Consider the following 72,089-nt stretch of genomic DNA (forward strand, 5'->3'; position numbering starts at 1 on the left):
TCTGTGTAATGTTCTTAATGTACATCTCAATATTCTTACTTTCATCAGGTATATATGTGCAACAATGTTGTACATGTAAAATGCCACAGACTCCTCCCTCTTTTGCTAGGAGTATGTCTAAAGCAAGGCGATCTTGAATTACCATGGATCTAATTGCAATTACTTCAACATTCACTAATTGGAATCCATCAGCTGTATCTGTTGACAATCTATCAACTATTGTGGACAATTTTCTGATTCTCCCTGCATTTAGGGTTATACCAACAAAAGGTATTACTGCTTGAAAAATATCTCCCAGAACTTCTGTGAAAGTTTCTCTTTTGACTCTATTTACATAATTATGAATTTTAAACAATCCTTCTGAATCTCTGTCGACATGAAACACTTTAGGAAAAACAATTCCCACATAACAAGTTCCATACCAGTGGTCTGGAAGGTTGTAGTAGGCTTTGTCACCACAAACAAAATAAATCCCAGGAAAGATTGGATCCTTTCCACCTTTGAATCCCCAACCTCCCATAATCTGATAAGTATCTTCACAGTTACTTGCACCTACAAAATAATTATCAAAAAGTGTATTATCTCTTCTAATGCAAAGCTTTCCACTAACTGGTTTGTCTATGTGAATTGCAACATTTTCAAGCATTTTACCATTTAACTTCTCATCTTCTTTCTGCCAGAATCTTGACTTAGTCTGCTTGACTAATTCATTCCTTTTGTAAATTGCTCTCCTCTCCTCAACCATATTCAAAAATTTCTTTCCTTCAGCACTCAATTTGCAAGTTAGATTATTCTTGTAAGCATACTCATAAGTGAGTTCATTAGTAACGAGGAAAAATTCTCTCATTTGTTTAGCCTTCTTATGCTTATTTAAAGCATTTTCAATCTTTATATTTGCGAAAATCTCATCAAAATCTGAATAGTAATATTGTAAGCGTCCAGTTTGATAAAATAAGCTAGTTAATACACTACATGTTACACCATAAGTAAGAGGAAGCATATTGTATGTTACTCCCTCAGAAACAGAAGCAGGTAACTTGACGCAGACGTAGCAGTCTTTTGTATCCATTACCTTAACATATTCACTCAAAAGCTTAGTGAATGTATTGCTTGAAAAATCACTAATAGATTTATCTTGATGAATGTTAGGCTGATGATCAATAACTTTTGCAGATGCACTATGTTTAGTTTGGCTAACCAAAGCTTTACTTGTCATGTTAACTTCGTGTAATTCTCTATTCATCTCTAAAGGGATAATCACAGCTAAAACTAACCAGAGCAGAATTAAAATGAGCAGACACACCAGAGTCATCTTACAACATCTTTTAAAAACAGAACACTTTGAAGTGCTCTCCTTAACATAAGGCATTTTTGGTTAGTTTTGCCTCAAAAAATAAAACTAAAAATTTTTTAAAATTTAAAATTATCTCTACACCCCCCTTTTAAAATATATATATATTTTTTTTTAAAAACCCTAAACAAGATTTCTTCGACCTTATGTCATACATAAGTTTTCTTCAACTAAACAGTTTTTCTTCGACCTTGTGTCAACTAACAAATTTTCTTCAGCCTTTTGCCAAATTAATATTTCTGTACTTCAATCATTGTCACTAATTTCCTCGATTTCGTCTTCTTCTTCACTACTACCATAAATATCAATAACAGGTGGAATTACTAAATAAGTCCACTCAGGAGACTTGTATTTCTGGTTTGGTCTTACTATTCTTTTCCCTTTTCTCGACACCACTTCAATTTTCCTTCCAACTCCAACTTCCTTTCCGGGACTCTTTTGACTACTGATTTCTTCAACTTGCTCTTTAGGTTTCTTGATTAACCTAACTCTCAATCTTCCACCAGGCCAGTAGTCTGCTTTTCTCACGTACTTTTTCTTTGGTTCAGAATTATTTGATTCTGACTTCCAAGTTCTTTTCTTTCTGTTTTCACTTTCACCATCCACGTCACTTTCTTCAGTTTCGTAGTCTGAAATTTCAATTGACTCAGGAACTTCTCTATTCGGCAATTTTACTCCTTCAGGAACACTACTTTGTTTTCCATCACTGGTACTTGGTAATTCGTCTTCTTCCTCTTCTTCAATTACCCCCAACTTCCCAGATTTTGGATTTCTGTTCCTTACTCCAGAGCTTGTTTTCTGCCTTTCGATACTCTCCTGGTCTGAAACCTCTTTTTGTTCAGCTTCTCTGTCTTCGACGGTGACAACCGAATCCTCAGTTATCTTTCCTTTTAACAGATTCTCTTCACCTTCAGAATCTATTTCAATAAATTTCCAAGTCTTTTCTTGTCAAATTTCCATTCACTGGCACAGGTTCCAGATGTCGACTTTCCTGTCGATCTTCAGAATCTGGATTTATTTCACCTTCTGCTTCACCTTCTGCTTCAGAATCAGAATCATCTGTAGTATCACTTTCAACATCAGAACTCTCAGGAGTTGGTACTGGAATAGTATGACTAGGATGAATCCAACGTTTCAATCCTCTGCATTTTACAGCATTAGTAGTGATCAAAATTATTTGTCTAGGCTTCTGCCATCTAGGAGCTAGACAATTTCTTCTCCGATGTACTTTTGTTCTGACCCAATCACCAGGCCTCAGATCATGTGTCAAAACCTTTTCATCTGATTGAGCTTCAGTTCCCACCTGATTAGACACAGAAGTCACCATATCAGATAACCTTTTACAGTAGTCCAAAATAGCACTGTCATTTATGCTCAACAGTTTACCTACAGGTACAAAAGCTTGCCTCATAACTCTTCCCATTAAAATTTCATGAGGACTCAAACCTGTCTTTTTATCTGGTGTACTTCTTAATGACATCAAAACAAGTGGAAGAGCATCAGTCCACTTTACACCTGTTTCAAGACACATTTTTCCGATTCTGTTTTTATTTGTTCCATTAATCTGTTCAACTACCCCAGATGCCTCTGGTCTGTATGCACAGTGTATCTTCTGCTCAATGCTCAAAGCTTCACAAATTAACTTCATCAGTTTGTTATCAAAATGGCTTCCTCCATCACTCTCAATAGTGACTGGAAAACCGTACCTTGGGATGATTTCTCTGAGCATCAGTTTTGCTACTGTAATTGAATCACAATGTCGTGTAGGAAAAGCTTCTACCCATCTTGAAAATAAACAAACAATTACAATAACATATTTTAAGCAATTGTGTAAGGGCATTTCAATGAAGTCCATTTGTAACCTGGTAAAGGGACCACCCTCTCGACCAATTATTCCTGTCCCCACCACTGATTTTCTGTTTGGATTCATTTGTTGGCATGATAAACACCTTTGACAAAAAGATTCTGCAATTGTTCTGAATTTAGTATTGAACCATGTTTCTCTGAAAAGTCTAATCATAGAATCTCTTCCAAGATGTGCTGGACCATGATATAATCTGGCCATATCAGCAATCAAGCAATTTGGTAAGACCACTCTGCCATCTTTGTAAACCCACACTCCATCTTCATCACGTGGTCTACAATCTGATCTTAACCACAGATCTTTCTCTTCATCATCTGCTTCGTTTTGTAAATCTCTAATCTCATGCCATGTTTCTACAACTGTTGTTAGCATTAATGAATTTGAATCAGTTTCTTTACTCCTTTCCCGATTGTATGCATAACCTTTTCTCGCACAGTATTTAGCCGTTTCATCTGCAAAGGCATTGCCTTTGGAGATATAATCCACTCCTTTTGTGTGTGCTGCACATTTAACAATTGCGATTTCTTTCGGCAATTGTATTGCTTCAATCTCCTAATGAAAACTGCATTTTTAATTGGTGACCCTGCTGATGTCATATATCCTCTCTGTGACCAGAGTTGTCCATAATCATGCACAACTCCATATCCATACTGACTATCAGTAATGATGGTAACTCTTATATCCTTTGATATTTCACATGCACGAATCAAAGCAATCAATTCAGCCACCTGTGCTGAACGAACTCCTTCAAGACATGATGCTTCTTCAACATCTGCAACTGTACAGACTGAATATGAGGCTTTCAAGACACCTCCTTCGGATCTTAAACATGAGCCATCTACAAAGTAGACAAAATCCGATTCAGATAAAGGTCTATCTTTGATGTCTTTTCTTGGTTTAGTGCAAAATTCCATGACATCTAAACACTCATGTTCTACTTCAATGTCATCAATAATTTCAGAATCAGGCAGTAATGTAGAAGGATTCAGATTTAAACATCTCGAAATCGAAACGTTATCTGCTCCTAGTATGATTTTCTCATACTTTGTTAATCTGCTACTTGTCAGATGCTGAGTTTTACCTCTTGTCAGCAATATTTCAACTGAATGAGGCACAAAAACTTTCACAGGAAATCCCATAATGATTCCCTCACTTTGTTCAAGACTAATACTTGTAGCTGCAACTGCTTTCAAGCAACCTGGCAATGCTTTTGCAATGGGATCAAGAACTGCAGAGAAGTATGCAATAGGTTTCTTTAAATTTCCATGTCTTTGTATCAACACAGACAATGCACATCCTTCTCTCTCACTGCAATACAGTTCAAAATCTTTCTCATAATTTGGCATACCTAAAGCAGGAGCTTGGCATAAGCTCTTTTTCAGGTTCTCAAAAGATTCCATCTCAGCATCATTGAGAATAATTGGATCTTTTACATCTGACTTTGTCAGTCTCTGTAGTGGTTTCGCAATTACTGAGAATCCACTTATCCATTGTCGACAGTAACCAACCATTCCCAAGAACATTCTGACCTGTCTCTGTGTCCTTGGAGGTAGCATCGCTTGAATCATTTTTATTCTCTCAATTGTTACTTGTCTCTTTCCCTTTGCAATTCTGTGACCAAGATATTTTACTTCTTGTTTGCAAAACTGTAATTTTGCTGGGGACACTTTATGTCCCTCGTCTGCAAGGCGATTCAACAGTATTATTGTGTCCGTCACACAATTTTCTCTTGTCTTAGCAGCTATCAACAGATCGTCGATATACTGCACCAACGTAGACCTACCAGGTAAGTCTAGGTTCTCTAAGGATCTTTTTAACAATTCATTGAAGATTGAAGGACTCTCTGTATAGCCCTGAGGGATTCTACACCATCCGAGGGTCCTACCTTGGAATCTGAAAGCAAAGATTTCATAACTGTCTGGATGTAAAGGAACCGTAAAGAATGCATTGCAAAGATCAATGACAGTATACCATTCAGCATCATGTGGAATTTGGTACAGAATTACTGCTGGATTTGGAACCACAGGACAACATGGAACGACAATTTGATTAACTTTTCTCAAATCTTGTACGATTCTAAATGTTCCATTTGACTTTTTAACTCCCATAATTGGTGAATTACAAGGACTACTCTCCATTTCCTTTAATACACCTTGTTTGATGAATTTTTCAATTATTGGTGTAATACCTTCAATTGTTTCTGCTTTCATTTTATACTGTGGAATGTTAGGAAATTCTATTCCCTGTTTCAATGTAATTTTTACTGGATCTACGTTTTTCATCAGACCCATTTCATTTCCAGTAAAATCCCATATTTCAGATTTCACTGTTTCTCTGAGTTCCTCAGGCAAGTCTTTCTTTTCCAATATAGGAAACAATTTTGTTTCTTCTGCTTCCATCATCATCATTGTCATCCTATACAAACCATCTTCCTCCATTGTTTGTAACTCAACCCCATCAGGAGAACAATATATTCTGCAATTCATTTTACGTAGAATGTCCCTGCCTAATAGATTCACTGGACTACTATTACAAACTACAAATCTGTGTTTGTCTCTATAATTTCCAATTTCAACTGGAACTGGATCAGTTAAATCAGTTTTAATTTGCTGATTACTTACTCCAACAACTTGGATTGTATCCCCAGAGAGAGGTAGGTTTTCAATTTCCACTGATCTAACAGTAGAACGGGTAGCACCAGTGTCCACTAGAAAAGTGATGTCTACATCATTAACTTTCCCGTTTACAAGTGGACCAGACTGGTCAACCTCAAGAGTGGCTCCAACAACACACTCTTCCTCCTCTCCCGGGCACCGTCAGCAATAATCATCAGAATCACTGTCCTGACTTTCTGCTAATAAAAATTGTTGTGAAGCATTTTGCATTTGTACTCTCTGCTGCTTTTGCTGTTTTTGTGGTTTTATTACCTGTTCATTTCCCTGAAATCCCACGTTTGGATTATATTTTTGAACTCCCCCACAATTCGGAAAAGGTGGTTGTGGCACTTGATCCTGACGATTATTCATCTGTTGCTGTTGCTGCAACTGTCGCTGAATGTTTAACTCGTTTAACCCCTGTTGCATCTGTAGCTGTTGCTGCAGGTCAACACCATTCTGCATCTGTGGATTCAATAAGGGATTCTTTAAATTTTTAGGAGGTTTAGGACACTCGTCTCTCCAATGTCCAAATTCTCCACAATTAAAACAAGGTAATCTTTGTTTCAACTCCTCAATCTTTGGGCTAAATTTCCTCGGAAAAATATTACCTTTAAGCTTTCCTTGAATCTGGTTAGTATTTCCAGTTTGAACAAAATTTGTGTTCTTATTTCCCATGCTGGCAATCTGTTGCTCAGCCACTTTTACCTGAGCCCACATGGCTTTTTCCTTGAGCTTCTTCTGTCTCACTTCCAATTCATCACTGCAATATTTAGCTTTTCTTAGAATATCATCTACAGAAAGTGATTGCCATCCTACAATGCTATTTCTGATCATGTCTGCAATTTCAGGTTTTAGTCCATAAACAAATCTATAGACAAAATGACTCATATCTTTTTCGTCCAGCTTTTCATAGCCACTGTATTGTTTAAAAATTAACAGTAGCCTCTCGTAAAAAGAATGAACTGATTCTTTTGTTTCCTGATTTGTTCTTTCTATTTTAACCCAATCAACTTCTTTGGGGGAATTTTGTTTTTCATCCAAACAATCACTTTTTCGTAAAAATCCATTACAAGAGGATTTGGAGCACCCGTTTCTTTGATTCGCTCAGGTTCTGTCTTTGGCCAACTTATTGATATTTTACATTCTGTCCAAAGATCTGATGGAACGACAATGTCGAAAAATCCATCTAAATCAATCCACAGAACTTTTGACACTTTGATAAACCTATCTACTTGTCTATACCACTCTACTGGTTTCTCCCTCAATTTCGGAAAATCATTTGTAAACAACAGTATGTCCTGTCTCGACCAAGGGACATGAACATATCCTCCACCTGCAATCTCTCTCATTGGAAATTGTTTTGACAATTTTTCCAATCTTTCATCTTCCTTCTTTTTCGTCCATTTTACTCTCCACTTATTGAGTTCTCCCAGCTTTTTGATGTAAACAATCAAATCTTTTATATGTAGTATTCTTCCCATTGAGTTCAAACTCTCAATGTCACTTTCAGAAAAGTCTAGTCTGTAATGCTTTGCAAAATTCTTTTGTTTACTCACATCGATTTCAAGTTCTGCTGCTAGATCCTCTAATTGATCATATTTATTCTTTGTTTTCCATTGAATACTTTTGCAAATGAACAGTAGTTCATCATCTCGATAGTAATTTAAACTATCAGGACCAATTGTTCCAATTATTAATTCTTCAATATTTGCTTTTAATTTGGCCACATCAAGTTTTGGTGTGGTCACCCTGACTTCAGGACTCCCTACATCTGATATAGCACCCATTGGTGTTTTTGGAGATAAATCCTCATTAAAGGTTAAATCTGGCATTCTTGATTTCGAAGAGTTTATTTCAGATATGTCTGAATAAAATTTTTCAGCAACCTTTTGAATTTCTGCATTTAAAGGAATAGTTAACCCTGTCTTGTTTATTTCTCTTTGGTCAAATACAGGCTGAACAGGACCAATCGTTACCGGAACTGTCACAGCTTCCATACTTTTTGTCATTCTTCTAATTAATTCTTCCTTAGATCTTAAATATTCAGCAGAATCAACAGCTTCAACATTTCTTGTCTCTCTTGTATAATCTTTTGGAGCTTCTCTTGCTCTTGGAGTCATTGCAAAATGTCTACCTTCGTTCCGAACATTATCAAATTCTGGCCTTCTAGGAGTTTCAATAATTTCACAATTATTTGGATATAGTTTAGGAGATTCATTGATTGGAGGTGCACTCGGTGAAGTTTCAGGAGAAACCACCGGAGTAGACCATGATCTAGGAGGTCTCAAAGGTTGATTCTTTCTAGCTGTAGTGTATATTTCTTCCATAACTGCATCTTCGGATTCACTTTCCATAGATTTCCCAGTAGGAGTACCCATAACCATTTCCTGAATTAAATACAATCCTTCACTCATGTTTCCCTGCCTCCACATTCGCAACCTATCTTCATGAGTATCTCTTCTCCAAGCTGGAGGTTTAGAAGGTCTTTTAATTCCACTAGCTTCTCTTTGTAGTTGATACATCTCATCTTCCCACTCAACTAAAGCTTCAAATTGAGTTGGTCTCGGTTTTGGAATAAGAGCATTCATTTTCTCTCGTAAATTTCTCAAGACTTTTACATTAAATGAACCATCATCTGGCCAAGTTAAAACACTGTCGTTCTTTGTATAGCGTTTCCAGCTATCAAACCATAAAACAGTATGATATCCATATTCACCTTCCATGTACGCTGCAGGTGTTTTATACTTATGAAGTAATTTACCACCTCGCGTTTCGATTTTCTTGTCAGGCGAAAATAAATTTTTAAATTTCTGAAATAATGTTGGCTTTTTCTCAACATGTTTAAAATGATAACTCATTTTTAAGAGTTAAATCTAATTCTCAAATTCGTTCGTAAAATATTTCCGGGATATTCCGCAAAACAACCAATCCATGCGCGAAACACGCCAACAAGCCAATGACAGTTGAGCTACGTCACTTTTATGCTAAACCAATAAAATTGGAGTTTTTCTGAAGAACCAATTAGCTTACAGGTCGTCAGAGACTCAAGAGCCAATCAGAGTATAGTCTGTGACGTAGGTCACCCAATCCCAGCGCGGCTCTGTGACGTACACAGCAGCTGCGGTTTCTCGTTTCTCACTCCTGGCGCTTACCCCTCCTTCACAAAATCTTTTCGAAGCGCCATTTTAAGAACACTTTTCAGTGTAAATTAATTCTTAACAATGACAATAAGGACTCATCTGTTTGTTTCACTATTTAGGATAGTTTACATACATTCAAGTATCCACACTTCGGAATAGTCGGCGCTATTCACACTAAGGATAATTTTCAATTGTCAGTAGAGTAACCCTTACCCCACCCTTCTAACACGTAAAATTATGAACTCGCTTTCCTCTGAACGCACCGCGAAGTGACAGTTCTAAGAGTTCCACTTGAACATAAATTACAAATCAAACTCGCACTTTCACACGGAAAATTCCCTAATTTCAAACACACATGAAATCCGTACAGGACTCTCACCTGTTTATAGAAATCATGCACCGTTAGTAAAATAACGACGTTATCCGTACAGGGCTCTCACCTGTTTTTAGATATAAAACATGTACCCGTACAGGACTCTAACCTGTTTATAGATAATCATGCACCAACGCTACTCTACCCTTCACTCAAGCTTGGATATAACTAGTACTCTTATCACAGTGAGTTTTATGGAAGGCGCTTTGTCCCTATTCTCATGCTACTCTAATTTCTTAGAAAACCCTCACTATTCAAGATTCACACCTAGCCCTAACTCTGTGCTGCACGGCGACAACACTATGGTACACGGCGATACCACTTGTGATACTCGGCGATATCACTGCAAACAGAACAGATGATTTGCGTGACTAATTTCTCGCCACACAATCTATACCGGTATAGCTTACAGATAGCACGAAAAACAAACTCAACATGTGTTAAAACATCGATCCTATTTCCATACCATAGCACCTTAGTAACCCTTAGCAACTAACATTTTACCTTGGTTACCCTTAGCAACCATCAATTTCTGCTACCAGAGAATTGATCCAGCGACCTATAGAAAATATATCATAAACAACGCTACCCAACTTCATAACCTATAAACAAAATTCTACACTAACTTATGGACCCATTTATAAATATGACATATTTGGGCCTACTGAATCAGGTGGTCAGATCAAAACTATATACACCCTATTTACAAACTATATACAAATTTTTATACATTTGCGGTAAGAATGTTGTCATTATAACAAATCCTAATTATTTAAACGACCACCATTGGCGACGTGATCTAGCTAATAGTAACCTACACTTCTGAATAATCAAGACCAGCTTGTTTGTCAAAAGTAAGATTTTATTTACTAAATTATGGTATTTCAAAATGTAGTTTTATGAACATAAATTTATTAGCATTAAAGCAAGCATGTTTGTAAAGAATCATGAGAAAAATACAATTAAAGCAAGTGAATCTAAGTTTATGTAAGTATTTAAAAGTTTAGCATTTCTAAAACCTAAGTCCCTAGCTAAGCTAAATAGATAGAAAATAAAGTAAAGTTCTTTGAGGATTCTTACGTGCTCCACGCAAAGTCCGACAGCACTTCACCCTCATCGGAAAGTCAGAAAGCAGCAGCCAGCCCATCCCTAAGGGCATGACTTTTTATACCTTTCTATGCTAGCTAATCTAAGCGAAGGAAAGTTTTCATAATTCCACGAAGTCCCATTGGTTGAGAGTGACAAGTGACATGTCACCCATATTTCAAAACTTCCATTAGGTCACATTTCTTAAGAACCATTGTCTTTTCCGAATGCAACCAGGAGCTTCCTCGGTTTGCAACAATTGTAAATTAATGTTCTCGCAGTGTTCAATTTACTTCCGCGGGTGCCAAGTTAGAGCTGACAAAATTGTCCTTTATCACTTTTCCGACCTTGGCCACGTCCGACAGAATGATGACAGCACATCAGTTTTTGCTTTGTGAATGTAGCTTTGACGAACACTTTCTTTCAGAATGGGCATCTCGTGACTTTTGCAGAAGTAAATTTCAGCTTTAGTAAACTCGAGCAAACTAGGCCCAAAAGCAGGCAACTTAAGCTTTCTAGTAATAAACAAACACAAGAAAAGTATTAATGTAAGAAATAATGTTGATTCTGTATCCACCCTAAGTTTACTAATTAATTAACCCACCCGATTAGTCAAATGTTACCTATCAAATGCAAACAAATAAAGCAGCGTTTATATCTACCAGTCTTCATGAATCCATGAAACTTATGTGCACCTAGAATAGTAGAAATGACATCACATAGACAAGGAAAAGCAAAATAAGCACATGCTTCTTTTAGGTTTGCTGCAGTTAGTAATGACAAAAACGAAAACAATAAATTATTTTATTATTTTTCACGAACAAAAAGATGCAACACTTATGCACGTTTATGAGCACACATGTTAGTCCCCCCATGTGTAAAGTTTAATCTAGGTTATATTATCACAACACATCACAAATCATTAATATTATTATTCACGTTATGGAAATGTGACTTCGCGAGTTTAAACAAAATTATGTTTTCTATCTCGCTCCATCACCAGCAGTACAAGTCACCATGGTCCTTGTGGAGCACACACAAACATCAGCGGCTGGCACCCCTTAGTGGCAGCCGTACAAGTCACCGTGGCCCTTGTAGAGCACACACAACCATCTGCCACTGGCACCCCCTAGTGGCAGCCGTACAAGTCACCGTGGCCCTTGTAGGGCACACACAACCGTCTGCCACTTGCACCCCCTAGTGGCAGGAGTACCAGTCACCGTGACCCTTGTAGAGAACACACAAACGTCTGCCACTGGCACCCCCTAGTGGCAGCAGTGCAAGTCACTGTGGACCTTGTAGAGCACGCACAAACTTTTGCCACTGACACCCCCTAGTGGCAGAAGTACAAGTCTCTGTGGCCCTTGTAGAGCACACACAAACGTCTGCCACTGGCACCCCCTGGTGGCAGCAGTACAAGTCAATTTGGCCCTTGTAGAGCACACACAACCATCTGCCACCGGCACGCCCCTGGTGGTGCCAGTGCAAGTCACTGTGGCTCTTGCAGAGCACACACAACTGTTTGCCACTGGCACCCCCTAGTGGCAGCAGTACAAGTTAACGTGGCCCTTGTAGAGCACACACAAACATCTGCCACTGGCACCCCCTAGTGGCAGCAGTACAAGTCACCTCATCCCTTGTAGAGCACACACAACCATCTGCCACTAGCATCCCCTAGTGGCAGCAGTAAATGTCACTGTGGCGCTTGTAGAGCACACACAACTGTCTGCCACTTGCACCCCCTAGTGGCAGCAGTCCAGTCACCGTGACCCTTGTAGAGAACACACAAACGTCTGCCACTGGCACCCTCTAGTGGCAGCAGTACAAGTCACCATGGACCTTGTAGAGCACACACAACCGTCTGCCACTGGCACCCCGTAGTGGCAGAAGCACAAGTCTCCATGGCCCTTGTAGAGCACACACAAACGTCTGCCACTTGCACCCCCTGGTGGCGCCAGTGCAAGTCACTTTGGCCCTTGTAGAGCACACACAACCATCTGCCACCGGCACGCCCCTGGTGGTGCCAGTGCAAGTCACTTTGGCTCTTGTAGAGCACAAACAACCGTCTGCCACTGGCACCATCTAGTGGCAGAAGTACAAGTCATAGTGGACCTTGTAGAGCACACGCAAACACCTGCCACTGGCACTGGCAGGGGCAGCAGTACAAGTCACCGTGGCCCTTGTAGAGCACACACAACCCTCTGCCACTGGCACCCCCCCGGTGGGCAGCAGTACAAGTCACCGTGGACCTTGTAGAACACACACAAACACCTGCCACTGGCACACCCTAGTGGCAGCAGTACAAGTCACTGTGGCTTTTGTAGAGCACACACAACCATCTGCTACTGGCACCCGATAGTGGCAGCCCTACAAATCACTGTCGCCCTTGTAGAGCACACACAAACATCAGCCACTGCCCCCCCCTCCCTAGTGGCAGCAGTACAAGTCACCATGGTCCTTGTGGAGCACACACAAACATCAGCGGCTGGCACCCCTAGTGGCAGCCGTACAAGTCACCGTGGCCCTTGTAGCGCACACACAACCATCTGCCACTGGCACCCCCTAGTGGCAGCCGTACAAGTCACCGTGGCCCTTGTAGAGCACACACAACTGTCTGCCACTTGCACCCCCTAGTGGCAGCAGTGCCAGTCACTGTGACCCTTGTAGAGAACACACAAACGTCTGCCACTGGCACCCCCTAGTGGCAGCAGTGCAAGTCACTGTGGACCTTGTAGAGCACGCACAAACGTTTGCCACTGGCACCCCCTAGTGGCAGCAGTACAAGTCACTGTGGCCCTTGTAGAGCACACACAAACGTCTGCCACTGGCACCCCCTAGTGGCAGCGGTGCAAGTCACTGTGGACCTTGTAGAGCACGCACAAACGTTTGCCACTGGCACCCCCTAGTGGCAGCAGTACAAGTCACTGTGGCCCTTGTAGAGCACACACAAACATTTGCCACTGGCACCCCCTAGTGGCAGCAGTACAAGTCACTGTGGCCCTTGTAGAGCACACACAGCCGTCTGCCACTGGTACCCCCTTGTGGGAGAAGTACAAGTCTCCATGGCCCTTGTAGAGCACACACAACCATCTGCCACCGGCACCCCCTAGTGGCAGCAGAACAAGTTAACATGGCCCTTGTAGAGCACACACAAACATCTGCCACTGGCACCCCCTAGTGGCAGCAGTACAAGTCACCTCATCCCTTGTAGAGCACACACAACCATCTGCCACTGGCACCCCCTGGTGGCAGCAGTACAAGTCACTTTGGCCCTTGTAGAGCACACACAACCATCTGCCACCGGCACCCCCTAGTGGCAGCAGTACAAGTTAACGTGGCCCTTGTAGAGCACACACAAACATCTGCCACTGGCACCCCCTAGTGGCAGCAGTAAATGTCACCGTGGCGCTTGTAGAGCACACACAACCGTCTGCCACTTGCACCCCCTAGTGGCAGCAGTACCAGTCACCGTGACCCTTGTAAAGAACACACAAACGTCTGCCACTGGCACCCCCTAGTGGCAGCAGTGCAAGTCACTGTGGACCTTGTAGAGCACGCACAAACGTCTGCCACTGGCACCCCCTAGTGGCAGCAGTACAAGTCACTTTGGCCCTTGTAGAGCACACACAACCGTCTGCCACTTGCACCCCCTAGTGGCAGCAGTACCAGTCACCGTGGCCCTTGTAGAGGACACACAACCGTCTGCCAATGGCACCCCTTAGTGGCAGCAGTACAAGTCACCGTGTCTCTTGTAGAGCACACACAACTTTCTGCCACTGGCACACCCTAGTGGCAGCAGTACATGTCACCTTGTCCTTTGTAGAGCAAACACAACCATCTGCCACTGGCACCCCCTAGTGGCCGCAGTACAAGTCACTGTGGCCCTTTAGAGCACACACAACCATCTGCCACTGGCACCCTCTAGTGGCAGCAGTACAAGTCACCATGGCCCTTGTAGAGCACACACAATCATCATCCGCTGGCACCCCCTAGTGGCAGCAGTACAACTCACCTGGCCCTTGTAGAGCAAACACAACCATCTGCCACTGGCACCCACTGGTGGCAGCCGTACAAGTCACCGTGACCCTTGCAGAGCACACTCAAACGTCTGCCGCTGGCACCACCTAGTGGCAGCCGTACAAGTCACTGTGGCCCTTGTAGAGCACACTACACCATCTGCCCGTACAAGTCAGTGTGGCCCTTGTAGAGCACACACAAACATCAGCCGCTGGCACTCCCTAGAGGCAGCCGTACAAGTCACTGTGGCCCTTGTAGAGCACACCCAAACAGCAGCCACTGGCACCCCCTAGTGGCAGCAGTACAAGTCACTGTGGGCCTTTAGAGCACACACAACCATCTGCCACTGGCACCCTCTAGTAGCAGCAGTACAATTCACCGTGGCCCTTGTAGAGCACACACAATCATCATCCGCTGGCACCCCCTAGTGGCAGCAGTACAACTCACCTGGCCCTTGTAGAGCACACACAACCATCTGCCACTGGCACCCACTGGTGGCAGCCGTACAAGTCACCGTGGCCCTTGCAGAGCACACTCAAACGTCTGCCGCTGGCACCCCCTAGTGGCAGCCGTACAAGTCACCGTGGCCCTTGTAGGGCACACACAACCGTCTGCCACTTGCACCCCCTAGTGGCAGGAGTACCAGTCACCGTGACCCTTGTAGAGAACACACAAACGTCTGCCACTGGCACCCCCTAGTGGCAGCAGTACAAGTCACTGTGGCCCTTGTAGAGCACACACAACCGTCTGCCACTGGCACCCCCTTGTGGCAGAAGTACAAGTCTCTGTGGCCCTTGTAGAGCACACACAAACGTCTGCCACTGGCACCCCCTGGTGGCAGCAGTACAAGTCAATTTGGCCCTTGTAGAGCACACACAACCATCTGCCACCGGCACGCCCCTGGTGGTGCCAGTGCAAGTCACTGTGGCTCTTGTAGAGCACACACAACTGTTTGCCACTGGCACCCCTAGTGTCAGCAGTACAAGTTAACGTGGCCCTTGTAGAGCACACACAAACATCTGCCACTGGCATCCCCTAGTGGCAGCAGTACAAGTCACCTCATCCCTTGTAGAGCACACACAACCATCTGCCACTGGCACCCCCTAGTGGCAGCAGTAAATGTCACCGTGGCGCTTGTAGAGCACACACAACCGTCTGCCACTTGCACCCCATAGTGGCAGCAGTACCAGTCACCGTGACCCTTGTAGAGAACACACAAACGTCTGCCACTGGCACCCCCTAGTGGCAGCAGGGCAAGTAACTGTTGACCTTGCAGAGCACGCACAAACGTTTGCCACTGGCACCCCCTAGTGGCAGCAGTACAAGTCACTGTGGCCCTTGTAGAGCACACACAAACGCCTGCCACTAGCACCCCCTAGTGGCAGCAGTGCAAGTCACTGTTGACCTTGTAGAGCACGCACAAACGTTTGCCACTGGCACCCCCTGGTGGCAGCAGTACAAGTCACTTTGGCCCTTGTAGAGCACACACAACCATCTGCCACCGGCACGCCCCTGGTGGTGCCAGTGCAAGTCACTGTGGCTCTTGCAGAGCACACACAACTGTTTGCCACTGGCACCCCCTAGTGGCAGCAGTACAAGTTAACGTGGCCCTTGTAGAGCACACACAAACATCTGCCACTGGCACCCCCTAGTGGCAGCAGTACAAGTCACCTCATCCCTTGTAGAGCACACACAACCATCTGCCACTAGCACCCCCTAGTGGCAGCAGTAAATGTCACTGTGGCGCTTGTAGAGCACACACAACCGTCTGCCACTTGCACCCCCTGGTGGCAGCAGTCCAGTCACCTTGACCCTTGTAGAGAACACACAAACGTCTGCCACTGGCACCCTCTAGTGGCAGCAGTACAAGTCACCATGGACCTTGTAGAGCACACACAACCGTCTGCCACTGGCACCCCGTAGTGGCAGAAGTACAAGTCTCCATGGCCCTTGTAGAGCACACACAAACGTCTGCCACTGGCACCCCCTGGTGGCGCCAGTGCAAGTCACTTTGGCCCTTGTAGAGCACACACAACCATCTGCCACCGGCACGCCCCTGGTGGTGCCAGTGCAAGTCACTTTGGCTCTTGTAGAGCACAAACAACCGTCTGCCACTGGCACCATCTAGTGGCAGAAGTACAAGTCATAGTGGACCTTCTAGAGCACACGCAAACACCTGCCACTGGCACTGGCAGGGGCAGCAGTACAAGTCACCGTGGCCCTTGTAGAGCACACACAACCCTCTGCCACTGGCACCCCCCAGTGGGCAGCAGTACAAGTCACCGTGGACCTTGTAGAACACACACAAACACCTGCCACTGGCACACCCTAGTGGCAGCAGTACAAGTCACTGTGGCTTTTGTAGAGCACACACAACCATCTGCTACTGGCACCCGATAGTGGCAGCCCTACAAATCACTGTCGCCCTTGTAGAGCACACACAAACATCAGCCACTGCCCCCCCCCCCCTAGTGGCAGCAGTACAAGTCACCATGGTCCTTGTGGAGCACACACAAACATCAGCGGCTGGCACCCCCCAGTGGCAGCCGTACAAGTCACCGTGGCCCTTGTAGCGCACGCACAACCATCTGCCACTGGCACCCCCTAGTGGCAGCCGTACAAGTCACCGTGGCCCTTGTAGAGCACACACAACCGTCTGCCACTTGCACCCCCTAGTGGCAGCAGTGCCAGTCACTGTGACCCTTGTAGAGAACACACAAACGTCTGCCACTGGCACCCCCTAGTGGCAGCAGTGCAAGTCACTGTGGACCTTGTAGAGCACGCACAAACGTTTGCCACTGGCACCCCCTAGTGGCAGCAGTACAAGTCACTGTGGCCCTTGTAGAGCACACACAAACGTCTGCCACTGGCACCCCCTAGTGGCAGCAGTGCAAGTCACTGTGGCCCTTGTAGAGCAGACACAACCGTCTGCCACTGGCACCCCCTAGTGGCAGCAGTACAAGTCACCTTGTCCTTTGTAGAGCAAACACAACCATCTTCCACTGGCACTCCCTAGTGGCAGCAGTACAAGTCACCTGGCCCTTGTAGAGCACACACAACGGTCTGCCACTGGCACCCCCTAGTGGCAGCCGTAAAGGTCACCGTGGCCCTTGTAGAGCACACACAATCATCTGCCACTGGCATCCCCTAGTGGCAGCAGTACAAGTCACCTTGTCCTTTGTAGAGCAAACACAACCATCTGCCACTGGCACTCCCTAGTGGCAGCAGTACAAGTCACCTGGCCCTTGTAGAGCACACACAACGGTCTGCCACTGGCACCCCCTAGTGGCAGCCGTAAAGGTCACCGTGGCCCTTGTAGAGCACACAAAACCATCTGCCACTGGCATCCCCTAGTGGCAGCAGTACAAGTCACCTTGTCCTTTGTAGAGCAAATACAAACATCTGCCACTGGCACCCCCTAGTGGCCACAGTACAAATCACTGTGGCCCTTGTAGAGGACACACAACAGTCTGCCAATGGCACCCCTTAGTGGCAGCAGTACAAGTCACCTTGTCTCTTGTAGAGCACACACAACTTTCTGCCACTGGCACACCCTAGTGGCAGCAGTACATGTCACCTTGTCCTTTGTAGAGCAAACACAACCATCTGCCACTGGCACCCCCTAGTGGCCGCAGTACAAGTCACTGTGGCCCTTTAGAGCACACACAACCATCTGCCACTGGCACCCTCTAGTGGCAGCAGTACAAGTCACCATGGCCCTTGTAGAGCACACACAATCATCATCCGCTGGCACCCCCTAGTGGCAGCGGTACAACTCACCTGGCCCTTGTAGAGCAAACACAACCATCTGCCACTGGCACCCACTGGTGGCAGCCGTACAAGTCACCGTGACCCTTGCAGAGCACACTCAAACGTCTGCCGCTGGCACCCCCTAGTGGCAGCCGTACAAGTCACTGTGGCCCTTGTAGAGCACACTACACCATCTGCCCGTACAAGTCACTGTGGCCCTTGTAGAGCACACACAAACATCAGCCACTGGCACTCCCTAGAGGCAGCCGTACAAGTCACTGTGGCCCTTGTAGAGCACACCCAAACAGCAGCCACTGGCACCCCCTAGTGGCAGCAGTACAAGTCACTGTGGCCCTTTAGAGCACACACAACCATCTGCCACTGGCACCCTCTAGTGGCAGCAGTACAATTCACCGTGGCCCTTGTAGAGCACACACAATCATCATCCGCTGGCACCCCCTAGTGGCAGCAGTACAACTCACCTGGCCCTTGTAGAGCACACACAACCATCTGCCACTGGCACCCACTGGTGGCAGCCGTACAAGTCACCGTGGCCCTTGCAGAGCACACTCAAACGTCTGCCGCTGGCACCCCCTAGTGGCAGCAGTACAAGTCACCGTGGCCCTTGTAGAGCACACACAACCGTATTCCACTGGCACCCCCTAGTGGCAGTAGTACAAGTCACCGTGGACCTTGTAGAACACACACAAACACCTGCCACTGGCACACCCCTAGTGGCAGCAGTACAAGTCACTGTGGCTTTTGTAGAGCACACATAACCATCTGCTACTGGCACCCGATAGTGGCAGCGGTACAAATCACTGTCGCCCTTGTAGAGCACACACAAACATCAGCCACTGGCCCCCCTTAGTGGCAGCAGTACAAGTCACCATGGTCCTTGTGGAGCACACACAAACATCAGCGGCTGGCACCCCCTAGTGGCAGCCGTACAAGTCACCGTGGCCCTTGTAGAGCACACACAACCATCTGCCACTGGCACCCCCTAGTGGCAGCCGTACAAGTCACCGTGGCCCTTGTAGGGCACACACAACCGTCTGCCACTTGCACCCCCTAGTGGCAGGAGTACCAGTCACCGTGACCCTTGTAGAGAACACACAAACGTCTGCCACTGGCACCCCCTAGTGGCAGCAGTGCAAGTCACTGTGGACCTTGTAGAGCACGCACAAACGTTTGCCACTGGCACCCCCTAGTGGCAGAAGTACAAGTCTCTGTGGCCCTTGTAGAGCACACACAAACGTCTGCCACTGGCACCCCCTGGTGGCAGCAGTACAAGTCAATTTGGCCCTTGTAGAGCACACACAACCATCTGCCACCGGCACGCCCCTGGCGGTGCCAGTGCAAGTCACTGTGGCTCTTGTAGAGCACACACAACTGTTTGCCACTGGCACCCCTAGTGTCAGCAGTACAAGTTAACGTGGCCCTTGTAGAGCACACACAAACATCTGCCACTGGCACCCCCTAGTGGCAGCAGTACAAGTCACCTCATCCCTTGTAGAGCACACACAACCATCTGCCACTGGCACCCCCTAGTGGCAGCAGTAAATGTCACCGTGGCGCTTGTAGAGCACACACAACCGTCTGCCACTTGCACCCCATAGTGGCAGCAGTACCAATCACCGTGACCCTTGTAGAGAACACACAAACGTCTGCCACTGGCACCCCCTAGTGGCAGCAGTGCAAGTAACTGTTGACCTTGTAGAGCACGCACAAACGTTTGCCACTGGCACCCCCTAGTGGCAGCAGAACAAGTCACTGTGGCCCTTGTAGAGCACACACAAACGCCTGCCACTAGCACTCCCTAGTGGCAGCAGTGCAAGTCACTGTTGACCTTGTAGAGCACGCACAAACGTTTGCCACTGGCACCCCCTGGTGGCAGCAGTACAAGTCACTTTGGCCCTTGTAGAGCACACACAACCATCTGCCACCGGCACGCCCCTGGTGGTGCCAGTGCAAGTCACTGTGGCTCTTGCAGAGCACACACAACTGTTTGCCACTGGCACCCCCTAGTGGCAGCAGTACAAGTTAACATGGCCCTTGTAGAGCACACACAAACATCTGCCACTGGCACTCCCTAGTGGCAGCAGTACAGGTCACCTCATCCCTTGTAGAGCACACACAACCATCTGCCACTAGCACCCCCTAGTGGCAGCAGTAAATGTCACTGTGGCGCTTGTAGAGCACACACAACCGTCTGCCACTTGCACCCCCTGGTGGCAGCAGTCCAGTCACCGTGACCCTTGTAGAGAACACACAAACGTCTGCCACTGGCACCCTCTAGTGGCAGCAGTACAAGTCACCATGGACCTTGTAGAGCACACACAACCGTCTGCCACTGGCACCCCGTAGTGGCAGAAGTACAAGTCTCCATGGCCCTTGTAGAGCACACACAAACGTCTGCCACTTGCACCCCCTGGTGGCGCCAGTGCAAGTCACTTTGGCCCTTGTAGAGCACACACAACCATCTGCCACCGGCACGCCCCTGGTGGTGCCAGTGCAAGTCACTTTGGCTCTTGTAGAGCACAAACAACCGTCTGCCACTGGCACCATCTAGTGGCAGAAGTACAAGTCATAGTGGACCTTGTAGAGCACACGCAAACACCTGCCACTGGCACTGGCAGGGGCAGCAGTACAAGTCACCGTGGCCCTTGTAGAGCACACACAACCCTCTGCCACTGGCACCCCCCAGTGGGCAGCAGTACAAGTCACCGTGGACCTTGTAGAACACACACAAACACCTGCCACTGGCACACCCTAGTGGCAGCAGTACAAGTCACTGTGGCTTTTGTAGAGCACACACAACCATCTGCTACTGGCACCCGATAGTGGCAGCCCTACAAATCACTGTCGCCTATGTAGATCACACACAAACATCAGCCACTGCCCCCCCCCTAGTGGCAGCAGTACAAGTCACCATGGTCCTTGTGGAGCACACACAAACATCAGCGGCTGGCACCCTTAGTGGCAGCCGTACAAGTCACCGTGGCCCTTGTAGCGCACACACAACCATCTGCCACTGGCACCCCCTAGTGGCAGCCGTACAAGTCACCGTGGCCCTTGTAGAGCACACACAACCGTCTGCCACTTGCACCCCCTAGTGGCAGCAGTGCCAGTCACTGTGACCCTTGTAGAGAACACACAAACGTCTGCCACTGGCACCCCCTAGTGGCAGCAGTGCAAGTCACTGTGGACCTTGTAGAGCACGCACAAACGTTTGCCACTGGCACCCCCTAGTGGCAGCAGTACAAGTCACTGTGGCCCTTGTAGAGCACACACAAACGTCTGCCACTGGCACCCCCTAGTGGCAGCGGTGCAAGTCACTGTGGACCTTGTAGAGCACGCACAAACGTTTGCCACTGGCACCCCCTAGTGGCAGCAGTACAAGTCACTGTGGCCCTTGTAGAGCACACACAAACATTTGCCACTGGCACCCCCTAGTGGCAGCAGTACAAGTCACTGTGGCCCTTGTAGAGCACACACAGCCGTCTGCCACTGGCACCCCCTTGTGGGAGAAGTACAAGTCTCCATGGCCCTTGTAGAGCACACACAAACATCTGCCACCGGCACCCCCTAGTGGCAGCAGTACAAGTTAACATGGCCCTTGTAGAGCACACACAAACATCTGCCACTGGCACCCCCTAGTGGCAGCAGTACAAGTCACCTCATCCCTTGTAGAGCACACACAACCATCTGCCACTGGCACCCCCTGGTGGCAGCAGTACAAGTCACTTTGGCCCTTGTAGAGCACACACAACCATCTGCCACCGGCACCCCCTAGTGGCAGCAGTACAAGTTAACGTGGCCCTTGTAGAGCACACACAAACATCTGCCACTGGCACCCCCTAGTGGCAGCAGTAAATGTCACCGTGGCGCTTGTAGAGCACACACAACCGTCTGCCACTTGCACCCCCTAGTGGCAGCAGTACCAGTCACCGTGACCCTTGTAAAGAACACACAAACGTCTGCCACTGGCACCCCCTAGTGGCAGCAGTGCAAGTCACTGTGGACCTTGTAGAGCACGCACAAACGTCTGCCACTGGCACCCCCTAGTGGCAGCAGTACAAGTCACTTTGGCCCTTGTAGAGCACACACAACCGTCTGCCACTTGCACCCCCTAGTGGCAGCAGTACCAGTCACCGTGGCCCTTGTAGAGGACACACAACCGTCTGCCAATGGCACCCCTTAGTGGCAGCAGTACAAGTCACCTTGTCTCTTGTAGAGCACACACAACTTTCTGCCACTGGCACACCCTAGTGGCAGCAGTACATGTCACCTTGTCCTTTGTAGAGCAAACACAACCATCTGCCACTGGCACCCCCTAGTGGCCGCAGTACAAGTCACTGTGGCCCTTTAGAGCACACACAACCATCTGCCACTGGCACCCTCTAGTGGCAGCAGTACAAGTCACCATGGCCCTTGTAGAGCACACACAATCATCATCCGCTGGCACCCCCTAGTGGCAGCAGTACAACTCACCTGGCCCTTGTAGAGCAAACACAACCATCTGCCACTGGCACCCACTGGTGGCAGCCGTACAAGTCACCGTGACCCTTGCAGAGCACACTCAAACGTCTGCCGCTGGCACCCCCTAGTGGCAGCCGTACAAGTCACTGTGGCCCTTGTAGAGCACACTACACCATCTGCCCGTACAAGTCAGTGTGGCCCTTGTAGAGCACACACAAACATCAGCCGCTGGCACTCCCTAGAGGCAGCCGTACAAGTCACTGTGGCCCTTGTAGAGCACACCCAAACAGCAGCCACTGGCACCCCCTAGTGGCAGCAGTACAAGTCACTGTGGGCCTTTAGAGCACACACAACCATCTGCCACTGGCACCCTCTAGTGGCAGCAGTACAATTCACCGTGGCCCTTGTAGAGCACACACAATCATCATCCGCTGGCACTCCCTAGTGGCAGCAGTACAACTCACCTAGCCCTTGTAGAGCACACACAACCATCTGCCACTGGCACCCACTGGTGGCAGCCGTACAAGTCACCGTGGCCCTTGCAGAGCACACTCAAACGTCTGCCGCTGGCACCCCCTAGTGGCAGCAGTACAAGTCACCGTGGCCCTTGTAGAGCACACACAACCGTATTCCACTGGCACCCCCTAGTGGCAGTAGTACAAGTCACCGTGGACCTTGTAGAACACACACAAACACCTGCCACTGGCACACCCCTAGTGGCAGCAGTACAAGTCACTGTGGCTTTTGTAGAGCACACATAACCATCTGCTACTGGCACCCGATAGTGGCAGCGGTACAAATTACTGTCACCCTTGTAGAGCACACACAAACATCAGCCACTGGCCCCCCTTAGTGGCAGCAGTACAAGTCACCATGGTCCTTGTGGAGCACACACAAACATCAGCGGCTGGCACCCCCTAGTGGCAGCCGTACAAGTCACCGTGGCCCTTGTAGAGCACACACAACCATCTGCCACTGGCACCCCCTAGTGGCAGCCGTACAAGTCACCGTGGCCCTTGTAGGGCACACACAACCGTCTGCCACTTGCACCCCCTAGTGGCAGGAGTACCAGTCACCGTGACCCTTGTAGAGAACACACAAACGTCTGCCACTGGCACCCCCTAGTGGCAGCAGTACAAGTCACTGTGGCCCTTGTAGAGCACACACAACCGTCTGCCACTGGCACCCCCTTGTGGCAGAAGTACAAGTCTCTGTGGCCCTTGTAGAGCACACACAAACGTCTGCCACTGGCACCCCCTGGTGGCAGCAGTACAAGTCAATTTGGCCCTTGTAGAGCACACACAACCATCTGCCACCGGCACGCCCCTGGTGGTGCCAGTGCAAGTCACTGTGGCTCTTGTAGAGCACACACAACTGTTTGCCACTGGCACCCCTAGTGTCAGCAGTACAAGTTAACGTGGCCCTTGTAGAGCACACACAAACATCTGCCACTGGCACCCCCTAGTGGCAGCAGTACAAGTCACCTCATCCCTTGTAGAGCACACACAACCATCTGCCACTGGCACCCCCTAGTGGCAGCAGTAAATGTCACCGTGGCGCTTGTAGAGCACACACAACCGTCTGCCACTTGCACCCCATAGTGGCAGCAGTACCAGTCACCGTGACCCTTGTAGAGAACACACAAACGTCTGCCACTGGCACCCCCTAGTGGCAGCAGTGCAAGTAACTGTTGACCTTGTAGAGCACGCACAAACGTTTGCCACTGGCACCCCCTAGTGGCAGCAGTACAAGTCACTGTGGCCCTTGTAGAGCAAACACAACCATCTGCCACTGGCACCCACTGGTGGCAGCCGTACAAGTCACCGTGACCCTTGCAGAGCACACTCAAACGTCTGCCGCTGGCACCCCCTAGTGGCAGCCGTACAAGTCACTGTGGCCCTTGTAGAGCACACACAACCATCTGCCACTGGCACCCTCTAGTGGCAGCAGTACAAGTCACCATGGCCCTTGTAGAGCACACACAATCATCATCCGCTGGCACCCCCTAGTGGCAGCAGTACAACTCACCTGGCCCTTGTAGAGCAAACACAACCATCTGCCACTGGCACCCACTGGTGGCAGCCGTACAAGTCACCGTGACCCTTGCAGAGCACACTCAAACGTCTGCCGCTGGCACCCCCTAGTGGCAGCCGTACAAGTCACTGTGGCCCTTGTAGAGCACACTACACCATCTGCCCGTACAAGTCAGTGTGGCCCTTGTAGAGCACACACAAACATCAGCCGCTGGGACTCCCTAGAGGCAGCCGTACAAGTCACTGTGGCCCTTGTAGAGCACACCCAAACAGCAGCCACTGGCACCCCCTAGTGGCAGCAGTACAAGTCACTGTGGGCCTTTAGAGCACACACAACCATTTGCTACTGGCACCCTCTAGTGGCAGCAGTACAATTCACCGTGGCCCTTGTAGAGCACACACAATCATCATCCGCTGGCACTCCCTAGTGGCAGCAGTACAACTCACCTGGCCCTTGTAGAGCACACACAACCATCTGCCACTGGCACCCACTGGTGGCAGCCGTACAAGTCACCGTGGCCCTTGCAGAGCACACTCAAACGTCTGCCGCTGGCACCCCCTAGTGGCAGCAGTACAAGTCACCGTGGCCCTTGTAGAGCACACACAACCGTATTCCACTGGCACCCCCTAGTGGCAGTAGTACAAGTCACCGTGGACCTTGTAGAACACACACAAACACCTGCCACTGGCACACCCCTAGTGGCAGCAGTACAAGTCACTGTGGCTTTTGTAGAGCACACATAACCATCTGCTACTGGCACCCGATAGTGGCAGCGGTACAAATCACTGTCACCCTTGTAGAGCACACACAAACATCAGCCACTGGCCCCCCTTAGTGGCAGCAGTACAAGTCACCATGGTCCTTGTGGAGCACACACAAACATCAGCGGCTGGCACCCCCTGGTGGCAGCCGTACAAGTCACCGTGGCCCTTGTAGAGCACACACAACCATCTGCCACTGGCACCCCCTAGTGGCAGCCGTACAAGTCACCGTGGCCCTTGTAGGGCACACACAACCGTCTGCCACTTGCACCCCCTAGTGGCAGGAGTACCAGTCACCGTGACCCTTGTAGAGAACACACAAACGTCTGCCACTGGCACCCCCTAGTGGCAGCAGTACAAGTCACTGTGGCCCTTGTAGAGCACACACAACCGTCTGCCACTTGCACCCCCTAGTGGCAGCAGTACCAGTCACCGTGGCCCTTGTAGAGGACACACAACCGTCTGCCAATGGCACCCCTTAGTGGCAGCAGTACAAGTCACCTTGTCTCTTGTAGAGCACACACAACTTTCTGCCACTGGCACACCCTAGTGGCAGCAGTACATGTCACCTTGTCCTTTGTAGAGCAAACACAACCATCTGCCACTGGCACCCCCTAGTGGCCGCAGTACAAGTCACTGTGGCCCTTTAGAGCACACACAACCATCTGCCACTGGCACCCTCTAGTGGCAGCAGTACAAGTCACCATGGCCCTTGTAGAGCACACACAATCATCATCCGCTGGCACCCCCTAGTGGCAGCAGTACAACTCACCTGGCCCTTGTAGAGCAAACACAACCATCTGCCACTGGCACCCACTGGTGGCAGCCGTACAAGTCACCGTGACCCTTGCAGAGCACACTCAAACGTCTGCCGCTGGCACCCCCTAGTGGCAGCCGTACAAGTCACTGTGGCCCTTGTAGAGCACACTACACCATCTGCCCGTACAAGTCAGTGTGGCCCTTGTAGAGCACACACAAACATCAGCCGCTGGCACTCCCTAGAGGCAGCCGTACAAGTCACTGTGGCCCTTGTAGAGCACACCCAAACAGCAGCCACTGGCACCCCCTAGTGGCAGCAGTACAAGTCACTGTGGGCCTTTAGAGCACACACAACCATCTGCCACTGGCACCCTCTAGTGGCAGCAGTACAATTCACCGTGGCCCTTGTAGAGCACACACAATCATCATCCGCTGGCACTCCCTAGTGGCAGCAGTACAACTCACCTGGCCCTTGTAGAGCACACACAACCATCTGCCACTGGCACCCACTGGTGGCAGCCGTACAAGTCACCGTGGCCCTTGCAGAGCACACTCAAACGTCTGCCGCTGGCACCCCCTAGTGGCAGCAGTACAAGTCACCGTGGCCCTTGTAGAGCACACACAACCGTATTCCACTGGCACCCCCTAGTGGCAGTAGTACAAGTCACCGTGGACCTTGTAGAACACACACAAACACCTGCCACTGGCACACCCCTAGTGGCAGCAGTACAAGTCACTGTGGCTTTTGTAGAGCACACATAACCATCTGCTACTGGCACCCGATAGTGGCAGCGGTACAAATCACTGTCACCCTTGTAGAGCACACACAAACATCAGCCACTGGCCCCCCTTAGTGGCAGCAGTACAAGTCACCATGGTCCTTGTGGAGCACACACAAACATCAGCGGCTGGCACCCCCTAGTGGCAGCCGTACAAGTCACCGTGGCCCTTGTAGAGCACACACAACCATCTGCCACTGGCACCCCCTAGTGGCAGCCGTACAAGTCACCGTGGCCCTTGTAGGGCACACACAACCGTCTGCCACTTGCACCCCCTAGTGGCAGGAGTACCAGTGACCGTGACCCTTGTAGAGAACACACAAACGTCTGCCACTGGCACCCCCTAGTGGCAGCAGTACAAGTCACTGTGGCCCTTGTAGAGCACACACAACCGTCTGCCACTGGCACCCCCTTGTGGCAGAAGTACAAGTCTCTGTGGCCCTTGTAGAGCACACACAAACGTCTGCCACTGGCACCCCCTGGTGGCAGCAGTACAAGTCAATTTGGCCCTTGTAGAGCACACACAACCATCTGCCACCGGCACGCCCCTGGTGGTGCCAGTGCAAGTCACTGTGGCTCTTGTAGAGCACACACAACTGTTTGCCACTGGCACCCCTAGTGTCAGCAGTACAAGTTAACGTGGCCCTTGTAGAGCACACACAAACATCTGCCACTGGCACCCCCTAGTGGCAGCAGTACAAGTCACCTCATCCCTTGTAGAGCACACACAACCATCTGCCACTGGCACCCCCTAGTGGCAGCAGTAAATGTCACCGTGGCGCTTGTAGAGCACACACAACCGTCTGCCACTTGCACCCCATAGTGGCAGCAGTACCAGTCACCGTGACCCTTGTAGAGAACACACAAACGTCTGCCACTGGCACCCCCTAGTGGCAGCAGTGCAAGTAACTGTTGACCTTGTAGAGCACGCACAAACGTTTGCCACTGGCACCCCCTAGTGGCAGCAGTACAAGTCACTGTGGCCCTTGTAGAGCAAACACAACCATCTGCCACTGGCACCCACTGGTGGCAGCCGTACAAGTCACCGTGACCCTTGCAGAGCACACTCAAACGTCTGCCGCTGGCACCCCCTAGTGGCAGCCGTACAAGTCACTGTGGCCCTTGTAGAGCACACACAACCATCTGCCACTGGCACCCTCTAGTGGCAGCAGTACAAGTCACCATGGCCCTTGTAGAGCACACACAATCATCATCCGCTGGCACCCCCTAGTGGCAGCAGTACAACTCACCTGGCCCTTGTAGAGCAAACACAACCATCTGCCACTGGCACCCACTGGTGGCAGCCGTACAAGTCACCGTGACCCTTGCAGAGCACACTCAAACGTCTGCCGCTGGCACCCCCTAGTGGCAGCCGTACAAGTCACTGTGGCCCTTGTAGAGCACACTACACCATCTGCCCGTACAAGTCAGTGTGGCCCTTGTAGAGCACACACAAACATCAGCCGCTGGGACTCCCTAGAGGCAGCCGTACAAGTCACTGTGGCCCTTGTAGAGCACACCCAAACAGCAGCCACTGGCACCCCCTAGTGGCAGCAGTACAAGTCACTGTGGGCCTTTAGAGCACACACAACCATTTGCCACTGGCACCCTCTAGTGGCAGCAGTACAATTCACCGTGGCCCTTGTAGAGCACACACAATCATCATCCGCTGGCACTCCCTAGTGGCAGCAGTACAACTCACCTGGCCCTTGTAGAGCACACACAACCATCTGCCACTGGCACCCACTGGTGGCAGCCGTACAAGTCACCGTGGCCCTTGCAGAGCACACTCAAACGTCTGCCGCTGGCACCCCCTAGTGGCAGCAGTACAAGTCACCGTGGCCCTTGTAGAGCACACACAACCGTATTCCACTGGCACCCCCTAGTGGCAGTAGTACAAGTCACCGTGGACCTTGTAGAACACACACAAACACCTGCCACTGGCACACCCCTAGTGGCAGCAGTACAAGTCACTGTGGCTTTTGTAGAGCACACATAACCATCTGCTACTGGCACCCGATAGTGGCAGCGGTACAAATCACTGTCACCCTTGTAGAGCACACACAAACATCAGCCACTGGCCCCCCTTAGTGGCAGCAGTACAAGTCACCATGGTCCTTGTGGAGCACACACAAACATCAGCGGCTGGCACCCCCTGGTGGCAGCCGTACAAGTCACCGTGGCCCTTGTAGAGCACACACAACCATCTGCCACTGGCACCCCCTAGTGGCAGCCGTACAAGTCACCGTGGCCCTTGTAGGGCACACACAACCGTCTGCCACTTGCACCCCCTAGTGGCAGGAGTACCAGTCACCGTGACCCTTGTAGAGAACACACAAACGTCTGCCACTGGCACCCCCTAGTGGCAGCAGTACAAGTCACTGTGGCCCTTGTAGAGCACATACAACCGTCTGCCACTGGCACCCCCTTGTGGCAGAAGTACAAGTCTCTGTGGCCCTTGTAGAGCACACACAAACGTCTGCCACTGGCACCCCCTGGTGGCAGCAGTACAAGTCAATTTGGCCCTTGTAGAGCACACACAACCGTCTGCCACTGGCACCCCCTTGTGGCAGAAGTACAAGTCTCTGTGGCCCTTGTAGAGCACACACAAACGTCTGCCACTGGCACCCCCTGGTGGCAGCAGTACAAGTCAATTTGGCCCTTGTAGAGCACACACAACCATCTGCCACCGGCACGCCCCTGGTGGTGCCAGTGCAAGTCACTGTGGCTCTTGTAGAGCACACACAACTGTTTGCCAATGGCACCCCTAGTGTCAGCAGTACAAGTTAACGTGGCCCTTGTAGAGCACACACAAACATCTGCCACTGGCACCCCCTAGTGGCAGCAGTACAAGTCACCTCATCCCTTGTAGAGCACACACAACCATCTGCCACTGGCACCCCCTAGTGGCAGCAGTAAATGTCACCGTGGCGCTTGTAGAGCACACACAACCGTCTGCCACTTGCACCCCATAGTGGCAGCAGTACCAGTCACCGTGACCCTTGTAGAGAACACACAAACGTCTGCCACTGGCACCCCCTAGTGGCAGCAGTGCAAGTAACTGTTGACCTTGTAGAGCACGCACAAACGTTTGCCACTGGCACCCCCTAGTGGCAGCAGTACAAGTCACTGTGGCCCTTGTAGAGCACACACAAACGCCTGCCACTAGCACCCCCTAGTGGCAGCAGTGCAAGTCACTGTTGACCTTGTAGAGCACGCACAAACGTTTGCCACTGGCACCCCCTGGTGGCAGCAGTACAAGTCACTTTGGCCCTTGTAGAGCACACACAACCATCTGCCACTGGCACGCCCCTGGTGGTGCCAGTGCAAGTCACTGTGGCTCTTGCAGAGCACACACAACTGTTTGCCACTGGCACCCCCTAGTGGCAGCAGTACAAGTTAACGTGGCCCTTGTAGAGCACACACAAACATCTGCCACTGGCACCCCCTAGTGGCAGCAGTACAAGTCACCTCATCCCTTGTAGAGCACACACAACCATCTGCCACTAGCACCCCCTAGTGGCAGCAGTAAATGTCACTGTGGCGCTTGTAGAGCACACACAACCGTCTGCCACTTGCACCCCCTGGTGGCAGCAGTCCAGTCACCTTGACCCTTGTAGAGAACACACAAACGTCTGCCACTGGCACCCTCTAGTGGCAGCAGTACAAGTCACCATGGACCTTGTAGAGCACACACAACCGTCTGCCACTGGCACCCCGTAGTGGCAGAAGTACAAGTCTCCATGGCCCTTGTAGAGCACACACAAACGTCTGCCACTTGCACCCCCTGGTGGCGCCAGTGCAAGTCACTTTGGCCCTTGTAGAGCACACACAACCATCTGCCACCGGCACGCCCCTGGTGGTGCCAGTGCAAGTCACTTTGATTCTTGTAGAGCACAAACAACCGTCTGCCACTGGCACCATCTAGTGGCAGAAGTACAAGTCATAGTGGACCTTGTAGAGCACACGCAAACACCTGCCACTGGCACTGGCAGGGGCAGCAGTACAAGTCACCGTGGCCCTTGTAGAGCACACACAACCCTCTGCCACTGGCACCCCCCAGTGGGCAGCAGTACAAGTCACCGTGGACCTTGTAGAACACACACAAACACCTGCCACTGGCACACCCTAGTGGCAGCAGTACAAGTCACTGTGGCTTTTGTAGAGCACACACAACCATCTGCTACTGGCACCCGATAGTGGCAGCCCTACAAATCACTGTCGCCCTTGTAGAGCACACACAAACATCAGTCACTGCCCCCCCCCCTAGTGGCAGCAGTACAAGTCACCATGGTCCTTGTGGAGCACACACAAACATCAGCGGCTGGCACCCCCTAGTGGCAGCCGTACAAGTCACCGTGGCCCTTGTAGCGCACACACAACCATCTGCCACTGGCACCCCCTAGTGGCAGCCGTACAAGTCACCGTGGCCCTTGTAGAGAACACACAAACGTCTGCCACTGGCACCCCCTAGTGGCAGCAGTACAAGTCACTGTGGCCCTTGTAGAGCACACACAACCGTCTGCCACTGGCACCCCCTTGTGGCAGAAGTACAAGTCTCTGTGGCCCTTGTAGAGCACACACAAACGTCTGCCACTGGCACCCCCTGGTGGCAGCAGTACAAGTCAATTTGGCCCTTGTAGAGCACACGCAACCATCTGCCACCGGCACGCCCCTGGTGGTGCCAGTGCAAGTCACTGTGGCTCTTGTAGAGCACACACAACTGTTTGCCACTGGCACCCCTAGTGTCAGCAGTACAAGTTAACGTGGCCCTTGTAGAGCACACACAAACATCTGCCACTGGCACCCCCTAGTGGCAGCAGTACAAGTCACCTCATCCCTTGTAGAGCACACACAACCATCTGCCACTGGCACCCCCTAGTGGCAGCAGTAAATGTCACCGTGGCGCTTGTAGAGCACACACAACCGTCTGCCACTTGCACCCCATAGTGGCAGCAGTACCAGTCACCGTGACCCTTGTAGAGAACACACAAATGTCTGCCACTGGCACCCCCTAGTGGCAGCAGTGCAAGTAACTGTTGACCTTGTAGAGCACGCACAAACGTTTGCCACTGGCACCCCCTAGTGGCAGCAGTACAAGTCACTGTGGCCCTTGTAGAGCACACACAAACGCCTGCCACTAGCACCCCCTAGTGGCAGCAGTGCAAGTCACTGTTGACCTTGTAGAGCACGCACAAACGTTTGCCACTGGCACCCCCTGGTGGCAGCAGTACAAGTCACTTTGGCCCTTGTAGAGCACACACAACCATCTGCCACCGGCACGCCCCTGGTGGTGCCAGTGCAAGTCACTGTGGCTCTTGCAGAGCACACACAACTGTTTGCCACTGGCACCCCCTAGTGGCAGCAGTACAAGTTAACGTGGCCCTTGTAGAGCACACACAAACATCTGCCACTGGCACCCCCTAGTGGCAGCAGTACAAGTCACCTCATCCCTTGTAGAGCACACACAACCATCTGCCACTAGCACCCCCTAGTGGCAGCAGTAAATGTCACTGTGGCGCTTGTAGAGCACACACAACCGTCTGCCACTTGCACCCCCTGTTGGCAGCAGTCCAGTCACCTTGACCCTTGTAGAGAACACACAAACGTCTGCCACTGGCACCCTCTAGTGGCAGAAGTACAAGTCTCCATGGCCCTTGTAGAGCACACACAACCGTCTGCCACTGGCACCCCGTAGTGGCAGAAGTACAAGTCTCCATGGCCCTTGTAGAGCACACACAAACGTCTGCCACTTGCACCCCCTGGTGGCGCCAGTGCAAGTCACTTTGGCCCTTGTAGAGCACACACAACCATCTGCCACCGGCACGCCCCTGGTGGTGCCAGTGCAAGTCACTTTGGCTCTTGTAGAGCACAAACAACCGTCTGCCACTGGCACCATCTAGTGGCAGAAGTACAAGTCATAGTGGACCTTGTAGAGCACACGCAAACACCTGCCACTGGCACTGGCAGGGGCAGCAGTACAAGTCACCGTGGCCCTTGTAGAGCACACACAACCCTCTGCCACTGGCACCCCCCAGTGGGCAGCAGTACAAGTCACCGTGGACCTTGTAGAACACACACAAACACCTGCCACTGGCACACCCTAGTGGCAGCAGTACAAGTCACTGTGGCTTTTGTAGAGCACACACAACCATCTGCTACTGGCACCCGATAGTGGCAGCCCTACAAATCACTGTCGCCCTTGTAGAGCACACACAAACATCAGCCACTGCCCCCCCCCCCTAGTGGCAGCAGTACAAGTCACCATGGTCCTTGTGGAGCACACACAAACATCAGCGGCTGGCACCTCCTAGTGGCAGCCGTACAAGTCACCGTGGCCCTTGTAGCGCACACACAACCGTCTGCCACTTGCACCCCCTAGTGGCAGCAGTGCCAGTCACTGTGACCCTTGTAGAGAACACACAAACGTCTGCCACTGGCACCCCCTAGTGGCAGCAGTAAATGTCACCGTGGCGCTTGTAGAGCACGCACAAACGTTTGCCACTGGCACCCCCTAGTGGCAGCAGTGGAAGTCACTGTGGACCTTGTAGAGCACGCACAAACGTTTGCCACTGGCACCCCCTAGTGGCAGCAGTACAAGTCACTGTGGCCCTTGTAGAGCACACACAAACGTCTGCCACTGGCACCCCCTAGTGGCAGCAGTAAATGTCACCGTGGCGCTTGTAGAGCACACACAACCGTCTGCCACTTGCACCCCCTAGTGGCAGCAGTACCAGTCACCGTGACCCTTGTAAAGAACACACAAACGTCTGCCACTGGCACCCCCTAGTGGCAGCAGTGCAAGTCACTGTGGACCTTGTAGAGCACGCACAAACGTCTGCCACTGGCACCCCCTAGTGGCAGCAGTACCAGTCACCGTGGCCCTTGTAGAGCACACACAAACATCTGCCACTGGCACCCCCTAGTGGCAGCAGTACATGTCACCGTGGCCCTTGTAGAGCACACACAAACATCTGCCACTGGCACCCCCTAGTGGCAGCAGTACATGTCACCGTGGCCCTTGTAGAGCACACACAAACATCTGCCACTGGCACCCCCTAGTGGCAGCAGTACATGTCACCGTGGCCCTTGTAGAGCACACACAACCGTCTGCCACCGGCACGCCCCTGGTGGTGCCAGTGCAAGTCACTGTGGCTCTTGTAGAACACACACAACTGTTTGCCACTGGCCCCCCTAGTGGCAGCAGTACAAGTCAATCGTCTTTGCTGACCATGGTACCCCAGGTTTTACTGCAAATGATGACCCTCCGTGACGTAGTGCCACTGGTCTTGACCGAGTGAAGCGAAGGACAGCTGACGTAATCACTACCAGGACGAAAATGTGAGCAGCCTCTTGCATGTCCCAGTTTAATTCGGGTGACCTAGAATAGTAGTTAGGAGGAGGGAGAGGCTGTGTGATTGTATCTATGCAAGTTCTCCTTATGCAAGATTTGTTTGGTCCATAAAGGGCCTGTGCCTGGTCCAACAGACTTGAAGTGAACTCTATCCTGCAGGGACTTGTCCAGCACTCGATGCTGCGGAGATCTCTCTGGTTTCTTTCTTGTTTGCTGATGGATGGGTGGGCCTTCTTTCGGGTGGAATGGTGCCCACTGCACTTTATACGCCCATGAAAGGTGACCAGTGTGCCCTTAACGGGGTCCCAGTCAGGAGGGAAAAGCCAAAGGGCAGGCGAAGTCTCCTTGGAAACAGCCTGACTGACAGGTCTGGCATAGCCATAGCCAATCGGTCTCGCTTTTTGGAATGTAAGTGTTTCGTAATATGTTTTTATTCTGTATTGCGTTGTATTATGTGGAGTGTATGCGTTATGTAAATATATAGCTGTGGCAGAGGGTAGAAGGGTAGAGGGTTATAGCGTTAGTAGAGGGGTAGAAGAGGAATAGTAGAGGGCTAGGGAGATGGTAGAGGGGTAGAGGGGTATTAGAGGTCTATTAGGATTAGATGTGTATTGGGTTATAAGGGTAGATGAGGGGATAAGATGTATAGAGTGCTAGTATAATTTTTGAGGAGTGTTAGTATAGTGTTAGAGTGGTAAATGGATAGTAAAGGAGTAAGGGCCAGATGTAGGTAAATCTATTTTACCGACTCATAAATACCGAATTTTACCGATTCGGTATTTATGAATCGGTAAAATAGAAGTACTGAGATGTAAATCCAGATGTGCATTTACCGAATCGGTAATATTCGGTATTTACCTATTCGGTAAATACCGACCGGTAATGCCCATTCATTCCTATGGGCTTTGAATCGGTAAATACCGAATTTCACAAGGGTGCAGGGGGTGTCACTTTGACACCCTCTAGCACCCCCAAAACAGGTTCGGGTGCCATGTGGCAGGCATACATGCCCTAAGGGCAGGTCTGCCTGTCATGGCACAGGTGTGCATGCACACATGTGCATGCACACCGGAATCGGTATTTTACCATCAAATTGAATTTGATGGTAAAATACCGATTCGGTAAGGCTTGTGGGACTCAGAAGAGTCCCACCTACATCTCAAATTTACCGAATCAGTAAAAATACCGATTCGGTATTTTACAGAATCGGTAAATTTACCGATCGGTAAATTTACCGAATCTGTAAAAATATGCCCCCTACATCTCAAATTCCATTTACCGGTCGGTAACGGCCAAATTCGGCCATTACCGACCGGTAAAAGCCTCCCTACATCTGGCCCTAGATGTGTAGAAGATGTGTAAATGTGGTGTAGTATATGTGCATAAGAGGGTTAATGTATGTTTTGAAGAGTGGTAGTAGAGTTGTTGTTTAATGTAGGTGATTGTTTTGATACAACCTTTATTGAAATGTGCCGTAGTGGTAGCTATGGAGATCTGCTTTCTGTTTAATTTAAAGCAATGTAATGCATTATAATTTTATTACTATGTAATCTTATGAGTTTCCAATTTAAAGGAGACCTGTATACTGTTTATTGTACTATAAAAAAAATGTACTCTACTAGTATGTTTATTAGGAAGTAGGTTAAATGATGTAACTCACACTTAATAGCATACATTAAAGTGCTATAATCTAGATTTGTCCCTATGAATGTAGTAAAGTACATAAAGTTAACAAACTATATATTATTAAAGAGTTTATATTTATAGTGTTAGTGGGATAGTAGAAAGGTAGAGTTGTAGTAGAGTGTTAGCGGGGAAGAAGGGGGATATTAAAGGCGTAGTAGTGTAAAAGGTTAGAGGGCTGCTAGTGTGTTATTAGAGGTATGCTAGAGGTTTATATTTTTATATGTGTAGAAGGGTAGAGAGTGCTATTTGTAAATATATTTTTATTGTAGAAGGGTAGAAGAGTAGTTTAGGTGTAGAAGAGGGTATAGGAGTTGAGGGTTATAGCATTATTAGAGGGGTATAAGAGGGATAGTAGATGGCTCTAGTGTTAGTAGAGGGGTAGTGTGGTATTAGAGGACTAGTAAAGAGGTAGAAGGGTATTCGATGGGTATAGGGTTAAAAGGGTAGATGATGTGTATAAGAGGTCTAGAGCGATAGTAGATTTTTTGAGGAGGGGTAGTAGAGTGGTAGAGGGTTTGAGGAGTAGTAAAGGAGTAAATTAGTAGAAGCTGTGTAGAAGTGGGGTTGTATAGGTGTAGAAGAGTGTTATTGTATGTGTTGAAGAGTGGTATTAGAGGGGGATTTGAATGTAGGGTTGATACAATCTGTATTGAAAGGTGCTGTAGTAGTAGCTAAGTTGAATTTTTTCTAATGAATTTGCAAAGCAATGTAAAGCATTACAATTATAAATAGTATACTAAAAATTGTACAAAAATGTGTATTACTTTTAAACATACCCTACTAGTTTGTTTATGAGGCTAGAGGTTAAAACATATAACTCACACTTACTAGCATATAGTTAAATGTCCTTAATTTATATTTCTCCCTAGTGTTGCTATAAATTAAATAAAGTAAGTCAAACTAATATTAAGAAAGATTATATGTTTATAGTATTATTAAAAAGGTAGAGTTGTATTAGAGTGTTAACGGGGAAGAAGAGGGGTATTACATGCTTAGTAGTGTAAAAGGTTAGAGTGGTACCAGAGTGTTATGAGCGGGATGATAGAGGGTTATTTGTTTTCATGGGTAGTAGGTTAGACAGTTCTATCTGTTATTATATGTTTGTGGTAGAAGGGTAGATGGTTAGTATAGTGGTGGAAGAGTGTATAATGATAGAAGGGGATAGCGTTAGTTGAGGTGTACAAGATGGATAGTAGAGGGCTATAGGGTTAGTAAAGAGGGAGAGGGCTATTAGATGGATATAGAGTTAGAAGTGTAGATGAGGGGTATAAGAGGTGTAGAGCGATAGTAGAGTGTTTGAGTAGGGGTAGTAGAGTGGTAAAGGGATAGAGGGGTATTAAAGTAGTACATTTGTAGATGATGTGTAGAAGTGGGTTAGTATACGTGTAAAAGAAGGTTAGTGTAGGTGTTGAAGAGTGGTAGTAATGTAAAGCATTAATATTTTACTAGTATATAATCTTATGAGTTACCCAATAAAATGAGACTTTTGCAAAAAATTTTGTTTAAAAATATGTATTTATTTTAAACATACCCTACTAGTTTCTTTATGAGGCTATAGGGTAAAACATATAACTCTCACGTAATATGAAATAGTAATTTTGCATAATGTATATAAAGTACTAGCGGTGTACTAAAGTAAGTAAAGTAAACAATTACATTATTAATAAAGTTGAAAAATTTTGATTACATTTGTACTTTCTTTGTGAAAACAGTATTGTTATGAAAACAATATTCCTTATTTTTGCAAACCATTCTCTTAGTCACATTTTTTTGGCCATATTTTAATCTGTTGCAATATCTTTAATGATTTTTGTAATCACTCCATTGCAAAATACGACTTCGCATTTTAGTGGTAAGTATAGAGTAAGTCCATCCGATAATTTCTCCACATCAGTGCTGATCCATGGATTCAAAAGTGTCTGTACCCAGTACTTGTGTAGTTATGGTACTTTTTTCCTTTTCTGTATTTTTTATTCCATATATTTGTTCATGTAATGTTTCTGTTGGAGGTTTTATTGCCTGTGAGTATAAAACAGAAGCAAGCATTAGGTTAGTAAAACATTTTTTTTCCAGTAACATAATCCTATAGAGTTGAGTGTTACATAAGTTAATACTTTTGTATTTTTTATACATTTTTTTAATAGTAATATAAAATCAAAGGAAAGATACATTTTATATATAATTATAATGTTCTTGTTGAAATTCAATAACAGTGAATTTAAACATAGATATATTTTTTGACACAGTTAATATGACATGCTATATATTACTAATGTTTTTTTTCAAAAATCCTAAATTGTCAATAATTTTAATAATGTTCCTATAGGCTTGGAATAAGGGAGTATGGGCCAGATGTAGGAGCCGAAATACCGGTCGGTAACGGCCGATTACGGCCGTTACCGACCGGTATTTAGAAATTGGCATGTAGGGGCCTTTATTTTACAGAATCTGTAAATTTACCGATTCGGTAAATTTACCGAATCTGTAAAATACCGAATTGGTAATTTTACCGATTCGGTAAATCCAAATGTAGGTGGGACTCTTCTGAGTCCCAAAGGCCTTTCAGATTCGGTATTTTACCACCCAATTCAATTGGGTGGTAAAATACCGAATCCAGGTGTGCATGCACATGTGTGCATGCACACCTATGCCATGTGACAGACAGACATGCCCTTAGGGCATGTCTGTGTGCCACATGGCACACATGCCTGTATTTGGGGTGCAAGAGGGTGTCAAAGTGACACCCCCTGCACCCTTGCAGGATTCGGTATTTACCGATTCGGTAATTACCGAATCGGTATTTCCCATTGATTCCTATGGGCTTCACAGCCCATAGGAATCAATAGGAAATACCGATTCGGTATTTACCGAATCGGTAAATACCGAATATTAACGATTCAGTATTTCAATTTCTACCATTTACCTACATCTAGCCCTAGGTCTAGAGGGGTATTAGAGGTTAAGAGGGATAGTAGATGGCTAGATGTTTATTAAAGGTGTAGTAGATATGTACTAGAGGTTTAGAAGAGGTGTAGAAGTTTAGAGTTATAGGCCCAGATGCATGAAGCTAAAAACCGCTCGCAAAGGGGCTGATTCTCAGAATCTGCCCTTTTGCGACCGGTATTTTTGCATTTGGGATGCATCATGCCAAATGCAAAAATCGCAAATTAAGAATTCGCTAAATTGCGATTACTTGCATTTAAGAATCTCAAATTGAGATTCCTTAAATGCAATGCATGAAAGTTTAAAAAATAGCGATTTCACTAATAGGGCTCGCAAATTACCATAAAGTTCAACTTCATGGTAATTTGCAAAAACTTTGAAAAATGCACTAAAGTGCATTTTTCAAAGTTTCATGTATGCACAGATCAATTTCAGTGGTGCACAGGGTGTCCTTTGGACACCCCTGCACCCTTGAAATCGCATTCTCATTTTGCGATTCGCTAATTGCGATTCGCAAATTGAGAATGTCTTCCCATTCATTCCTATGGGCCTCTAGGCACATAGGAAGGAATGGGGAGGTATTCCTTAATAGCGACTCACAATTTGCGAGTCGCAATTAAGGAATTTTAAGAAATCGTTATTTTTAAAGTGATTTCTTCTTGCATAGCATTTTGCTATTCCTTATAAGCGATTCCTTATTTTTCGGTAATAAGGAATCGCAAAATGGATTCTTGATGCATCTGGGGGTAAGAAGGGTAGAGGGTTAGCAGAGTAGTTGAAGGGTAGAGGGGTATTGGAGGGCTAGACGATGGTTAGTTGAGTGATATAGGGTAGCATAGAAGTAGGGGTTAGTTGAAGTTTAGTGTGTTAGAAGTAGTTTAGAAGAAGGTTAGAAGAGAGGTATAGTTTTAGAATAGGAATATCGAGGTGTATAAGGTTGTAGAATTTTTTTTATGCTATTTTTTTTAATGGAGTTCTTATTCTTGGTATTAAAATCAAATCAAATGAAAGACTGTTTTACGCTAGTTGTTTTTAATGTTTTATTGTTGTACATGTGTACATTTACGTAAAGAGTTACTTACTGATTCAAATACTATTGTTTTTGTTATTTTTAAATAAATGTTCATGCGTATTGCTATGCATTATTGACATGTTGTTTAATTTTTAATTTAATATGCGGCTGGTTTAGACTTTTGTATTGAGTTTTGGCCTCTGCAATACTATGCTTTATCTTTTAATTTTGTTTAGTATACTTACCTATCCTAGTAAGCATTATATTAATGTTTCTAGAGAATGTACAGTAGTTTAGTACATATAGCACGGGTACTTATAGTACGGCGCATGGTCCAGCAGTGGGTTGTGAATCCTTTCTTGGCTGCCCGCGTACATGCAAATATCTCACTTTAAAAAAAAAAAATGTAAAGAGTGTCTGCAAACACTCCCACAGCAGCTTGGGCTTGGAGAGACTCTGTCATTTCTGGACCATTTCAGTGATCTAATGGAGCTGCTGGGGTATAAGAAGAGGTGAACAAAGCCTTTTTAACATGCAAACGTTTTTTTAAAGAACTGTGAAGTGCTCGGGTGCAGCTGGAGACACAGGGAGAGTAAGACACAGGGAGAGTGAGACACAGGGAGAGGGAGACACAGGGAGAGGGAGACAGGGCAAGGGAGACAGAGAGAGGAGGACAGAGAGAGTGTGACAAAGAGAGGGAGACAGAGGGAGGGAGTTAGGGGGAGACGGCGGGAGAGGGAGATAGAGTGAGGGGTACAGAGAGAGTGAGATATAGGGAGACAGGGGGACGGAGTTAGAGGGAGATAGATGGAGGGAGACAGAGGGAGGGAGAAAGAGGAAGGGAGATAGAGGGAGATGGAGACAGAGAGAGGGAGATAGGGAGAGGGAGAAGAGGGGGACAGAGGGGGAGAGATAGAGGGAGATATAGGGAGACAGAGGGAGTGAGTCAGAGGGAGGGAGATAGAGTGAGAGGGAGATAGAGAGGGGGAGACAGAGGTAGACAGAGTGTGACAGACAGAGGTTGACAGAGGGAGGGAGACAGAGGGAGACAGACAGAGGGAGGAGTGTGATAGAGGGATGGAGGCAGAGGGAGGGAGAGAGAAGGAGGAAGAGAGAGGGACAGAGACAGAGGGACGTAGACAGAGTGAGGGAGACAGAGGGTCAGAGACAGAGGGCGGGAGACAGGGACAGAGACATAGGGAGACAGAGCATGACAGATAGAGGGAATACAGAGAGAGGCAGACAGAGTGAGGTTGATATACAGAGGGAAACGGAGGCAGACAGAGCTAGGAGACAGAGAGAGGGAGACAGAGAGGGAGACAGAGAGAGTGAGACATAGGGAGGGAGGCAGACAGACAGAGTGAGGGAGACAGAGTGAGAGAGAGTGAAGGAGAGAGGGAGAAAGAGAGAGAGAGAGTGAGCGAGACAGAGCAAGAGAGAGGGAGACAGAGAGAGAGGGAAAGAGACAGTCAGAGTGAGTGAGAGAGAACGAGACAGGGAGAGAGGGAGGAAGAGGGAGGGAGATAGAGGGCTAGAGAGATAGACACAGAGGGAGTGAGACAGAGAGAGTGAGAGAAAGAGAGTGAGAGAGAGAGATAGAGAGAGAGATGTGTGTATGCTGTGTCTTGTTGTTGAGTGGAGTGAGGCGTCCATTGCAGGGTCTTGTGTTGAACCTGATGGGCAGAATTTTTTTTGCTGCTTTAGCCCCGGCCCCCTCACCCACTGACCCCGCCCCCACCGGTGTGCCTTGGCCACAAAACATTCGTTAAATTGTTCCCCTGATAGAAAGTTTGTGAGTACCCATGAGATATAGCATTCACCCTGAATATATTGGATAAGATAAGTGTAGCACGTAAATGGGTTTGTTTAGAGACTATTATATAGTAAAAATGTGTACTTACTTGAATTTGGCTGTGCTTTGTTGTATTTAAAATTATCTCGTTGTTGAATTCATGCACTGTGACATGGCTTATTTGTACATCTTGTCCAATTTGTATGTTGAAGTTGGTTGCTTCCCTCCATAATGTAATTTTTACGAAGTCTGTTGCATCTTTTAGCGTAATAGTTTTCAAATTTGTTTCGTGGCCGCAAATAAACAGTTGTTTAATTTCTTCTTCCTAGAAAAATAAAAATATTGTTATATTTTTTGTTATTTGGTTATTAGGAGTGATATAGTGAGATAGTGAATTTGATTTAGAGTTAGTTATTGATATGTTAATATTATTAGTGATAGATATTTTGATAATGAGATAGTTAGTGAGATAGAGTATGTTATTTGAGAGTGATGTAGAGTCACTTAATGATATAGATTTAGAGTGTTACAGTGATTGTGAGTTAAGCAAGAGAGTGTTGCAGAGTTATTGTGATAGTTTTAGAAAGTGTGTGATACAGATAGCATAGTTTTAGAAGTGTACAGATAGTTTCATAGTGAGTTAGTTGTTGATATTGAGTAGACTACTATATTTAGTATGATTGAGTGAGTTATTGATAGGGTAATTGAGTGAGGAAGTAAGAGTGAGTTATTGAGATACTGATTTTATTTAAGTTATTTATGTATTAATTTATGTATTTTGTGATAGTTTGAGATCGCTTGATATGTAATTAAGTTTATAGCTTTTTTATGGTGTGCTAGTTATATTGTAAGTATGTTTGTACAGTGAGTGAGGCAGTTGTTTTGTTAGAGATTAATAGAGTGATAGTGTGCAAATGAGTTAGTAAGAGAGTGAATTTTAGAGCGCTTGTGATATAGTGTTATTTATTTATTGAGTGCTAGAGATATTTTATGAAGGGAAATTGAAAGGTAGATATTGTGTTCGTTTTTGATATACATTATGGTATAGTGCATGATTGAGATAGTTAGGTACTTAGAGAGATTGTGATAGTAAGTTTGAAGAAATGAGAGATATTAGTATATATATTGATAGATGTACTCAGTTAAAAAATGTTAGTAATAGATAGTGTTTTGTTATTGAGATGGTGTATGTTCTTATAGATATATTGTTTGAATGTTTTAGTTAAATAGAGTGTGAGGCAGTGATAGTAAGTTGGTTATACAGAGTTAAGAATTTATTGAGATAGTGATAGGTTTAGTTTTGAATATGTAAGATTGTTTGTGTAGGTTTATGTGCTAAATGTGTTATAGGTAAGAGGTTAGAGGTAAGAGTAGAGAGTATTGTTTGAGAAGAGGTGTTGTGTTTAGTTAATATACAAATCGTATTATTGAGATAGTTATATTTTTAGTTTTGAATATGTAAGAGTGTTTGTGTTGGTTTTTGTGCTAAATGTGATATAGGTAAGAGGTTAGAGGTAAGAATTAAGAGACTATTGTTAGCGAAGAGGTGTTGTGTTTATTTAGTATATAAATAGTGTTTAGACTTACTGCTGCAACTGTTCCGCAAACTGTCATTAGAGTTTTCAAGCTTGCTTCTTTTATTGTTTTGATTGGTGATGCTGGAGGTGCTGGTGGCTGCAATATTTTTTCGGCCTCTTTCACTATGAATTCTGACAATTCCATTGCCGGACACCTTGCAATTTTGGTGTGCTTATTAATAATAATTGTATTATTTCGAAAGATAAAGTTCCAAATGAGTAACCCATATTTTTCTTTTGTTTGATAGTACAAATCTTCGTTGTAACAAGTAGCTTTGATTGTACCTGTAGTATCTGCCAATGCCATATGATATAGTACTTTGTTAGTTGTATAATATGTTTTTGTTGAACATTTAATCACATTTACTTTGATAGGTTTTTGATAATTTTTGTTGTCTTCAGCTGTCTTGTGGATAATGTCTTGAATGCAAAGCATCTGAAATGAGAAAAAAAAATGTATCTATCAAATTGTTACCCATAATGCTTTGTGATCACTATAACAGCAGATAGGTTTCACCCACATTGATCTAGGCGCAGCATATAAGGGACAAAAGAACAAAAGATGACTGATAGATTCTTGTTGGTCCCTGCACCTTGGGCATTTATCATCGTCATTTTCTCCTGCCCGTTTCGCTGTGAATGACTTTGTTGGAAGGGAGCCTACTCTAAGTTGGAAATAGAGTTTGAGGTCATACTGCTTCTCTATGGCATCCCAATATAATTCCAGCTTCGGTTGTGCCTTAAATTCGAGAAAGCGACCTGTTAGATGTGATGAAAGACCCTTTACACATACTTTAGAATTAACCATCTCCCAGTACTTAGCCTTCATGATTTTTTTAGAAGGAAATATCGCATTTGTGGGATAATCCCACAATTCACCCATTCCCAGGCTTACTAGCAAGGACCTAATAGCCTTCAGCCAATGTATTTTATGGAAGGCGTCTTTAGCAATTATTTCCCTTAGGCCCCAAGCGTAATGCTGAAGTTCCTCGGTGGTCCATATCCTACGCCAATACAATAACGGCCGAAGGGAAGCTAGATCTTGAACAGCTTTTTTGCCCAGGTCCCACAGCAATGGCGTCAGGGCAGTACTTTGAGGGACACTAGTCGCTTTTCTCAAGAACTCGTTTTCCGCTGGTGTCAGGTTTCTTAAATTTTCAAACCCCCAAAGTTCTGCCCCATAAAGGGCCAAACTTATCACCTTCATCCCATCAATCTCCAAAAGTGGGCTAATAGTTTTCGATACTGAGGCTTTGAACTTTTTCAGAAGAAGTTCTGCCTGCTGGTGATGTTTAAGTACAGCTAGATCTAATTGGCTGGTCCAGCGCATATCTCTCCGGAGGGTTACCCCCAGATATGTAAACCCATCGACCCGCTCTAATGGGGAATTATTCATATATATGCTCCCTCTGAATGGTTTAACAGACCTGGACGGTTTATGTTCAGTAAGAACCATACACTTTGTTTTTGCTGTGTTTATTTCTAGGCCACGGTCCAATCAAAAATCCTCAAAGAGCCGCAGGCCACGTTGGAGCCCACTTGGCGTTTTTGAGATTATTAAAGTGTCATCCGCGAACATTAGGATAGGAACTCGCTTACCAACCATCACAGGGGCGTCGGTCGGGACCAGGGAGAGAAAGTCTGACACCCCGTTCACGAAGAGCGAGAACAAGGTAGGCGCCATGACGCAACCTTGCCGCACCCCCCGCTCAATGGGGAAGGTTTCCGTAACCTCGCCCTGCCATGCCCACCGAACCTGAGCGAACGTATCCTCATGCAGGCGAATGATCAAACTCAACAGCTCAGGAGCCATCCCCAGCTCATCCAGGACTCGCCACAGCTTATTACGCGGCACCAGATAGAAAGCGCCCTTAAATCAACAAATACGGCATATAATGTACCTTTCTCCAATACCACAGAGCGCCAATAGAGGATAATAAACCGAAAGACCTGATCTATCGTACTAGTCTTGGGTCGAAAGCCAGCCTGGAGGTGGCTCAAGATGTTTTCTTCTTCCATCCAGGTCTGTATTTTCCCCAATACCAGACGGCCCATAATTTTTTGGATGGAGTCGATCAGGCTGATAGGCCTATAATTGCCTGCTAGCGACTTGCCCCCCTTTTTATAGACAGGAACTATTTGGGCACCTTTCCAAGATTGGGGGACAGCCATCCCTTGAGCAATGGCATTTGCTAGATATGTAATATACACTCGCCATCTTTTTTTGTCATTTAGAAATAGATCAGCAGGGACGCAATCCATACCTGGGGTGCGTCCCTCAGTTACTAAATCTAGTGCCCTATCGGCTTCGCTTATAGTGAAGGCAGCCTCCTTGTAGAATTTTAGCACAAGGATACCCTCGCTTTTGCCGGTTTCACCTTTGGCGTACTGTGGCTTAAAGTAGTCAATCCATGAGCTTTGGGCAACATTATTCTGCGGGCTATCATGGCGCCCACCTCTGTCCCATTTAAAAATATCCCACAAAGATTTTGGGTTTTTTGACGCACACGCCACCTTGAGGTCCTGCCACGTGCTCTCTTCCCAAGCTTTTTTTGCAACAAACTGTGTATGCCTATAGTTACCTCGGGCCACCTTTACTTTGCTGGGATCCTTAGTTTTTAATGCTAGACCCAGCTCCACCCTAGCTTGTCTACAAGAACCATTATACCAACTCTCAGCTTTACGTCTTCGATCTCTATTACCTAAGCTGGGTTTACAGAAATATGTTTTAAGTTTAGTGAAGAAATTAGCATGGGCTTTCATAAAAGGATTATACAATGACCCACACGTTATACCTGTCTCCATAGTTGCCAGCAGCCCATCTAGATCTATCGGAATGTCAGTCAAGGCATTTGCATGCTCAGCAACTTGGCACCACTTAAGGTGGCGCTCCTCATTTGTTATAACAGTTTCTAGGGGTATAAGTCCCCTGGTCATTTTATCCACTTCATCTAGGCCCAGTCTAAACAGTGCAGTCAGGGGGTTATGATTGCTCTTGATGCGGGGTATTACCTCCATATCCACGAGAGTGTACCACAGCTTAAGATGGACAAGTAAATAGTCTATATTACTTGCCCTAATGCCATTGTCATAAGTTTTATTACCCATCCTGTCCAACAATGTTCGGCCATTAGCAGCCCTCAGCTGATTCCCCATACAGAGACCCTTCAACTGTATCTCGACCTCTGTCCATTTACTTATAGGATTCAGCTCCAGTTGCGGGACTCCCCACCTACAGTCAGGGCCGGACTGGGAACCAAAACCGGCCCTGGCAAAGTGCTCGGCCGGCCCCCCCATGTCCCCCTGGGGGAGGGGGAGGATGCCACCAAGCTCATTACCAGGGCCGCTTTTCCGCCGAATTTGTTACAGGGCCGATTTTGCAGCTTTGCTGCAAAATCGGCCCTGTCACAAAAACGGCCCCCAGGGGCCCAAAAACGGCCCACACCCTTGCGGCCGACCGGGGAATTGCCCGGTGCCCGTAACGGCCAGTCCGGGCCTGCCTACAGTCCTCCTCCTCTGTTATGTTCAGATCATCGAGACCAAGTGGCTCGAAAGTGGTATTAAAGTCTCCTGCAATCAGTGGGAGTACATTTGCTGGTAGGCTCTCAATCAACTCTTCCAAAGCTAAAACAACATCAGATTTTCTCCCACCTGGTGAGCCCCTGGCATAAACATTAAAAATATCCATTTTTACGCTGGACGGAAAGCTAAGTCTCATTGCAAGAATGTCACCATTTGACATCGGGAGAAGTTGGGTATTGCATTTTAGGCTCTGCCTAACCCATATCACTAGTCCGCCCATAGGGCGGCCCATTTGCCCTTTTAACTGCAGGGACATAAAAGTTCAGATAGCACAGTCTACACACAGGGTCAACTGACCAGGTCTCCTGAAAAAGGCAAATGTCAAATGTATCAATAAATTCCAGCCACTGTGGTGAATCTAGTTTGGGACCCACGCCTGCCAAATTCCAGGATATGAATGTTGTCAGACATACTGGCCCCTCAGATCTATCCGCAGAATCACCCCCCAGTAAAAATAAAGGAAGAGCTGGGTTTACAGAACTCCGCTTCTTCAACGGAGGATCTATTCTATCAGTCTGGGCGATGTCTACACATACAAGATTTTGCCTATGTCCAACATTCCCTTCTTGCCGACTTCCATGATCAATTACTTGCCCTACCCTCCTTCCTACGTCCTCCTCATTTCCTGAGGCTATGCTATCCGAGGTGGAACTATAAGGCATTATTTTTGTCAGTTCAAATAGTTTAAAATGTTCAACCCATAAGTTTGTCATTAGTGGCCCATATAAATGATTACTATTTTCAAATATATAGCTGTCAAAAAAAGGCTTTAATTGATAAAAGTCCCAAATAGCTAAAATTGAAATGCCTCCAAAAGGCTGGTTAGATGATTTTATTTCTTGTAGGCCGTTATGTATAAAAGTGAACATATTCCTTCCCACCATAGAAATGTCATCAATTATTAGTACTTTTACATGCATTAGTTGGCTTTGCAGAGCAGTCCTGTGTTCATGAGTTAGTGGTTTATAATTTAAACTTTGTGAAACAGGTATTTTAAAAGTGCTATGCAGCATTCTCCCATTAATATTATGTGCTGCTTTTCCTGTTGGAGCAGTAAGAAAGATATAAATATTGTCAGGATTTTCACCTGCTTTGGTATTGTAATACCGTAGTAATATTTGATTAAGTGCAGTAATGAGAAAGCTTTTCCCAACTACTGCACAACCAGCGCAAAATGTATCGCATGGTGTTTCTTTGGTTTTTAGCCAGTCTAAATGATGGTAAACAAATCGTAGTTGTTCCTCTGTTAAATTATGCATAATATCAGAGTATTTGTCATCTGGTAAAATTTAATTTGTTAGGCTTTCTTCATCAATTATAATTCTAACACCTAAATCTAATGGCAAGTCATATATAATCTGCTCTTCATTATGGTGTACCTCACTGTCTGCTATATTAGATGGTATTATTAGCGGTGATGTTGGAGGGGTAATTAATATTTGATTGTCACTACCCCCAATAAGCTCTGTAATCATTATTTTATTTTTATTATGTTTATTATGTTGATCATCTACAATGTCCTTAACTTGCATATATCTCTCATAGTAAGTGGTGCAATTTAAAAATTATTTTGCTGTCTTCCCTCCATGGATAGTGAAGCATTAACAATTCTCTATAATAATTTTCTGAGTCTGTACTTTTGTTAAACCTGCAATAGCGTATCATTTTTGTACTAGAGCAATTAGTTAATGTATTGTTTTTGTCTATGGGTCTATTTTCTCCGTCTATGTTAATGGTGTTTATTTCAAGTTCTTCCTCATCTGAACTATAAACATTTGTATCAGCTAGTAAATTCTCACTGTCAATTTTCTTCTTGTTATTGTTTTTTGTGGGTTTATAATTATAATTTGAGGCATAATCAGCTAATGTACATTGTTCCAAAGTTTGTGGCCGTTTGCAATATCTCACTATAATATTTTCACGTTGAATGTTAGTTGAAGTATCTGGTAATGAATGGATAGTATCTACATCTTTCATTAAATAAGTCCTTTTTTCAGGAGTGCTAGTATTAATAAATACAAATGATTTTGAACTTTTCCATAATGGAATCTGAAGAATAAGGTAAGCAAATACAGTTTAAGAATTTGTTTCCTATGTGTTTAAGTTGTTCTCTTACACTAGTATTGTATGTCACTTCTTTAGCGGCTTGTGCAATTATTTTGCTTATTCATCTTTGTGATTTACTAATATATGAAATTATATAGACCGCACAAGCATAAGCATCTATTATAAACTGTAAGTCTATGTTTGCTGTCCAAGCTTCTAAAATAATGGAATTATAGTTATTAATAAAGCATTCTGCTGGTGTTCTCTTTTCTATCATTGTTTGTATACATGTAATATTCAAATAGAACATAATTCTCATTTGTTACTTTTAGACTGTTTGCTAGTTGTAAAATATATTCCATTAGTCCTTCAAAACTTTTGCTTTGCATAGTGTTGCATGTCCCATTTGGGTGAGGCATCCCTTTGTTATCTCAGCTATGCAAATCAAATACAAAGTATGTTTGTGCATTTGAAAAAATTGCTATCACATATGCATTCATACAAAGTAAGATGCCTGAATGGTGATTAACTGTTAAATTTAAAGCAGTTTTAATATCTGGATATTGTGGGTCGAAACAATGTAGAACGTCACCATAATAAGGTTTCTTTAAGGAAAGAGAATAGTTTTTGTTAATTGTGCTGTATATATATATATATATATATTTAGGTAAGTCATCTGGATGCATAAGTATCTCTTTATTAATGAAATGCATTTCTGTATATAAAGCATCTCCTAGGTCCATAATACAATGTAAATGATTTGAATCCCACGTACTAACTTCTTTATATAAACTATGAATAATTGCAAACGTACTATTTGGAAGGCATTGTTTCCCTTGAGAATTGCTATTAAATCTTTTATATCCCTGATGATAACAAGCTTGTATTAGTACAGTATCGTTGGTAGTAATGTAACGGAAGCGCACCTCATATACATTTACAATCAGAGAAGGACGTAAGTTTCGGGGGTTTTCAAAAATATTTACACTTCATATACTATCATTTGGGATTGGTGCCTCTCGGGATATATACACACCCTACTACCTAGGTGCGCACTAACATGAGGTATGTCATAGACATTCCTCATATAAAACAACTTTTTTGTCCAAAATATCCCAGCACTCCACTGTAATTAGTCTAAATCAATACATATTGTATATAGAACAAATATCACAACATATTTATCAAGTGTTAACAGACTACCAACAATTTTGGGTTCTCACAAAGATGGATAATTTATTTCCAAAAAGCAAATATAAATCGTCTCATATTGACAAACATGCATAAAATTTAACAAGGAGTTGGAAATATCCACGATCAGTAAAGAACATTAGATATTTATACAACACTAAAAATAGTTATGTATCCTCCTCTTCCGGGTCCACAAACGACAACAAGCTTGTATGATTGTATTCATAGTCTATGTATATGTTGTAATGTATTTGTTAGTATCTGGTGTATTTGTTTGTAATTTAAGTTGTGAGATAGTTGTGTACTTTTAGTTGATGTGCTAATCTTGTTGTTGAATATGTACAATAAATTAATCTTACCATGTCTTTTGTTTTGATTTTTCCTGGAATGAATGAATCTGTATGGAAGTAAAGAAAAGTGACATAAAAATGTTATTTAGCTGTAAATATAAAATATAGCACAATTTGATAATGAGGAGAGGGGTAGGGTAGTACCGGAGTATTAGAGGGGTGTTAAGAGGGTTAGAGGGGTAGAAGGTTAGATGGGTGTATGGGTAAATGGTTATAGGGATAAAAGAGTGTTAGAGGGGTATTATTGTGGTAAAGGGATATTAGAGAGTTAGAGGGGTAAAGGGGTAGAAGAGTAGAAGAGGGGTAGAGGGATTGGGGATAGAAAAGGGTTATTAGAGGTTTAGAGGGGTATAGGGTTAGTACAGGGTTATAGTGGTAGTAGAGAGTTAGTGGGGTAAAATATAGATAGAGGGGTAGTAAAGGGGTAGTGGGATAGTAGGCTATAGTAATAGTAAAGTTTTTAAATAGTGGTATTGGTATAGTCGAGGTCTAGAAGTTTAGAGGGGTAGTAGTGGGGGAGAGGGATGAAAGAGGGGTAGTAAAGGTGTAGTACATGTATAGAATTCTAAAAGGCTAAAGGGTATTAGAGGTAGAGGGGTAGTAGATTGATAGAGGGTTAGAAGGATAGATGAGGTATTGAGGGGTAATAGAGGGGTTCAAGAGGGGTAGTTGAGGCATAGAGTGTTTAAGTGGTAGCAGAGAGTTAGAGAATTAGAAGAGGGGTAGAAGAGGGGTAGTATAGGGGTAGTAAAAGGCTAGTTGCGGGAGAGAAATGTGTAGAAGGGTAGGTGAGGGTTAGGAGCGGGGTAGAAGGATTGAGGTGTATTAGAGGGGTTGAGAGGTAGTAAATGGGTAGAAATGTAGATGAGTGTTTGAGGGGTAGTAGAGGTATTTAAGAGGGGTAGTTGAGTGGTATTGGAGTAGAGGGGTAGAATGGTAGTAGGGGCGGATAATTAGAAGAGGTGTAGAATAAGGGTAGTACAGGGTTAGTAGAGGGTTATCTGAGGGATAGAAAATGTGTCAAAGGTTAGTTAAGGTGTAGGAGAGGGGTATAAGGATAGAGGTGTAGCAGAGTGTTATAATTTGGGTAAAAACATAGAGGTGTAGTAGAGGGGTGATGGGGTAGTAGAGGGGTAGGGATGTATAAGGATAGTAGACAGTCTGAAAAGGGGTAGTGTGGTCGAAGATGGCTAGAGGGATAGAAAAGTAGTAGTAGAGGGGTAGTGAGGTATAAGTTTAGAGTGTTATTAGAGGGGTAGTGGGACAGTATAAGGTAAGAGGGGTGCTAGTATTGTAGGGGTTTAGTAGAGGAGTACGAGGGCTATTGGGATAGTAGAAGTAGAGGGGGTAGCAGAGAGGTACAGGGTTAGCAGATGTATGTAAGGGTAGAAGAGGTGTAGTAGAGGTGTAGAACATGTGTAGAAGGGTATAGGCTTAAAGTGGTAGTAGAGGGGTAGTAGATGATAGAAGGATAGAAGTGTTGATGATGTGGAGAGGGTTATTAGAGGGATAGAAGACGGGCAATAGAGGGGTACTAGTGTAGAGGGGTAGACTTAGCAGAAGGTTATATTATTATGAAAGGTGTTGAATAAGTGTATTAGGATTAAAGTGGTAGTAAATGGGTAGAGGGTTAGTAGATGGATAGAAGTATAGAAGTGTAGATGATGTGTAGAGGGTTATTAGAGGGATAGAAGAGGGGCACAAGAGGGGTACTAGTGTAGAGGGCTAGACTGTTAGCAGAAGGGTATATTATCATGAAATGCGTTGAATACAGGGGTATTAGAAGGTTAGTAGAGGGATGATAAAGGTGTAGAAGGGTAGTAGCGGGGAATGAGATGGTATGAAGGAAAGAGGTGTATTAGAGCGTTAGAAGAGGGGTAGAAGGATAGTGTGTTTTTAGATGTGTAGAAGAGGTGTAGTTGAGGGATAGTAGAGGTGTACAAAAGGTGTAGAAGAGTAGAGAGTTAGTGTTATTAGAGGGGTAGAGGGGTAGTATATGTGTGAGTGGTAAAAGGGTAGATGAGGAGTATAGGCGTAGTTGATGGATAGAAGAGGTGCACTGGAATGGTACTGGGTATAGGGATCGAGAGTTAGCTGAGGTGTAGAGGAGCAGAATAGGGTTAGAAGATGTGTAGTACAAGGGGAACAGTGTTAGGAAAGTTTTTGAAGGGTTGTTAAGGCTTATTAGAGGGGTATAAGAGGTGTAGAAGGATAGAGGTGTAGTAGAGAGTAGAGGAGGTGTAGAAGGATATAGGGGTAGTAGAGGTATCGGAGAGGTCTATAAGGATAGAGGTGTATTAGAGGGGTAGTGGGATAGAGGGGTAGTGCGGTGGTAGAGAGTTAGTGGATCTGATTTTTAGATATTGATTTGACATTTAAAAGAGTAGTAGTGGTGTAGAAGAGGTGTAAAGGGATAAAATAGTGTTTGAGATGTATAATAGTGTTAGAGGTTTAGAAGAGTGAAAGAATAGGGGTAGTAGAGAGGTACTAGGGGTAGGTGTATATGGTTTGAAGTGTAGACGTTTATAGGTGTATAAGATTATTAGAGGGGTAGTAGAGTGTTAGTAGAGGATTATAGTGGTAGTATAGTGTTATTAGAGGGGTGTTATAGGGTTAGAGGTGTATACGGTTCGATGTTTTGAATGGCAGCTGGTTATAGGGGAAGAATAAGCTTAGAGGTGTATAGATTTACTAAAGGGTTATAAAGTTAGTAGAGGGGTAAAGTGTTTGAAGATTTTAAGAGGGTTATAACAATAAATGTTTATAAGAGGGGTAGTATATGTTTATAGTGTTAGGGTGGTAGTACAAAGGTAGAGTGGTAGTAGAGTGTTTGCAGAGAAGAAGATGGGTATTAAAGGCTTAGTAGCATAAAGGTTTAGAGGGGTACCAGAGTTTATTATAGGGCTGATAGAGTGGTATGTGTTTAGATGGGTAGACAGTGCTATCTGATCTTATATATTTGGCTCTAATAATAATGTTTGTACATTTTATTTTTTGTTTAACTGTTGAGTTATACACGACTTTGAAGTCTGTGTTTTATATTACCAAGTTTTAGAAAAATATTGTGAATTAGCATTAAAGATTTTCCCTATGTAAACGCTTCAGCTTAGAAATGTACCATATTAAAGAGTACGATTTTTGGCACAGTATATATTGTATTAAATATGCATTTTTAAAAGCATGTAATAAAAACGTCTTTATTTACACACTGTGTAAATTAAAGTCCCTGAGTAAGTATTGTGGCGCAAACAGCATTTTACATTACATTTCCCTCAAATGTTTTTGAGGAGTAGAGTCTTTGTGGGTTAGAAGAGTGTTAGGAGAGGTTTAGAGGGGTATGGGGTAGTACAGGCCTAGAGTGGTAGTAGAGGGTTAGTGGGGTAGAAGATAGATAGAGGGGTAGTAAGGAGTAGTGGGATAGTTGGCTAGAGTGATAGCAAATGTTTGAAAGAGGTGTAGTGGTATAGTAGAGGATTATAAGTGTGGAGCGGTAGTAGCGGGACAGAGGGGTAAAATATGGTTAATAGAGGGGTATTGTAGGTGTAAAAGTGTAGAATGGTATAGGTGTATTTTTGAGGTAGAGGGGTAGTATATTGGTAGAGGGTTAGATGGGTAAATGAGGGATTACGGGTTACTCGAGGTGTTGAATAGGGCTAGTTGAGGGGTAGAGTGATAACAGAGAGGTAGAGAATTAGAAGAGGGCTAGTACAGGGGTAGTAGAATGTTAGTAGAGGGATTAAAAATGTGTTGAATTGTAGTTGAGGGTTAGGAGAGGGGTGGAAGGATACAGGTGTAGCTGAGGGGTACAGAGGTAGTAAATGTGTAGAATTGTAGATGAGTGTTTGAGGGGTAGTAGAGGGGTTTTAAGAGGGGTAGTTGAGTGGTACAAAGGTAGAGAGGAGTTGATAATTAGAAACGGGGTGGAATAGGGGTAGTACAGGTGTAGTAGAGGATTAGTTGAGTGATAGAGAATGTGTTTTGAAGGGTAGTTGAATTGTAGCAGACGGGTATAAAGATAGATGTGTGGCAGAGTAGTAAAAGTATAGTAGAAGGATATAGGGGTAGTAGAGGGGTATATGGTTAGTAGAGGCGTCGTGTTTTATAAGGGTAGTAGGCGGGTTGAAGAGGGGTAGTGGGCTAGAAGATGGCTAGAGGGATAGAAGAGTGGTGGTAGTGGGGTATAAAGGTGGAGGGTTAGATGAGGGTTAGAAAAGGGGTAGTGGGATAGTAGAAGGGTAGAGGGGAAGTAGTAGGGTAGAGTTTTATTAGAGGAGTAGAAGAGGGATAGTGAGATAGTAGAAGTAGAGGGTGTAGCAGAGAGTTACAGGTGTAGCAGATGTATGTATGGCTGGAATAGGTGTAAGAAGGTGTAGTAGAGTGTTAGAATAGGTAGAGAAGGGTAGAGGGGTAGTAGAGTGGTAGTAAATGTATATAATGATGGACGGTGTGATGATTTGTAGAGGGCTAGTAGAGGGGTAGAAGAGGGCTACTAGAGGGGTATTGGTGTAGAGGGGTAGTAAATGTATATAATGATGAAAGGCGTGATGATTTGTAGAGGGCTAGTAGAGGGTTAGAATAGGGCTACTAGAGGGGTATTGGTGTAGAGGGGTAGTAGAGTGGTAGTAAATGTATATAATGATGGACGGTGTGATGATTTGTAGAGGGCTAGTAGAGGGCTAGAAGAGGGCTACTAGAGGGGTATTGGTGTAGAGGGGTAGTAGAGTGGTAGTAAATGTATATAATGATGGACGGTGTGATGATTTGTAGAGGGCTAGTAGAGGGGTAGAAGAGGGCTACTAGAGGGGTATTGGTGTAGAGGGGTAGTAGAGTGGTAGTAAATGTATATAATGATGAAAGGCGTGATGATTTGTAGAGGGCTAGAAGAGGGCTACTAGAGGGGTATTGGTGTAGAGGGGTAGTAGAGTGGTAGTAAATGTATATAATGATGAAAGGCGTGATGATTTGTAGAGGGCTAGTAGAGGGTTAGAAGAAGGCTACTAGAGGGGTAGTAGAGTGGTAGTAAATGTATATAATGATGAAAGGCGTGATGATTTGTAGAGGGCTAGTAGAGGGCTAGAAGAGGGCTACTAGAGGGGTATTGGTGTAGAGGGGTAGTAGAGTGGTAGTAAATGTATATAATGATGAAAGGCGTGATGATTTGCAGAGGGCTAGTAGAGGGGTAGAAGAGGGCTACTAGAGGGGTATTGGTGTAGAGGGTAGACTGTTAGCAGAGGGGTGTAGTATTAGGAGTGGTGTTGAAGAAGTGTAGAGCAATAGTTTTAGAGTGTTATTATAAGTATAATAAATGTGTAGAAAGTTAGTCAAGGGCTAGTAGAGGGGTGGGCAATGGGATGAAGGAAAGTGTATTAGAGGTTTAGAAGAGGTGGAGAAGGATTGGGTGTTATTAGAGGGGTATATGAGGTGTATTTCAGGGCTAGTGGAGGTGTAGGAAAGGAGTAGATGGGTTGAGGGGTAGAGTGTTATTATAGTGTTTGAGGGGCAGTATATGATTAAAGGGGTAGAAGGGTAGTTGAGGGGTATACGGTTAGTTTATGGATAGAAGAGGTGCACTGGAGTGGTTTTGGGGTATAGGATAGAGTTTTATCTGAGGTGTAGAGGAGTAGTAGAGTGTTAGAAGAGTGTTAGTTCAGGCGTAGTATAGCGTTAGTAGAGTGTTAGAAGAGTGTTAGTTCAGGCGTAGTATAGCGTTAGTAGAGTGTTAGAAGAGTGTTAGTTCAGGCGTAGTATAGCGTTAGTAGAGTGTTAGAAGAGTGTTAGTTCAGGCGTAGTATAGCGTTAGTAGAGTGTTAGAAGAGTGTTAGTTCAGGCGTAGTATAGCATTAGTAGAGTGTTAGAAGAGTGTTAGTTCAGGCGTAGTATAGCGTTAGTAGAGTGTTAGAAGAGTGTTAGTTCAGGCGTAGTATAGCATTAGTAGAGTGTTAGAAGAGTGTTAGTTCAGGCGTAGTATAGCGTTAGTAGAGTGTTAGAAAAGGTGCTGAAGAGCATGTAAGGCGTATTAAAGGGGTATAAGAGGTGTAAAAGTCTAGAGGTGTAGTAGAGGGTTAAAAGAGGTGTAAAAGGATATAAGGGTAGTAGAGGTATAGGAGAGGGTTAGAAGGGTAGAGGTGTATTAGAAGGTTACTGGGATAGAGTGCTACTTGATTTTTAGTGGGTTTGCGGATTAGAATTTTAGATAGCTAGTTAACGGTTAAAAGAGTAGTAGTGGGGTGGAAGAGGTGTTGAGGTTTATAAGAGGGGTAGAGATGTAGAAGTGTTAGAAGAATGAAAGAATAGGGGTAGTAGGGGTAGAGGGTTAGAGGGGTATATGTTTAGAAGTGAAGAGTGTTATAGGTGTATAAGATTATTAGAGGGGTAGTAGAGTGTTAGTAGAGGATTATAGTGGTATAGAGTGTTATTAGAGGGGGTGGTGGAGAGGTACAGGTGTAGAATTTTTGATGTTTTGAATGCCAAATGGTTATAGGGGAAGAAGAAGCTTAGAGTGTTACTAAAGGGGTGAAAAGACAGTGGAAGGGTGACGTGGTCGAAGAGGGTAATAGCATCTAAGGGTTATAAGAGGGCCAGTATATGTTTATAGTGTTCGAGGGGTATTACAAAGGCAGAGTTGCACTAGAGTGTTAGCGACGAAGAAGAGGGGTATTAAATGCTTAGGAGTGTAAAAGGTTAGAGGGGTGGTAAAGTGTTATTAGATGGGTGGTACAGGTGTACCTGTGTTTCCAATTAAAAAGTTGTTTGTGAAAAGTAGTGTAAATCCGCGGTCATATTTTTTGCTAAGTAAGAGTTTAACCTTAGAAATGTATTCTAGTAAATAGTACGTCCTTTGGCACCTAACATATTGTGTTAAATATGTATTTTTGAAACCATTGAGCAAAAGTGCGTTCATTAACACACCGTTTAAAATGAAGCCCCTGAGTAAGTATAGTGGTGCAAAGAACATTATAAATTATTAGGGCCATACGTATCAACGTGCCCATTTGCGATTCTCAAATAGCGATTTTTAAGAAATCGCTATTTGAGAATCGCAAATAGGTATGTATGTACAAAATCGCATTTTTTTTGCGATTTCTAAATAATTCCTTAATTGCGATTAGCAAATTGCGAATCGCAATTAAGGAATACTTTCCCATTCATTTCTATGGGCCAGGAGGCCCATAGGAATGAATGGGAAATTATTCTCAATTTGCGATTCGCAATTTGCAAATCGCAAATTGAGAATAATTTCAAGGGTGCAGGGGTGTCCAAAGGACACCCTGTTGCACCCCTGAAATATGCATGGGTGCACATTTGGCGCACATACATGCCCTAAGAGCATGTATGTGCGTCACATGGCACTTTGAAAAATGCTAAAATTGGCATTTTTCAAGGAATTCGCAGGTGGTAATTTGCGATTCCTTAAGGACATTTTGCAATTTTTTTTTGCTTCATACATTGCATTTAAGTTATCGCAAAATTTGCGATTCCTTAAATGCAATTGCAAAATAAGGAATTACAAATTTTGCGATTCCTTATTTTGCACCAGATTTTGCTTAATACATACCATGTAGCAAATTCGCATTCGCAAAGGCCGAAATTCTGTGAATTTCAGCCTTTGCGAATGCGAATTTGCTTGATACATATGGCCCTTAATCCCACTAATGTTTTTAATAAACACCGTTGGTTTGTTTGCCGTACTAGGTAAGTACTTTCCCACATCATAAAACAAGACAACCTGCAATGCTGGTGCAACGGCAATTAATTAAACAAGTAGTAGTATTTACTGAAATTGTTAGCAAAAGTACTTACAGAAGGTTAAATTTGCGTGATTGTAGTTTTCTAACGATTTCTATGGAACAGGTGTAGAAGACGTAGTTGCAAAATTATTTCTTTGCGTACCTTAAAAATAAAAACATTGCATCAACGTAAATAACAATAAAAACAATCTGATTTGGGACTACCTCAAACTGAAATATTCCCGTGTAGGATGAGCAGAAAGTATATGGTTTACATAAACACGAGGTTGGTGCAAAGCAGAATTAATTCAGTGTATACAGTATTTTAATGTTAACCTTTTGCTTATAAATGTTTCATCTTAAACATGGCATGGTTTTACACACAATAGCTCCTAGTAAATTTGCAAGGGGACCCTAAAAAAAATGTTGCCATGGGGCAGGGCCCCCGAAATGCTGAAGACGCCCCCAATGATCGCAGCTATCAGTTGTGCAGTGTGTGCAGTGGCTTGGGTGCACTCTGTGCTGTGCTTGCCTTTTAACTTTGAGTAAGGGGCTGCACCTTTGCTTGCGGGCCACTTACACCCTCCCGCCCCCCCTGAAGCCACTGGTGTAGGTGAGTTGGGCGCGAGCACTTGTAATCACTGCGCATGTGGCCAAGTAACACCAGGGGCCTTATTTATGAAGGACTTGCGCCGCCGGTGCGTCACTTTTAACATGGGAAAAAGTGACGCACCGGCTGCGCAAGGCCTTCATAAATAAGGCCCCTGGCGCGGCTCGTGCGCTGTTTGCCCACTATTGGGTCCTGCCAATCATGGGATTACAACACCGGCCACAGCCCCGGAGCTCGGGGTTCACAGACCAGGAGCGCGCGCTGTGGTTTGCTGAAGGGGGGGCCGGAGAAGTGCGCGCGGCACCGACCAGACGCCGCGGAACCACATTGTGCGCAAAAGCGCCCGCGGAGCACTTTTAAAAACCTAGGGGCCCTATTTATGAAGGCCTTGCGCCACCGATGCGTCACTTTTAACATGGGAAAAAGTGACGCACCGGCGGCGCAAGGCCTTCATAAATAAGGCCCATTTGTTTAGCTGATTGCTCCACTAACCCACCCCTGCTTGAAAATGGTTTTAAAATTCCCTCTTAAAACAAGTTTTTTTTAAATATATTATAGACCTAGATGGAAACTGGTAGAGAGTAGTCAGTGGGGTCGAACACACGTGAGTTTAACCCTCTTAAAGCGCATCCGTGAGCATCAGATGCAAAGAATAGACACGAAACGTGTATTCTCATAACAAGTAACACCTTTGAGTCCTTTTGGTTGTTAACACCATTGAAGTCTCAGCCTGTTTTGTGCCTCTGTACAGATGAAATGACGTGTAGCTATTTACCTTACTATTGTTTGCAGAGTTTCATATAGCGCGAACTTGACCACATTCAGGTATCAGAGCGCTTTACGTAGCACTAGTTGCGTTACATGAGGACACACGTTCATTTTAGGCCCCGGGAGATTGAGTGATTTGCCCAGAATCACAGGAGGTTCAGCGTCATTGCCGAGACTCGAACCCGGATGCCCAGGTCCGAGGTCGAGCGCTCTAGCCGTTAGGCCAACTCGGCTCCATACTCGTGTTTTCCAAGGTGGTAGCACGGTGGGTGGCGTGTGTGTCGCTCACGGTGTCTGATCCTGGCCTTTCTGAGGTCAGCCGGAGCTGCTCTAACAGCAGCCCCGCGGAGGGAGGCAGGCCTGGGGGGCTTCTGGGGACCCCCGGGCAGACACAGCTCACTGTGCTGATGGTCATAGGGGGGTTTGCCTTCGAGGGCCTGGCGTTGACCCTCCTGATAGAGCCAAACCCGAGTATAAGAAACCCCTTTACACGGGACTCTTAGGCAGCAAAGGCGGCAGCGTTCCGGCTCACTCCGGGAGGGGCCCTGGGGCTCTAAACTCAATGTAACAGCGCCTAGAAACCCATGTTCAGCCGCAGGGCGCTCAACCTCGGACCTGGGGATCTGGGTTCGAGTCTCGGTAACGACGCTAAACCTCCTGTGATTCTGGGCAAATCACTTAATCGCTCCGCGCCTAACAAAAAATGAACGTGTGTCCTCATGTAACGTAACTGGTGCTATGTAAAGCGCTCCGATACCCGATTCGGGTCAAGTTCGCGCTAATAAGAACTCTGCAAAAATAAAATAAAAACGTAATCTTTGCCTAAAACACAATTATTGCACCTGAACCTCAGAGTGTATTTAGTTTGGTTGCACCAATACCTTATTTATGGGCTGAGGTGTATATTCGTGCCCTTCTCTGCTGACGTAGGAAGGTGTTGAATCATCGGATGGGGGTGATAGACTGGTTTTTTTTTCTCATAGCAGCAGCATACATTCATTGTAAACATTATTTAATGGAACACTTAGGCTTGTAAAGGTTTCCTAGTAAACATGGCCTGGATTAACACGCTCTCCCTTGTGCGGAATGTGCATGATTGAATGTATCTCGCAGACAAGCGTCTCGTTTGACAGCAGTCACAGCAAAGCCCCAGAAGCGCTTAGAGGCGCTGCCAGCGCACAGATGACCCCATCGGTGGAAACAGCGCTAACTGAGGGCGGACCTGCGCAGTCGGACCCATGGCCTTGATGTGTGAAGCTTCAAAAGAAAGGGAGATAATACATGTGAAATGTATTGGAAAGCGGGGAGGGAAGGGTGCGCTGTTTCAAGTGCCGGTGCCCAGCACCGGCTCAAATTAAGAACTCAACCTATGTAGTAAATTAGAGTTCACACACAACACAAGCTTAAATGTTTAGCTGCAAGTCGCACGGGGGAATCACATTTTGGCAGTGTTCCCATTGCGAGACATGCAGTGTAGTCCGCTGGTTCACAAACGAAAAGACAGACCCGCGAGAGCAAAATCATGTTTGTTACCTTCAAACGGAGTTTGTGCCAAATCATATACATCCTATGTCAACAGTATTGTTTTTAAATATCTTTAAGTAATCAATGTAACATAGTAGAATACGGATGTTTACGCACGTTTGGTTTTGCTTAATAGGTAAGTACGTATTTACATGTGAACTAAAGCAATCCGAAAAGGAGTGCCGTAAAAAGTATGATAAGTAAACAAGTCACATTATTTAGCAAAATATGTCACTATTATACTTACAGAAAGTGATAAAATCTTGCTAGTACACTTTAATAACGATTTCCCACTGGAACAGGTTTAAACAAAGTGTTCTCAAACGAAGTTCTTCCCGCGCCTAAAGAAACAATTCATGGCATTAATGCAAATTCAAATAAAAAAAAACACATTGGCACAGTCTGTACATTTAAACTGCCAGGATGTACTTACCCCAAATCGAACACTGGAACCATCACGTGTGCCTCGAGGCGCCTCTGGGAGCTTCGAGGAGTCTCTGGCCGCGTGGAAGAGGAACTGCTGCAAACAGGGGGTTTTGGGGACTTTAAATAAGGGGAGAGTCACTGAAATGGAAAGCAGGGACTCCCATTGGAAGAAAGAATCGAGGGCCCCCTGGCAACTAATGTTCGGATAAGATGGAGGCAGATCGGGTGCGAACATTAACAGCGAGGTGTCACTAGCACTGTTTGTGAACGTGGCAGACGGTTCAGCCTGTGAAGTGTTGAGTCCTTTCATCCATGTAATATGTAAATGCGGGCGGCGCCAGGGTCCTACCAATGGCGACGAGGATGTGGGCAGGGGGGGGGTGTGTGCAAGTCGCGCTCTTATTGCAAATACAGATTAAAATTGCCATCAAAAACAGACTTTTAAGTGGCTCTGTGTGGGCAAACACAAAGGAAACGTGCTGCTGCAGCATTAGAAATGCCTTTACACATCAGCGCGTTCCGTTATTCACCGTTTTAAATTAAGCACCAGAGTGCACGTGATGGCTTAATAAAAAGTTGGCAAAGCTGCCGCTGATCAATGTCGCGCAATGTAACAGGTGTAAGCGCTGTAAGCAGATTATCGCGATATGAAGGGCTGGATTCTGTGACATAAATTGGCTACTTTCTTCCACCCCCATGAAAAAACAACAGGCGTGCGGCTTGCAGCTAAACATTTGAGCTTGTGTTGTGTGGGAACTCTAATTTATTACATAGGTCGAGTTCTTATTTTGAGCCGGTGCTGGGCACCGGCACTTAATTTGTAACACCGGCTTCAGTCTGCCACATAGTGGCGTTTTATTGTGTAAGTGAAAGACGAACACAACTGTATAAAATTGGTAAGAGGGCTTTTAAAGTGCATGAAGTAGGTGTAAGTGCTCTGGACGAGGCCTAAAGAATGCTGGCCCCAGGGGGGGGGGGGGGGCAGGGATAGACTCAAACGCGGCTCCCGCCCCCCTCAGACCGGAGATGCAGGGGGTCGACGAGGGGGTGATAGCGCCTCGAAGCCGCCCTTTGAAGTGCTGGGCGCGGCTGGAAGCAGAGGCTCGCCAGCCCGGGGGCCGTCTCGCCCGGGCTGGCACTCACAGCGGGAGACCGGCGCGCCCCAGGGCACACCTGGGCCCTAAAACCCAGACCTGGCAGTGAGGCAGTACTTGAAAACATTCTTTAAAAGGACGGAAGCTTGTATGCTATAAAAATACTTCTTTTTAGGTAGCTTATATCAATCAACGAGCTTGTAAAGTCGCGCAGCGAGCACTTCTATCACCCAAAAGACACGTTTTGCATGAAGCACTTTGAAGCAGGCTTGCTTAGCTGCAAAGGATCGCGGGAAACCAACTGCAAGATATGAAGGGGATACATTGGGACATAAGTCGGCTACTTTCTCCCAACGCCATAAAACAAAACCAACAGGCGCGCGCCACTTGCAAAAAACATTTCTGCTTGTGTTTTAGGGTAAACTCAAATTGTTGTCATATATCGAGTTCTTAATTTGAGCCGCCCCGGCTTGTTCTGCTATGTTGCCTCGACCGTAGCTCCAAGAAGCATTACCAGCTGCATGTTATTTTGATAACATGTTGCGCAAATACAGCATGATCCGATGGGCTCGTTTGCTTAAGTCCTCAGGTTTTATGTTGTATGTGTACCAGACTGATGTGGCTTAATGGCTAGAGAGGCCGACTTTGAAGCGGGGGAACTAGGATCGAGTCTGGCGGGCGTCTCCAGCATCCTGTGATTCTGGGGAAATCTCTCCCTGTGCCTCAAAATATAACAAGCACTTGCAATGCAATAGGTCTCGTATTAGGAAAGTGTGAGCTATTGGTATTGTAAATCACATTTTTTTTTAACTATGTGTTTGCTTTGAAAATATATAAATTAATACAATTGTTATTCACAAAGCCAATAGCTTACACTTTCCTAATGCGAGTCCTATTGGCTATGGCAATGCTTGTTGGAAGCAAGCAAAAACAGTGCTGTTGTGGTGCTGAGTGATGATGTGGTTGGGCTGAGTGATGTGGTGGTGTCCCTGGGTGATGTGGTGGTGTCCCAGAGTGATGTGGTGGAGTCCCAGAGTGATGTGGTGGTGTCCCTGAGTGATGTGGTGGTGTTCCTGAGTGATGTGGTGGTGTCCCCGAGTGATGTGGTGGTGTCCCCGAGTGATGTGGTGGTGTTCCTGAGTGATGTGGTGGTGTCCCAGAGTGATGTGGTGGTGTCCCTGAGTGATGTGGTGGTGCCCCCGAGTGATGTGGTGGTGTCCCTGAGTGATGTGGTGGTGTCCCTGAGTGATGTGCTGGTGTCCCAGAGTGATGTGGTGGTGTCCCCGAGTGATGTGGTGGTGTCCCCGAGTGATGTGGTGGTGTTCCAGAGTGATGTGGTGGTGCCCCTGAGTGATGTGGTGCTGTCCCTGAGTGATGTGCTGGTGTCACTGAGTGATGTGGTGGTGTCCCAGAGTGATGTGGTGGTGTCCCTGAGTGATGTGGTGGTGTCCCTGAGTGATGTGCTGGTGTCCCAGAGTGATGTGGTGGTGCCCCTGAGTGGTGTCCCTGAGTGATGTGGTGGTGTCCCAGAGTGATGTGGTGGTGCCCCTGAGTGGTGTCCCTGAGTGATGTGGTGGTGTCCCTGAGTGATGTGGTGGTGTTCCTGAGTGATGTGGTGGTGTCCACGAGTGATGTGGTGGTGTCCCTGAGTGATGTGGTGGTGCCCCTGAGTGATGCCCCAGAGTGATGTGGTTGTGTCCCCGAGTGATGTGGTGGTGTCCCAGAGTGATGTGGTGGTGTCCCTGAGTGATGTGGTGGTGTCCCAGAGTGATGTGGTTGTGTCCCTGAGTGATGTGGTGGTGTCCCAGAGTGATGTGGTGGTGCACAGAGTGATGTGGTGGTGTCTGTGAGTGATGTGGTGGTGTCCCTGAGTGATGTGGTGATGTTCCTGAGTTATGTGGTGGTGTGCCTGAGTGATGTGGTGGTGTCCCTGAGTGATGTGGTGGTGCCCCGAGTGATGTGGTGGTGTCCCTGAGTGATGTGGTGGTGTCCCTGAGTGGTGTGGTGGTGTCCCTGAGTGATGTGGTGGTGCCCAGAGTGATGTGGTGGTGTCCCTGAGTGATGTGGTGGTGTCCCTGAGTGATGTGGTGGTGTCCCTGAGTGATGTGGTGGTGTCCCTAAGTGGTGTGGTGGTGCCCCCGAGTGATGTGGTGGGGTCCCTGAGTGATGTGGTGTCCCAGAGTGATGTGGTGGTGTCACTGAGTGATGTGGTGGTGTCCCAGAGTGATGTGGTGGTGTCCCTGAGTGATTTGGTGGTGTCCCTGAGTGATGTGCTGGTGTCCCAGAGTGATGTGGTGGTGCCCCTGAGTGGTGTCCCTGAGTGATGTGGTGGTGTCCCAGAGTGATGTGGTGGTGCCCCTGAGTGGTGTCCCTGAGTGATGTGGTGGTGTCCCTGAGTGATGTGGTGGTGTTCCTGAGTGATGTGGTGGTGTCCACTAGTGATGTGGTGGTGTCCCTGAGTGATGTGGTGGTGCCCCTGAGTGATGCCCCAGAGTGATGTGGTTGTGTCCCCGAGTGATGTGGTGGTGTCCCAGAGTGATGTGGTGGTGTCCCTGAGTGATGTGGTGGTGTCCCAGAGTGATGTGGTTGTGTCCCTGAGTGATGTGGTGGTGTCCCAGAGTGATGTGGTGGTGCACAGAGTGATGTGGTGGTGTCTGTGAGTGATGTGGTGGTGTCCCTGAGTGATGTGGTGATGTTCCTGAGTTATGTGGTGGTGTCCCTGAGTGATGTGGTGGTGTCCCTGAGTGATGTGGTGGTGCCCCGAGTGATGTGGTGGTGTCCCAGAGTGATGTGGTGGTGCCCCTGAGTGGTGTCCCTGAGTGATGTGGTGGTGTCCCTGAGTGATGTGGTGGTGTTCCTGAGTGATGTGGTGGTGTCCACTAGTGATGTGGTGGTGTCCCTGAGTGATGTGGTGGTGCCCCTGAGTGATGCCCCAGAGTGATGTGGTTGTGTCCCCGAGTGATGTGGTGGTGTCCCAGAGTGATGTGGTGGTGTCCCTGAGTGATGTGGTGGTGTCCCAGAGTGATGTGGTTGTGTCCCTGAGTGATGTGGTGGTGTCCCAGAGTGATGTGGTGGTGCACAGAGTGATGTGGTGGTGTCTGTGAGTGATGTGGTGGTGTCCCTGAGTGATGTGGTGATGTTCCTGAGTTATGTGGTGGTGTCCCTGAGTGATGTGGTGGTGTCCCTGAGTGATGTGGTGGTGCCCCGAGTGATGTGGTGGTGTCCCTGAGTGATGTGGTGGTGTCCCTGAGTGGTGTGGTGGTGTCCCTGAGTGATGTGGTGGTGCCCCGAGTGATGTGGTGGTGTCACTGAGTGATGTGGTGGTGTCCCTGAGTGATGTGGTGGTGTCCCTAAGTGGTGTGGTGGTGCCCCCGAGTGATGTGGTGGGGTCCCTGAGTGATGTGGTGGTGTCCCTGAGTGATGTGGTGGTGTCCCTGAGTGATGTGGTGGTGCCCCGAGTGATGTGGTGGTGTCCCTGAGTGATGTGGTGGTGTCCCTGAGTGGTGTGGTGGTGTCCCTGAGTGATGTGGTGGTGCCCCGAGTGATGTGGTGGTGACCCTGAGTGATGTGGTGGTGTCCCTGAGTGATGTGGTGGTGTCCCTAAGTGGTGTGGTGGTGCCCCCGAGTGATGTGGTGGGGTCCCTGAGTGATGTGGTGTCCCAGAGTGATGTGGTGGTGTCCCAGAGTGATGTGGTGGTGTCTCTGAGTGATGTGCTGGTGTCACTGAGTGATGTGGTGGTGTCCCAGAGTGATGTGGTGGTGTCCCTGAGTGATGTGGTGGTGTCCCTGAGTGATGTGCTGGTGTCCCAGAGTGATGTGATGGTGCCCCTGAGTGGTGTCCCTGAGTGATGTGGTGGTGTCCCAGAGTGATGTGGTGGTGCCCCTGAGTGGTGTCCCTGAGTGATGTGGTGGTGTCCCTGAGTGATGTGGTGGTGCCCCGAGTGATGTGGTGGTGTCCCTGAGTGATGTGGTGGTGTCCCTAAGTGGTGTGGTGGTGCCCCCGAGTGATGTGGTGGGTTCCCTGCGTGATGTGGTGTCCCAGAGTGATGTGGTGGTGTCCCAGAGTGATGTGGTGGTGTCCCCGGGTGATGCGGTGGTGTTCCTGAGTGATGTGGTGGTGTCCCCGAGTGATGTGGTGGTGTCCCTTAGTGATGTGGTGGTGCCCCTGAGTGATGCCCCAGAGTGATGTGGTGGTGTCCCCGAGTGATGTGGTGGTGTCCCTGAGTAATGTGGTGGTATCCCAGAGTGATGTGGTGGTGTCCCCGAGTGATGTGGTGGTGTCCCCGAGTGATGTGGTGGTGTCCCAGAGTGATGTGGTGGTGTCCCCGAGTGATATGGTGGTGTCCCAGAGTGATGTGGCGGTGTCCTTGAGCGATATGGAGGTGTTCCTGAGTGATGTGGTGGTGTCCCTGAGCGAAGTGTTGGTGTCCTTGAGCGATATGGGGGTGTTCCTGAGTGATGTGATGGTGTTCCTGAGTGATGTGGTGGTGTTCCTGAGTGATGTGGTGGTGTTCCTGAGTGATGTGGTGGTGCCCCTGAGTGATGTGGTGGTGTCCCAGAGTGATGGGGTGGTGCCCTATAGTGATGTGGTGGTGTCCCAGAGTGATGTGGTGGTGCCCCAGAGTGATGGGGTGGTGCCCCCCGAGTGATGTGGTGGTGCCCCTGAGTGATGCCCCAGAGTGATGTGGTGGTGTCCCAGAGTGATGTGGTGGTGTCCTATAGTGATGTGGTGGTGTCCTAGAGTGATGTGGTGGTGTCCCAGAGTGATGTGGTGGTGTCCCCGAGTGATGTGGTGGTGTCCTAGAGTGATATGGTGGTGTTCCTCAGTGATGTGGTGGTGTTGTGTGGCGTTCAGCAGTGTGAGGCATGCAGCAGTGTGAGGCGTGCAGCAGTGTGAGGCATGCAACAGTGTGAGGCGTGCAGCAGTGTGCAGCGTGCAGCAGTGTGAGGCGTGCAGTGTGCAGCAGTTTGTGGCGTGCAGCAGTGTGTGACATGCAGCAGTGTGTGGCGTGCAGCAGTGTGAGGCATGCAGCAGTGTGAGGCGTGCAGCTGTGTGAGTCGTGCGGTAGTGTGCAGCATGCAGCAGTGTGAGTAATGCAGCAGTGTGCAGCGTGCAGCAGTGTGATGCGTGCAGCAGTGTGATGCATGCAGCAGAGTCATGCGTGCAGCATTGTGAGGCGTGCAGCAGTGTGAGGCGTGCAGCAGTGGTAGGCATGCAGCATTGTGAGGCGTGCAGCAGTGTGAGGCGTGCAGCAGTATTGTATTGTATTGTATTGTATTGTATATAGCTCTTGTATAGCGCAACTGCCACCCTACGGGTATCCTGGCGCTTTTAGAAGGAATCTAATCAGATGGAGCCGGCCGATACAGGGCTGAATGGTGGGTACTGAAATCTCAGATTTTGGCAAATAGCCAGGTCTTTAGGCTCCTTCTAAAACCTATCAGGTAGTCGGCTTGCCTGATGTTCTGGGGCAGCTCATTCCACAGCCGGGACGCTACTGTGCAAAAAGCCCTACCTCCCATCCTGGCTCTCTTGAATCTGGTGGTTGTTGCTAGACTCAGACTGGAGGAGCGAAGAGGCCTAGTGGGCTTGTACCATGTTAATCTTTCCTGCATTGGTAAGGGGCCCGTACTGTGCAGTGCTCTATAGACAATGCACAGTGATTTAAATGTGACTCTGTCCCTCACGGGCACCCAGTGGAGGTCTCTCAGAGCCATTGTGGTAGAGGAGCTGCGTGGTCTATTGAGTGCCAACTTGGCCGCAAAGGTCTGGACTCTCTGCAGCCCCTGCAAGATATATGAGGGGGCACCTAAATATAGGGAGTTGCAGTAATCCAGTCCGCATAAGATTATGCTCCTTACCATCAGGGGCCTGGCCTCGACGGGAAGGAGAGGGAGAATCTGTCTAAGTGCTTTTAGCAGACCAAAGCAGACGCTGATAGTTTTGTTAGTTTGCGATACCATTTGAAGATCTTCATCAAACAGTACTCCCAGGTTACGCACTGTCTTAACTGGGACACATAGATCAGCCCCCGGGGAGAGCCTAAGCTGACACTGTGGCTGCTGATTCAATTTCGCAGTCGAGCAGTAGACTATCTCCGTTTTCCCCTCGTTAAATTGTAGGGAATTTGCATTAAGCCAACCAGAAACCCGACACATGCATTCCTGGAATGTGTCCATAAACACTGCATGTTTCCCTTCAAGGGAAAACACCAGTTGGCTGTCGTCAGCGTAATTGATCAGGTCGATCCCATAAGATTTTATAATGGGGATCAAAGGCCGCAAATATATATTAAAAAGGATAGGGCTGATCGCCGAGCCCTGTGGCACTCCATGGTGAACCGGGGATTTAGGAGAAGCATACGGAGTCATGGTCACTCCCTGTTGTCTACCTGACAGGTATGATTGTAGCCATGACAGAGCTTTGCCCTTCACCCCCAGATTCTCCAATCTGCCTAACAGGACTGCGTGGCTTGCCGTGTCGAATGCGGCCGACATATCCAACAGCACTAGTATTGATGAATTACCATTGTCGGCTCGCATTCGCAGTGTGTCCAGCATGGTAGCCAACGCAGTCTCTGTCCCATGGCCTGGGCGGAACCCAAACTCATCCTTATCCAATAGGCGGTTGTCTTCAAGATAACTCGACAAAGATCTGCTAACAGCCTTTTCCAGGATTTTTATATCGTAGGGCAGGAGGGATATAGGCCTAAAATGAGCTGGGATAGTTGGGTCCAGTAAGGGTTTCTTGAGTAGGGGAGTTACCGTTGCCTGCTTCCATACCTCAGGCACTACTCCTTCCTCCAGTGACTGGCAACAGATCAGTCGCATCCAGGGAAATAGCTCTGGCCCATACTCCTTTCAGATCTTATGGGGAAGGGGGTCTAAGGGGTAGCCAGAAGATACACTAAGAGCAAGGCTGTTAAAGAGCTCTTCTGTGAGAGGTTGAAAACTCTCTATGGATGATACTGCCCATGGTTCCTCCTCGACAGTCAAAAGGAGAGCGTCCTGACTGCTGGCCTTATCCTGGGTAAGTGCCCCCACAATTTTGGCAATCTTTTCTTCAAAGAAGATAGAGATTTCGTCACAGAGCTTTTGTGTTGCAACCACCCTGTTGCTCGTGCAGTCCGGGTTGGAAAGGTCCCTTATAATATTAAAGAGAGTTTTTGTACTGTTCGGTGATTGAAGTATAGAAGTGGCATAAAAAAGAGCTTTTGATTTGGCGATGGCCCCTTTATATTTAGTCTGCGCTATCTTTAGCAGTCTCTTGATATAGTCTTCGCCACTTCCTTTTTGCCTGTCTACACTGATTACGTAGTCATTTCAGCTCCTCACTGAACCAGGGGGCTGACGGTTTCCTTCTGTTCCTTATCTTTTTCAGGGGGACAAGTTTATCAAGGGTATCAGTAATATAGTTACAATAGGCAAGATAGTTCTGACCCACCGAATTACCCGGAACAAAAGGTGTCTGATTGGTGAAGGTAGGGTCCGTTTTATCTTTTGATAGTTTAGACCAGTCTCTTCCCTTTCGGTAGGTTGCAGGACAGGCATTTTTATTCACATGAGTGGATATAGTGATCTTAAAGTGGATCAGGGAGTGGTCAGTCCAACATTGGAGTAGTATGCCAGTCACCTCTGTCTCAGTCTGATTAGCAAATACAAAATCCAGCACATGTCCACCTGCGTGGGTAGGTTTCAAAACCAGCTGATCAAGGCCGCAGTTCTCACATATATGTTGTAGGTCCTTCAGATGACTCCCTAGGGTCCCATTGTCCCATAGGTTAACATCACCTAGGAGCAGCGGTCTGGAGTGGCTCAAGGCCAGGGCGGCGAGAATGTCAAACAACCCCTGGAGGCCTATAGCTAACCATACCGGTTAGCACCCATCCTTTAGTTTCTTGCAGGGTGAACCCCAGCAGTTCTATCCCTGCGACCTCATCGATCTGAAGGGGAGCAAAGTTCCACCTCTCCTTAAATATGACCCCGACCCCCCCCTCTTCCCTGGGGCCTGGGTTTATGAAACATCTTGTACCCTTCATGTAGGAGAGTAGGGTCTGCTATCCTATGGTCACCCCAAATTTTTGCTTTTTGCTTCACTGGTTTTCGACTACTGAGGCTGTGGGCCTGCTGATCAGACCCCCAGCCTGCTGTTCTCTCACTAAATTAATGACACATGTGCTATAGGCACATACCAATTGGAAATGGACTCCTTGTCAGCCACTGTAGAATGCACTATAGGTGCCCAGGGCATAGGGGCCACCAAGGCCTACCAGGGGCTGCAGCATATCTTTTGCCACCCCTGGCTGGTTCTTAAATTGACACAACTGGCTGATCACTCAGCTGGGGTAAGGTGGTGTAAACACCCCTTGCTTAGGTATAGTATATCTATATCTAAACCTATATCTGGACACATGTAAACCTGTGAGCCACTCCTATAGAAGGCCTCATCAATCCTGGAGGCTGGGTGCGTGGTTTTATGTGAGATGGAGCTCTAGCATGAGCTGAGCCTGTCTGCAGCTGTCGGGAACAAATCCCTAAGCTGTTTCAGGATAATGCCATACCATATACTATTAAGTGCCTTATAATCCTCGCGGTTATTTAGCAACCTTGGTTTGGCTTTATCAAAACATGTCGTGTAAGGTGTCATACGATTTGGAATACCATCCCCTCGCCAGTTCTGGCGACGGGGATGGCATTCCACCCCTCTAGAGGGGTAAGACATGTTCCTTTACTAAATGCGGTTAATTTCTCCAAAGACCTTAAGATCCACAAAATGGATGCCTCTGCCACAGACAAATGTCTGGACCCCTGCAGTTGACCGAAACTCGACCAAATGGGTCCTGGACAAAGGGTTTCCTGTCACAGGAGGGTGTCACCGCCCTCCAGACAGGAGATAGTGTATTGTAGCAGGGAGGTTTGAAAGAAACCAGACACTGCCTGGGGCGCACAAGGCTGCCCCTTGCATAATCCGGCCAAACCGGTTCTGGGGCACTCCAGCCCTCGTGCCAGGGCAGCCTGGATCAAAGGAAGGGGGTGTATCCACCCACTTCCTGGGTCCCACCCATAGGAGGGGACCTAGCAGGTAATCACGCCCCCCAGATTGGAATAAGAGTGGGAGCAGTGCCAATGCACATCAGATTTCCTGGAAGAAACATTTGAAACGAAACTCTGGACCCTTGGACCTCCATCTCAACGTGGAAGCCCGAAGAATCTCCCTTGTGGTCAAGGAGTGACCACCCTGCAGCAGCAGGCACCATCCAGCCCTCGACGTCTACTTAGTTGCAGTTCCCGCCGGAACTCGAGCGACTGAGATCGACGAGATCAAGCTTGCCTGCCTTCCAACAGCCCGATCCA

General features: G+C 46.8%; 1 protein-coding gene across 1 annotated transcript; it reads right to left on the reverse strand.

Moving 5' to 3' along the window:
* Positions 1 to 37,603: 37,603 nt before the first annotated feature.
* On the reverse strand, positions 37,604 to 58,437 carry LOC144752964 (uncharacterized). Its single transcript, XM_078640770.1, has 5 exons — positions 58,387 to 58,437; positions 50,596 to 50,633; positions 43,428 to 43,853; positions 41,950 to 42,165; positions 37,604 to 38,112 (listed from the first exon to the last, which is right to left on the reverse strand). The coding sequence occupies exons 2-5, from the start codon at positions 50,596 to 50,598 to the stop codon at positions 37,984 to 37,986; spliced, it is 774 nt and encodes a 257-aa protein (XP_078496896.1). The 5' UTR covers positions 50,599 to 50,633; positions 58,387 to 58,437; the 3' UTR covers positions 37,604 to 37,983.
* Positions 58,438 to 72,089: the final 13,652 nt, after the last annotated feature.

This window comes from Lissotriton helveticus, chromosome 5_1 (assembly GCF_964261635.1).
Source record: "Lissotriton helveticus chromosome 5_1, aLisHel1.1, whole genome shotgun sequence".
NCBI classification, from domain to species: Eukaryota; Metazoa; Chordata; class Amphibia; order Caudata; family Salamandridae; genus Lissotriton; species Lissotriton helveticus.

Bases quoted from the DNA above. Each gene is read 5' to 3' on its own strand.
- LOC144752964 (XM_078640770.1), bottom strand. The intron at 42,166-43,427 runs GTAAGTCTAAAC...TTATTTTTCTAG, and splicing joins TTTGCGGAACAGTTGCAGCA to GAAGAAGAAATTAAACAACT. The intron at 38,113-41,949 runs GTAAGTACACAT...TTATACTCACAG, and splicing joins CAAAGCACAGCCAAATTCAA to GCAATAAAACCTCCAACAGA.